Below are 71,052 nucleotides of genomic sequence, written 5' to 3'. Positions count from 1 at the left end.
AAAAAACTTGATTTAAAATTACATATGTAGTTAGCACTATATTTATATTGGTAAGCACTAATCCAAACATTTATGAAAACGGAAACTGTTCTTTTGTTCCCGGCCACTCTATACTCCATTATGGGCTATTTTGGAATTCTTTTGTACACCAACACATGTAAATAGTTACACGACCATTAAGTCAAAATGTAAATTTAATACAATTTCTCCTCAAGGGTTTTAAGAGAGTTGAGAGGAAAAACATAAATGAATTGGGTTTTTTTGTTGTTTGTTTTGTTTTTCAAGACAGGGTTTCTCTGTAGCTTTTGCAGCCTGTCCTGGAACTAGCTCTTGTAGACCAGGCTGCCCTCTAACTCACATAGAGATCCGCCTGCCTCTGCCTTCCAAGTGCTGGGATTAAGGGTGTGCGCCGCCACCACCACCCAGCTCGGGTTTGTTTTTTTTTTTAACCTAGTGTAAATATGGCAGAAACAGGGATGGAGCTTGGATGCAAAGTAGATGAAGAGTCAAGTAAAGATGGCCGAGGGATAATAGTGGCTTTGGCTCAGCAGAAGAAATGAGAAGGAAGAGCAGGGGCTATTCCTGAAAAATACTTGCAGTTGGGAGTGGGAGTAGCTCTGTTCTTTTGTTTGCTTGTTTTGAGACAGGGTCTCTCTTTCATGAAGTCTCAGACTAGTCTGGAACTCGATATATAGAGGAGGGTGGCCTCAAACTCACAGAATCAACTCACAAGACCTACCTGCCTCTGCCTCTTGAGAGCTGGGATTGAAGGCGGTCACTGCCGTGCCCAGCTAAACTGGCATTTTTTACTCGCTTATTTACTTGAGATTCTTCCCTTATTTACTTTATTACCCCAAACACAGAAAACTAATTTAATACTCTTCTATCATGAAATCATTAGTTAAAATGTTTTCTTCCAAGTTCTATAATTTCATTATTTAGGTTTAATCAAATTCTTCTGATTTACTTAAGACAAATCTAGTAGTTTCTTTTAATTGTGCTTCCAAAGAAATATAAGTACATAAAGAAATATACAAAAGCCAGGCGCCCAAGTTCATGTCTATAACCGCAGCAATCAGAAGGCTCAGGTCAGGGGTTTCAGGTCAGCCTGGGGTACAGAGTGAGACCCTGCCTCAAAAAATAAAACAGGGCCAGCAATATGGTTCAGCAGGTAAAGCTGCCTGGCACCAACCCTGACGACCTGAGTTCGATCCCCAGGACTGGCAGAGTAGGAAGAGACCCGGTGTCTCCTGACCGCCATCCGTCTGAAATTCGGTCGCGTGTCCCCATATAAATATAAATAATGCAACAAATAAAAATAATTCGTGCTTTATCACCATAACTTCGGAATTCACCGAGCATGTCTGTTTAAACTAGTCACAAAGATATCACCAGTGTGACTTGCACAAACGGGCTGCAGAAAGACGAAACGATTGCAGCACTGATACGTGACCCCCGAGAAACTTAGGGGGTCCGGGCGAGGGCCCGCCCATGTGCTAGTTCGTCATCGGAGGCCCTTCCCCGCCGCGGGGCGTGGCTTTGCGTTCCACGCTCTTCTCCCTGGGCGCAGGCTTGTGCTGACCTCCGTTCGGGCCACTCTCGGGCTGACGTCGGCTCCCGAACGCGTTCGAGTCACCTGCGGCCGACACCCCAACCTCAGAAAGATCAGTCTTTCCAGAGGGGAACCTGCCAGAGCCGCGGGGCGGAGCTCGCGCGGGACACGCCCTCCCGATAGTGCTTCCGGGACAGGGGGCGGGGCCTCCGGAAGTGGTCGCTCGCAGTCAGAGGCTCGTTGTTTCAGCGGCCGACCGAGAGGGAGAAGCCGGAGCTGAGGCGGCTCGGTGCGCTGTGAGGTGCGGTCACCGCTACACGGCTGGAAGCCAGGACAGCGAGCTGCCGAGCGGTGGAGTGAGGAGCGCCCTCTTCCCGAGCTCGCCATGTCGCGAGGGTCCATCGAGATTCCCCTCCGGGATACTGACGAGGTGGGTGCCGAGTGTTGAGCGGGGGAGGGCTGTGAACTTGGACGATCCCAGCGCCGACTTTGCTCCGCTTGGCTTCTGAGCGGAGAGCTCCTCGACCGAGGCTCCGTTCACCTATTCGCCTTTCTGGCTGCAAGGACTTCGCGAAAGTTCGCCTGCAGCTTCTCCTTGTTGACAGTCCTCGACTCGGCTGTCTTCCTAATTCCGGGGGCAGGGGTGTGAGCGCCGGGTAAACCTCACCGATTGCAGAGGGCGCTCGATGTCCCCCGGTCTACCTGCTGCTCAAACTCGCAATCTTTTCTTTTCTTTCTTTTTTTTTTTTTTTAACCTCCCTGGGGATCTCAGAGGTCGCTCTTAGAGCCTTCGAAGAAGAGACTGTCTAGGCACACTGTTACACAGCTCGCTCTGCGAGATAAGGGGCCCGAGATTTAGCCGCTCCGAGTGCTGGGTGGCCATGACCCACTCTCCACCGCGGGTGATGTGCGGTTTGTCTGAATAAAGCTTCACTGGAGCCGGGCGGTGGTGGCGCACGCCTTTAATCCCAGCACTCGGGAGGCAGAGGCAGGCGGATCTCTGTGAGTTTGAGACCAGCCTGGTCTACAAGAGCTAGTTCCAGGACAGGCTTCAAAACCACAGAGAAACCCTGTCTCGAAAAAAAAAAAAAAGCTTCACTGGATATTTCACACTTTAATTTTTGATCGAGGTAGAATTTATTTCTAAAATCCGGTAGTCTTGGGATATATATATATATATATTCCAGAACACTTTTCTTCTTGTTTTTGGTGCCCACATTTCAGGCACGTATATGACACACAACGCTGCCCCCATGATTTGTGTTGGCATTCAACTTTGCCTGGCCTCTGGGGTCGTGTTTCTCGAGATCCCAGACCTATGGCATCAACACTTTATTGGATTATAAGTTATACAAGGTTTCATTTTGTTTTTGAATAAGCACGTAGTTGGGAATTTTATAGTTCAGTGGTGGGAGGACAACTAACAGGGTTTATCTGCTTCTCTGTGCTCTCACCAAATCAGATTACAACCTATTTGCCATGTGGTCCCTAAATATGAACATGTATTAGTTCACCCCACTGAAAGTGAATATACACCCTTTGTAAAGTGTGTATTGATGAACATTCAAAAAATCGTGAATTTTAAGAAAGGAGATAAAACATTTATTTTGTGTTTTAGGTCATTGAACTTGACTTCGATCAGTTACCGGAGGGAGATGAAGTTATCAGTATTTTGAAACAGGAACACACACAACTGCACATATGGATTGCTTTGGCGGTTAGTATTCATATAGTATATTATTTGTTGATTGGGAATATGTGCTTTTGGTTTTCATGTACAGTAATAGCCCACATGATTAAATCAAATCAATTTACATGATGAAATGATCTGTGTGAAAAATCCGTGTTGCCAGGCACGGTGGCGTACAGCCCTAATCCCAGCACTGGGGAAGCAGAGGCAGGTCAGTCTCTGAGTTTGAGGCCAACCTGGTCTACAGAAAACGATGAAAGTTATACAGCCTAAGAACAGCTCCACTGGTAAATATTTGTTTTGTTTTGTTTTTTGTTTTTTTGGGGGTTTGTTGTTGTTTTTCAAGACAGGGTTTCTTGTAACTTTGGGGCCTCCTAGAACTTGCTCTGTAGACCAGGCTGGCCTTGAACTCTCAGAGATTCACCTTTCTGCCTCCTGAGAGCTAAGATTAAAGGCTGCCCAACTCCACTGGGAAATTAATATCTGTTGATAAAGACAAGATTCATTTAAGGCAAATAGTTATCTACATCAAGGTTTTAATTACGTAGTGGTGATTCGGGGAAGCTTGGCTTATGCATAGATAGATAGACTGTGTAAGCATTGCTTTCGTAGCTTTTCTTCTAAAACTCCTCGAAGGTGATTAGGCTCCAAGCTAAGGCATAGCAGTGAAGTTTATCTCAGTCTTATGTTCGTGTGTTTTTTTGTCACATCTGTTGCTGCCTCCATCATATGAATGTTGCTGGAAATTCTCAACGAAATCCAAGCTGAAAAGCCTTTCAAAACTTTACACTCTGCTCCCTAGCACCATGTTTCCTTTTTATGAGAAGTGGTGAGATAAACTCTGTACTCACCATTCCTAAACTGGGAAGCTACAGTGGCTTTCATATAATGATACGTAAGAAGTTCCTAATATTATCTTGATGTTCAGAAAAATAGGTTTGGAATCGGGCATATTTTTTTAAGTATCTTGGGAATTGAACCTAGGTCCTTGCAAATGCTAGGCAAACACTCATCTACTAAGCTATATCCCCACCTTGTTTTTACCTTTTATTTTGAGACAGAGTCTCACTAAGTTGACCAGACTGGCCTTGAACTTTTAGTCTTCCTGCTCAGTCTTTCACGTATTCATTTTAAGTATATATATATACTTAGTGCATAGTATGCATGTTAATGGATTTCTCTGAGACATTTCCATATATGAATATGTTGGTCATATCTACCATCCTAACAACCCTCTCACTTCCCTTGCCCTTCTAGTAATCCATCTACTTTGAGGTTATCCTCTTTCTTTTCTTTCTCTCTTCTCAATTCCAGCTTCACATACAAAAAAAAAATCTGTACAATGCTTAACCTTTTATACGGCCTCTAGTTCCATTTATTTCCTGGATATGACATGATTCATTCTGTCTGGCCAGATAACACTCTCTTATGGATGTATATCTACCATTTATCTACTGATAGACAGCTAGGCTGATTCCATAGCTTGGCTGTTGTGTTAGTGCCACACTAAACATGGATGTACTGGGAACCAGAGAGATCGCTCAGCAGTTAAGAGCACTGGTTGCTTTTTCAGAGGATCTGGGTTCAATTTCTAGCACCCACATGGCAGCTTACAACTGTCTGTAACTCCTGTTCCAGGAGAGCTGGTATCCTCACACAAATGTACATGCAGGCAAAACACCAATCCACATGAAATAAAAATAAATAAATTACTTTTTTTTGGAATGTGCAGGTAGTCTTTATTTTGGTTGTGAGCCCAGCCTTTTTAACGGCTGAGCCATCCCTCCAGGCTGCAGGTAGTCTTTATATATTCTACTTTATTATCTTTGGAATAAGACTAGAGGTGGTATAGATGGTTCTTACCAACGTTGTTGTTATTGAATATAGCTATTTTAACTAGGGTGAGATAGTATCTCCGTATATAATTTTTAAAATTTAATTTTTAATTTTTGGAGGGTTTGTTTTGTTTTTAAAGATTTATTCATATTGTATGTGTATGAGTGCTTTGCCTGCATGTATGCTTGTGTACCACATGTGTGCCTGATGCCTTCAGAGGCCGAAGAGGGTATTGGACCCTGTAGAACTGGAGGTATGGACAGTTGTTAGTTGCCATTCAGTTTGCTGGTAACCAAACCCAGGTCCCCTATAAGAGCAGCAAGTGCTCTTAACATCTTTCCATCCTCTGATTTGTTTGCTGTTGTTGTTTAGGGTAATGCTGTTGTTATTTGGGACAGAATCTCATATAGGCCAGGCTGGCCTCAAACCTGCTATTTGGCTGGCTTTGAACTCATGATTTTTCTACCTTCACCTCCCAAGCGCTGGGATTGTAGGTTTGTGCCACCGTGCCCAGCTCACAGTGTACTTTTCATATACACTTTCCTGGTGGCAAAAGATGCTGAACATTTTCTATGTACTTAATAGTTTGTACTAACCTTTTGGAAAGTATCTGTCACAGTATTAGCCTGTTTTTGAGTGGCTTGCTTATTCTTGTGTTTGTGGTTGTCTGAGTTCTTTATGTATTCTCGAGATGAATTCTCTTGTTGTTAGACTGGCAAGGATTTTGTGTAAGCCATCTCCTTCACTCTGTTGACTCCTTTGCTGTACAGACTGTAATTTATCATAGTTCTTTCTGTCTGTCTGTGTTTTTGTTTCCTGAGACATCTGCTCAAAGAGTTTCTTCCCAGTGGGGTGCAGTGGCATACTTCTAAAAGCAGGTGTTTTAGGGTCTGAAGCAGGAGGATTACATGTTTGAAGCTACTCTAGGCTACATATTGAGACTGTTTCCAAATAAAAAACAATAAAAAGTATCTTCCATTCTCATGTGGATACACAAAGAAGTAGCATTACTGACAGACATTGCCTTTTTGGCTAGAAGAGTCAAGTTTTTCTGTCACCTAGAGATTAAGCCATTAATCTTGTTATTAATTGGTAGAATTTGTTATTAATGGCATGTAGCTCCATGAAATAGATGCCTAGGGAGGTTACTCATCTGTCCCAAAGTTACTGGTAATTTTTGTTAGAACTAAAACCAGAGCTCAAGTTGGTTTTAGAGAAGTCTCTTGTAGCGTGCTAGGCAGTTTATATCCCTAGCTAGGATTCTATTTATTCTTTACTGTGAGGGTGAGGGTAGTATGTATGGTGTATGCATGTGTTTGTATGTGGAGGTCAACACTGGCTGTCTACATTTTCTGTTTGTTTCTCCTTTGTTTTGGAGACAGGTTTCATATAGCCCTGACTGGCCCAGAGCTTATATAGACCACCAGGCTGGCCTCAAACTAGTAGAGATCCATCTGACCCTACCTCTCAGATGCTGGGATTAAATGTGTGAGCCACCACATCTGGCTCCACATTGTTTTCGAGATAGGTCTCACTAACCATGGAACTCCCCATTTCAGTTGGAGTGACTAGCCAAAAAGCTCCAGGACCCACCTGGCTCTGTTTCCTCAGTGCTGGGGTTAAACTGTTACTAGATGAGAAGTAGAAATATCTTTTGTGGTTTCAGTTTTAATAGCATTATTGAAGTCTAGTTGGCCTGTGATAAACTATGTGTGAACTGTACCGTTTAGTATTAAGTCTGGGTGGACCTGTGACGGCAGTGAATGTGACCATCGCCCCAGAGTTCTTTCCACTGTTCTTCCCCAGCCCTTCTGTTTCCAGCCTCCACTCAGGACCTCTGGAAGAGCAGCCAGGCTCTTAAACCCCTGAGCCGTCTCCAGCCCCACTAGTTGCATGTTTGTTGCTAAGTATTTTTTAGAGTCTTAAGGAAGTGGAATCACACAGTACATATTCCTTTGGTGGACAGGCTTCTTTGAGCATAATTATTTTGAGATTTATCTATGTTGTAGTAGCTGTTAGTGGCTTACTCCTTTTCATCACAGAGATATACAACAGCTGGTTTATTGACTTGTTAATCAATAGTTGGCTTCCAAATTTTGCTATTACAAATAAAGGTTCTGTAAATATTTGTGTAGTTTTTGTATGTGGACACATATTTAGTGATATTAATTTCATCCGTTGCCTTTAGCTGGAGTACTACAAGCAAGGGAAAACGGAAGAGTTCGTAAAGTTGCTGGAAGCAGCACGGATAGATGGCAACTTGGACTATCGAGACCATGAGAAAGACCAGATGACTTGCTTGGATACATTGGCAGCCTACTATGTGCAACAAGCTCGGAAAGAAAAGAACAAAGACAATAAGAAGGACCTTATTACACAGGCAACCTTGTTGTATACAATGGCTGATAAAATTATTATGTATGATCAGGTAAGTCAAATTTGTCTGAATTTATGAGAGCCCAAACTACCACATGAAAGCAAAATATGTGTGTAGCAAATTCTTTGTAAAAAGAGTTTTTACTAAAATAACTTGATATAGTCATGAAGGTTTTATTAAAATCAGAATTGTATTAGTCCTTATACTGTTAAATCTGGACAGATTTAGTATATATGTACATGTTGAATCCATAATCCCAGTGTTCTTAGGTGAGTTTCAAGCAGATTTTAAGAATTGTGACCTTTGTTTTGTCATTGTTACCAGCACAGATTTTCATCTCAGGGTAAGCTCATTTGTCTTCATGGTAGTTATGCTGGCCACTAAGAGAGGAATGCTGTGCTTCTGCCCTCTGTGCTTGCTTGGCATTTGGTAAATGTTTCTGGCCTTAGTAAAGTCTATATATTACAGAACCATTTGTTGGGAAGAGCCTGCTTCTGTCTCCTTGAAGGTGACAAAATGGATCAAGCTGATGCACAGTTTCATTTCGTACTTAACCAGTCTCCAAACAATATTCCAGCCCTTCTTGGTGAGTGCTCTTCAGCAGGGACCTGAGGAATCTCTAGTTTATTAGCTTGTGTGTGTGTGTGTGTTTTATATATATTAAATTATAATGTATGTAAATGTTAAAGATATATAGTAGGAATCTAGTTGGTCAGAATTTGTCAGAGCTTTTGTTTATAAATTATATGTTATAAAATATGTATGTGTTTTTATATATTGTAATATATACGTATGTTATATATATGCATATACATTATGTGAATATAATAAGTTAGTTTGTGTCTATATAGAGTCCTAGTTAGTGTTTTATCAATTTGACACAAGATAGAGTCAAATGGGAAAAGGAACCTCTATCAGATTGCCTGTAGGCATGTCTGTAGGACATTTTTTTGATTGATAATTGACAGAGGAGCCGTGCCACCCCTGGGTGGGTAGTTTTGCTTGGTAAAAAGAAAGCTGGCTGAGCAAGTTGGGAGAAACAAGCCAATAAGTTGCATTCCTCCATGGCCGGTGCTTTAGTTTCTGCCTCCAGACTTTTCCTTGGATATTGCAAGAAGGGCTGCTTGTTAGTTTCCAGCCACCCAGCTAGCTTAGACTCAAAATTTTCACACAGAAACTGTATTAAATCACTGCTTGGCCCATTAGCTCTACCTTCTTATTGGATAATTCTTATATTAATATTTAACCCATTTTTATTAATCTGTATATTGCCACGTGACAGTGACTTATTGGCTAAAGTTTCGGCATGTCTGACTCTGGCAGTGGCTCCATGACTTCTCCCTGACTCCGCCCTTCTATCTCCCAGCATTCAGCCTAGCTTTCCCTTCCTACCTGAGTTCTGCCCTGCTATAGGTCCAGAGCAGTTTCTTTATTCATTAATGGTAATCACAGCACACAGAGGGGACTCCCACATCACTTGGAGTTCCTGCCCTAACTTCCCTTCATGATAGACTAAACTATTAGCTAAAATAAGTTCTTTCCTCCCCCAGTTGTTTTGGTCCTGGTGTTTATCACAGCAATCAAAAGCAAAGTAGACTAAGTTATTGTTTGTTTCCAGAGAGTCAACAAATAATCTTTTCATAGGTAACTACAAGTTAGCTATTTATGTTGTTATTTTACATAAAGAGTTTTAGAACTAAATTAATGCACAACCTATGGAAAACACATTTTAATATGTTAGTTCACTACTTTCAAGTATTTCTTACTGAGATATAAATAGGTGTAAAACAGATTTGTGTTCGTTAATTGATAGTGGTTTTTTTTTTTTTTTTTTTGCTTGTTTAAATGACCACAGGGAAAGCTTGCATTTCATTTAACAAGAAGGATTATAGAGGAGCTCTTGCTTACTATAAAAAAGCATTGCGTACTAACCCAGGATGTCCAGGTAAGGGAAAATTTTAATTCTAAGCTGTTAGTGATCCAACTTAAAATGTTGAAAATTAATATAAAAAGATATTTAACGAGTAATGTAGTGACAGAATCAAGGTTATTTGTTCTGGGGTTGGGGAAATGGCTCAGTGAAAAAAGTACTTGTTACCTAAGAGTAAGGCCTGAAATTTGTATCTCCTGCTCCCGTGGAAAAGCCAGGCAGGTGTGGTAGCCATCTGTAATCCCAACAGTCAGGGCAGAAATGGCATTCTGGCACAAGCCAGCTACACTCACCAGAATTGGTGAGAGACTGCATAGACAAACAGAGAAGGGTCGAGGAAGACACCCAGTATTAGCCTTATGCCCCATCCCCAACACACAAGATTCTTTCTTTTCTTGATGTTTTATTTGATTTAAAACCTGGCTGGGCAGTGGTGATGCATGCCTTTAATCCCAGCACTAACGAGGCAGAGGAAACAGATCTCTGGGAGTTTGAGGCCAGCCTGGTCTATGAAGTGAGTTCCAGGACAGCTACAGCTGTTACACAGAGAAACCCTGTCTCAAAATCAAAACAACCAACCAAAAAAACCTGTATGGCAGATTGTATCATATTTTTGACCTGTGCTACTTTCTTCCCAAATATTTTCCATTTAGTATAGTTTTGTTGTATATCAGCTATGTGCCAGGAACTGTTCTACGCAGAAAATGTAGCAGTAAACCCAAAGACAAAAAAAAGTTCCTGCCCTCTCATTTAATTTACATTCCAGTGAATTAAGTGAGAAACATAGATACTGTGAAAGGTATTGGTGAAACTTGAGAACTGGAAACAAAATAAGGCTATGAGACAATACAAATAGATGGGAGAGTATTATCTCGGAAAGAGCAGAGCAGGTTGTGAGAAATACTGTGGATGCCAGTGTAGCCAGAGTGGAGATGGATGGAAAGTAGTAAGAAATAAGCTCACATTTGCTGCCCAATGTTTTTCATGTTGATCATCTAAGATTATATTGGAGACTTCAAACTTTTGACAGAGATGAGAAGCCTTGGAGGGCTGTGGGCAGAAGAATGGTGTGATCTGACTTATGTTTAAGAGTATTGTTGAACTAGACGCAGACTCGAGTAGGATGTGGGGTGGCTAGGCAAGGACCAGAGGTATTGTGGACTTGGGAGAAGGCTCCTGTGCACAGTTGTGCACGTTACAGACTATTAAAGCTCACAGCTGGGGTGGTAACGGTGGGTGGTACATGTGGTTACATTCTAGTATTTTGAAAAGAGAGCTGGGCTGGAGAGATGGCTCAGAGGTTAAGAACGCTGACTGCTTTTCCAGAGGTTCTGAGTTCAATTCCCAACAATCACATGGTGGCTCACAACCATCTGTAATGAGATCTGGTGCCCTCTTCTGACCTGCAGGGATACATGCAAGAAGAAACCCTGTATACGTAATTAATAAATAAATCCTTTTTTAAAAAAATCATAAAAAAAAGAAAGAAGAGCTGATTGAAACAAAAAACAAGAATCAGTTTTAAGAGTAGAGTTACATTTTAGTACATTTGGCAAACAGTCCAAGAGAAACTAGTTTTAGACTTGAAAGGTTGAAATATCTGAGTCACAAGAAGACAGGCTTTTGTCTCATAATTCATAAAAGAAGTCTGTACTGAACATATTGACTTGGAAGTCACCAATATGTTGATGGTGCAAAAGCCTGGAGAGTGCATGAAGACACAAGGGGAGTAAGTGTAGACAGGAAAGAGGGCCCTGGCACACTGAAGCAGTGGTTCTCACTTCCTAATACTGCGACCCTTTAATACAGTTCCTCATGTTGTGGTGACCCCAACCATAAAATTATTTTCTTTGCTACTTCATAGCTGGGATTTTGCCACTGTTATGAGTTATATAATGTAAATGTCTGTGCTGTCTGCTGACCGTGGCGGCCCCTGTGAAAGGGTCCTTTGACTCCCAAAGGAGTTGAGAATAGCTGCTCTAAAGTATAGATGTTAGAAAAGTGGAAGACTCAGAAAAGCAGACTGAGGAGTGGCCAGAGACAAGAAACAACTCAGTAATGTCCTTGAATGTGAAACATTTCCCAAGGGGAAGGTGATGACTGTGTTGCATTCTATGGTTAGGCCACTGAAACGGGCAGAATTGATGGTGGATTTAGCAGAGTACAAATCACTAGTGATCTTGATCAAAAGTTTTACTGGAATGGTAGGCATGCACCTCACTAGAGTGGATGCCAGAGGAAATGTCAGAAAAGAACTGGAGGCAGCAAGTGTTTCATCAGTTGAGGAGTCTGTTGTTAGGAAGAACAGGAGTTAGCTGGAATGAAAGCAAGGAATATTTCTGTAAGATGGTAGAATGTTTGAATATGGCTGAGAATGGTCTAGAAAGGAAAAATATTATAATGCAGGAAAAATGACAGGCTGTACTATCACTTCAAACAGATGAGACTGGATCCCATGCCCAGTGTAGTGTTGCCTTAGGGAGAGACATATGTATGCTCCGTTATGATCTTGAAATAAGGTAGATGTATCAGCATAGCTCAGAAGTGAATGACGGCAGCTGTATGTACTCAACACAGCTTGAAGGTCTTGATGGGTTTTTTATTCTCTGTTTAAATACTGGGGTTATTCATGAATGCACCAGTGTATATGTGTGTTCACTGTGTATGTGTGCACATACGTATACATAATAATTTTTAAATAGAAATGGAGCCGGTGGTGTTGGTTTACTGCAATGGATGCTACATGATAGGAAGAATGCCAGTATTACAATTATTCTGCTGTATGGGAAGAGTGGTTCCCGTAAGAGGAGAGAAGGATTAGAATGGTATGGTCTAACTACTAGTGAAATCAAATGTGTGGTAGGCCAACAGTTCTTAAGAAGGAGTCCAGATACTGGAAATTGAACTTTAAAGTGTTCTAGGTTGACAAGACAAGTGACTTGATTTTACTTATTTTTTAGCTGAAGTTCGTTTAGGAATGGGCCATTGCTTTGTCAAACTTAACAAACTGGAGAAAGCTCGTCTAGCATTCAGCAGAGCGCTGGAACTCAACTCTAAGTGTGTGGGAGCACTGGTTGGACTGGCTGTTCTAGAACTCAACAATAAAGAGGTATGAGAGGAAAGATAGTCTCTAGCTCTGGGTTTGTTGAGCCTACTGTCCTTTATCTAGGACTGCTAGAACAAGCTATGCTTTCGAAATCGAGATTTCAGGTGATAGATAAGGAAATGTGCCTTGCTGCAGGCACCATCCCCAAAGTAAGCACATTTCTACAGCATGGCCATATGAAGATAGCCTCACAGCTTAGGTAAGGTGTCCCTACCACGTGATTTTGCTATATGACCAGCACACGTGTACATGTGACACACACACACCTACACCCCTCAAAAATAGATTTAGATCTTTGAAGTTTAGAATTTCAGATGAACGATTGCAGGCCCATAAATCAGTCTGCAATGCATCTGACAAAGTAAGAAACCTGCACTCAACTTAAACATTAATAGTGTCTAAGGTCTCAAATTTGATATCACAATGTAGTCAGACTCAGAGATTTTTTTTTATTTTTATTGAGCGCTACATTTTTCTCTGCTCCCCTTTCTGCCTCTCTCCTTCCCTTTAACCCACCCCCCAAAGTCCCCATGCTCCCAAATTACTCAGGAGATCTTGTCTTTTTCTACTTTCCTGTAGATTAGATCTATGTATGTCTCTCTTAGTGTCCTCATTGTTGTCTAGGTTCTCTGAGATTGTGATTTGTTGGCTGGTTTTCTTTGCTTTATGTTTAAAAAGCACCTATGAGTGAGTACATGTGATAATTGTCTTTCTGTGTCTGGGTTGCCACACTCAAAATGGTTTTCTAGCTTCATCCATTTTCCTGCAAAATTCAAGATGTTATTTTTACTGCTGTGTAGTAATTCATTTTGTAAATGTACCACATTTTCCTTATCCATTCTTTGGTCAAGGGGCATTTCGGTTGTTTCCAGGTTCTGGCTATGACCAGACTCAGAGATTTTTAATAACTTTATGTCAGCCCCGCCTTAATGTGTACTTTTCCCTGTGTCTGTCACTTAATAGTTCTAAGATGGTTGTTGCAGCCCCAGGTTATTCCTTTAGTCTCGCAGGAGGGAAGGAAGCTAGAGGCTTTCCTCTAAGCTTTCTCTCAGAAGTTCTGACTGATACATGAGGGTGGTTCCTGTCCCACCTCTTTATTTGATTGTCCAAGTGGTTGCCAGTGTTTCTCGGTGTTTCACTGTTGACAGTTGAGCTGCAGAATTCTTTATGTGAGTAAGCGTCCCCTCTGTTGTGCAATGTTTACCAACCTCTGCTCCTTTACCCGCTAAATGTCAGTACCGTCTCCACGGTAGTGATGGCAAAAACAAACACTGTTCCTGGTAAGAATTTCTGCCTTAGCTAGTCTCTAGAGAAAGAGAATTGACTATCTTGACTAGTTTAGCTCAATCATGATTTATCTCCTGGGATTGTAAAAGGGGAAGGGAGCTTTTCTTCCAAAAACAAAAGGTCTCACAGACTACAAAACCTGTTCTGAAACCAGACATGGTGAGTCATACTTTCAATCCTAGCACTCAGGACACAGAGGTAGGCAGACCTGTGAGTCTCGGGCCATTTTGGTATACAGAGAAGGTTCCAGGCCAGCCAGAGATAAATGGTGAGACCCTGTGTCATAAAGGAAGGAAGCTGTGCTCCTTTAGCAAGGTAAAATGGCGCCATTTAAAGAAGACAGCGGGGCTGGACTAGTACTCAGACAACCTTAAGCAAGAACTGCATAAGAAAGAGAAGTGGCGCACACACCCCCATGCTCACACACAAAATCAAACACTGAGATTCAAATGGGGATTTCATCACAAATGAATGTTAAAATATCATAAAAGGGGGCTGGAGAGATAGCTCAGCAGTTAAGAACACATGCTGTTCCTGCAGAAGACCTGAGTTTAGTTCCCAGCACCCTTATTGTAGCTCACAACTGTCTATAACTACAGCTCCAGAAAATCTGATTCCTTCAGCCAACCTCCACGGTCATTGTAGACACAAGTTATTCACATATGCAGGCAAAATGCTCATACATACCGCCGGGCGGTGGTGGCGCACGCCTTTAATCCCAGCACTCGGGAGGCAGAGGCAGGCAGATCTCTGTGAGTTCGAGACCAGCCTGGTCTACAAGAGCTAGTTCCAGGACAGGCTCCAAAACCACAGAGAAACCCTGTCTCGAAAAACCAAAAAAAAAAAAAAAAAAAAAAAAAAAAAGCTCATACATACCAATTAAAATTAATGTCTTTAAAATATGTTTTCCGTTCTTTGCCTCAGAGTGAGCATAAGTTAAGACTGGCACCAAACATACATTGATACATTGTTAAGAAAAACTAAATTGAAACAATTTGGGACTTCCTTATTTGGAACTTTACATCCTTGATGAAGAATAGCAAACTGTCCTGTGGTGTTGAACTGCGGGCGTGGGACCTGTTTCTAGAAGCTAGAGCAAGCTGGACGGGGCTCGTTATGAGATGCTTTCACTCCATTCTCACACTGTTTTCTTTTAGGCTGATTCTATCAAAAATGGTGTGCAGCTTCTTTCCAGAGCCTATACTATCGACCCTAGCAACCCTATGGTACTGAACCACTTGGCAAACCACTTTTTCTTCAAGAAGGTAAAAAAATCACTTATTTGATTTTTAAATCTGATTTTTTGAGTATAGTGAGTACATGAGTTTTGTTTTATTTGGGAAGAAATTTGAAAATGTCATTTTGTTTTTTTATTTCCAAATTAGAGTTTGTATAGTTGCCAGGGATGAGCACACATTTATTTATTCTCTGACTTAATTATGTATTGGCACTTTGCACTGTGTGCAACCTGTGATCAGATGTAAGATAAGTAAGACTGCTTTCTGCACTCAAAGAAACAGGCACGTAAGCTCATGTAAATGTGAACATAAAGGCCTCTGCTCATTGAGAAATAAGGACGTGATCAAGTGGCAAAGGGGGGATTTCACCACAGTGCAGAAGCTCTTGTGTTAGACTGGGTGTGGGTAGTTGAAAGAGGAAAGGCAGAGGTTGAAGAGCCTTAGCCTTTGGAGAGTCAGGACATAGCATGTAGACTACAACAAGTGCTGTGTTAGGCCCAGTTAGGGGCGCTCTTGCTTCATAGAATTTGGCTATAGTTGTTGTATGCGCACCAGAGTCTCTTTATTTTTACCTGTTAATCCCACCTATTAATTCCAATAATTTTGTGGAAGTAGCAGTATTTTAGATTTCTTAGCATACCAAATTCAAGATACTACTGCTAAAAGTTTTTCATTTTTAAAGTTTTTATTAGCATATATTAATCATACATAATGGGTTTCACTTGACATTTTCATATATGTATATAATATGCCTTGATCATATACCTCCATTTCCCTCTCATCCCCCTCCTGCTGATCTCTTCCTCTTTCCAATTAGTCCCTCTGATTTTTTGTCCTATATTTGGTGACCCATGAGTCTAATTAGTATTGCTCGTAGCAACTTGGGTGAAGGATTGTTTACAAGCTTATGGGCAGCTTACCAGAGAAATCCTGCTGAAGAAAATGTCTCTCTCACTCACCGATGACAAAATCTTTACACAATGAACAGAGAAGTTTAACCTGCCTTATTGGAATCAGGGACTAAACTGTACTATGAACTTTAAAATACTTGTGTAACAATTTAGGTAAAAGTTGACAAAATATATCAACTTTATTAATATGAGCTACTGTACTGTTCCTGTGGTTACTCACGTACTCAGTGCTTACTAAATCCCAAGCATTGTTAAAAGTGCATTCCCAGTACTTAATTCTGTAATGGTCACATCTATCCTAGGAGGTAAGTAGTCTGATCTGTCCTCCCTCCCTCTCTCCCTTCCTCCCTTCCTTGTGCATGTGTGTGCACATGAACATGTGCATATGAGTACACAGTTACAGTTGTGTGGAAGCAAGAGTTTGGTGTCAGATATCTTCCTCTATAACCCTTTACCCTTTTTTTTGCAGATTTTATTTATTTTTATCTTTTGTGTTTATGAATGTTTTGCCTGCGTGTATGTATGTGCACCACATGGTGCCTGGTGCCCAAGAAGATTAAAAGAGGGCATTGGATCCCCTGTAACTGGAATTAGAGAAGGTTGTAAGCCACCATGTGGGGCTGGAAACCTAACCTGGGTCCTCTGCAAGAGCAGCAAGTTCCCTTGATTGCTGAGTCATTTCTTTTTCTTTTTTTAAGATCTATTATGTATATAGTGATCTGCCTGCAGGTATGCCTGCAGGCCAGAAGAGGGCACCAGATCTCATTATGGATGGTTGTGAGCCACCATGTTTGCTGGCAATTGAACTCAGTGCTCTTTAACTGCTGAGCCATCCCTCCAGCCCCACTGAGTCATTTCTTTAGCCCCCCGCACCTCATTTTTTGAGATGGACCTGCACTCATGTCCCCGTGACTGCATAACTCTTACCATCTGAGCTGTCTCTATCCTGTGTCTGTTTTCTTGATGAGTAAATTGAGGGTGACCTCATAACTCAGACTTAATACTGCATTAGTCCTGTTTGATGCTTTACTTCTTGCAGTTATGGAAGCATAATGATTATTCATTAAGTATTAGGTTATAATTGTTACAGTGCTAAAGTTTAACTATTTAGGGAGAAGATGAAAATATACCTTATGGCTAATGAAATGTTACCAGTTAAAATAAACTACTATTCAAGCAATCTTCTGACATCACTCAATTGATTTTTCTGGCCATCAACTTCAGGATTATAGTAAAGTGCAGCACCTGGCTCTCCATGCATTCCACAACACAGAGGTGGAGGCTATGCAGGCAGAAAGCTGCTACCAGCTGGCTCGATCATTCCATGTTCAGGTAAGACCATTAGCCCCTTTCTAAATATTTAGTCCTTTTAATTACAGGATTTCAGTTTTCTGACCACTTTTGTACCTGTTACTTGTCTTGTTTTATTCTCATTTATCAGGAAGACTATGACCAAGCCTTTCAGTACTACTATCAAGCCACTCAGTTTGCGTCATCCTCCTTTGTACTACCATTTTTTGGTTTGGGACAAATGTATATCTATCGAGGTGACAAAGAGAATGCATCTCAGTGCTTTGAGAAAGTTTTGAAAGCTTACCCCAACAATTATGAAACCATGAAAATTCTTGGCTCTCTCTATGCTGCTTCAGAAGATCAGGAGAAACGAGACATAGCCAAGGTATGCTGTAAACCTTAGCTGCCCTAAGCCTCAGGAGTATGAGCAGATTGTAGTAGCCAGGGTTTGTTTGCTTGGTTTTAAACTTTGACAGCATCATTTTAATGATCTCATTTATCCTAGGGCCATTTGAAGAAGGTCACAGAACAGTATCCTGATGATGTGGAAGCTTGGATTGAATTGGCTCAGATCTTAGAACAGACTGATATACAGGTATTGACGTCGAATTTTCATATCCTAAATGATGTGTTTCTCTTTGTTCTGTGAGTAAACCTTACTCTGTCCTCTGTAAAAATGCAGGGTGCCCTCTCAGCCTATGGAACAGCCACCCGCATCCTGCAGGAGAAGGTGCAGGCCGATGTCCCCCCTGAGATCCTGAATAATGTTGGGGCCCTCCATTTTAGACTTGGGAACCTCGGAGAAGCAAAGGTGGGAAAACAGAAACGTTCCTTTTTTTTCTATGCTTGACCAGGCTGCAGGCACTGGATATTGCTCAGCCGTATCCAATAACAACGCGTTTCTACCTCATAGAAATACTTCCTGGCGTCACTGGACCGTGCAAAGGCAGAGGCCGAGCATGATGAACACTATTACAACGCCATCTCCGTTACCACGTCCTACAATTTAGCCAGGCTCTACGAGGCCATGTGTGAATTCCACGAAGCAGAGAAACTGTACAAAAACATTTTACGAGAGCACCCTAACTACGTTGACTGTAAGAATTTTAAGCTTCTTTTGTGTGATAAAATTCCTAAATTCTCTTAGTAACAGAAAACTTATTTAGAAAAGAAAGTCTTTGTTAAAATCAATAACTTTTTAAGAGGTCTAATACTCTTTTTTTCTCTAAGGCAAATTTGTCTCCTTAAAAAAAGATGCAGCCTGAGGGGGTAGTTCTCATCTGTAGTACTGGTGCTCAGGAAGCAGAGGCAGGAGCATCAGGGATTTAAGGCCAGCTCCCCTACCTAGCAGGTTTGAGACCCACCGTGGCCATGTATGAGGCCTTGTCTCAAAAAGTGGAATAAAACAAGGTGCAGTTTCATTTACTGGAAAATAAAAGGATCAGCAACAGCCTCTTGAGCTGCGTTGAGTGGCAGATTGTGCCTCTGCCAGGTGAGCCAGCTGCAGCCCCTGGCATGTTTTATAACAGGCATAGTTTGTAAGTTACCTTAACTTTGCACCAACATTTTTACATTGTGTGATAGTAAGACAGTAGTTTTTTTTCTTGAAATAGTTATTACTAAAATCTACTAATTTGAGTTTTTACAGTGGGCACTATAAATTACTGACATTTTAAGTTAACCTATATATGCTTTGTGGAAAGTCTTTCTTTTCCAAGGTTCCACTCTCTGTAGTTTCATTTTGCCTACACTCAAGTCTGCTCTCAAAATACTATATGAAAAATTCCTTAAATAACTCCTGAGTTCAAATTGTGCACCATTCTGGGTGTTGTGGTGAAACCTTAGGCTGCTCTGCTCCACCCAGCCCAGGTGTGGATCATCCACTACTTGATGCCCATACTGGTGGTGACCAAGCAGCCGCTTCAGAGAGCAGCTTGACAGGGCATCAGTGTTTGTGTGCACAGTGACCCTGGCCAGGTGTGTGCACACATCTTTACTCCCAGCACTCCAGAGGACCATCCAGAGGTACATAGTAGGACCCTGTCTCGAAAGAGAAAAAGGAAAAAAGAAAGATTGATCTAGTGGTGCAGTTTCTCTTTTGCCTAGCTACAGTGAGGTGTCATGTGTCTTCATATATGAGGCTTTTCTCTCCTCTGTCTGAAAGCAGTCATAAAGCATAACTGTTCCGAAAGGAAGACTTTGGTGTTAGGACCCCTTTAGACCTGAGATAGTGAAGATGAATTAAATGTGCACTTTCAGGCTATCTGCGCCTAGGAGCCATGGCCAGAGATAAAGGAAACTTCTATGAAGCTTCAGATTGGTTTAAGGAAGCCCTTCAGATCAATCAGGTTGGTGGTATTCACTTTTTACCTGCAAAATCAGTCTGTCCGTGTAATAGCTGTGATGTTTCTAATCCATGGCATCTGTGTTTAATGGCTTGTTTTGGTTTTGTTTGTTTCACTTATTAAAGACTTTAAAGAGTATCATAGGGTTGGAGAGATGGCTCAGAGGTTAAGAACACTGACTGTTCTTCCAGAGGTCCTGAGTTCAATTCCTAGCAACCTCATGGTGGCTCACAACCATCTGTAATGAGGTCTGATGCCCTCTTCTGAAATGTAGGCAAACATGGAAACTAACACTGTATACAAAATTAATAAATAAATATTTTTTTAAAAAAGAGTATAATAGTTTGTATAATTAATCATGTTATAATCAGCACCCCCCTTTTTTTTTTTTAATATATAGAACTATTTCCCTCCTATTTTTCCCTTCCTGGTGTGTGTCCTGGCCTTTCACCTGCACTCAGCCCAGTGGCCTGCCGAGAATGTTTCCAGAGTCAGTGTCTTAGCATTCCGTAGGTGATTTCAGTTCTGATTGTGGCTCCCAGGAAGAGGAGACTGCACACTGCAGTCTGGAGCCTGAAAGACAGGTTTACAAGTTGTTATCTGCTCCTACGGCCTGGCAGTCCACTGTTGTTTTTACTTCTTTCCATTCTGTTGCGCTTTGTATGCTGATAGGACACTAAATTGATCTTGAAACTCACTAATTGGTCTGAATTCACAGTGAAAACCACCACTGTAGTGTAGCTGTAAACGTCTTCAACTATTAGCTATTGTAAGATGACTTATTTCTCAGATCTCAGATGGAAAGTTTACTTCTTTATGCTTACATAGGATCACCCGGATGCCTGGTCTTTGATTGGTAACCTTCATCTGGCAAAACAAGAGTGGGGCCCAGGCCAGAAGAAGTTTGAGAGGATATTAAAGCAGCCAGCCACACAGAGTGACACTTACTCTATGCTGGCTCTTGGCAATGTGTGGCTCCAGACTTTGCACCAGCCAACCCGAGACCGAGAAAAGGTAATCCCCTTTGTCTCCTTCAGCAAGATTGCTATCTGTGTCCTTGTTGAATTTTCCAGTAATTCTTCTTTCTTATAGGAAAAGCGTCATCAAGACCGTGCCCTGGCCATCTACAAACAAGTCCTCAGAAATGATGCCAAGAACCTGTATGCTGCCAATGGCATAGGTAAGTAGAAGCCTTGGTTCATAGTGATTGGTGAAATTAGTGCTGTTTTACTATTGGACTTTCAGTTGTTTTGGCAGAGGTTACGACATTCTCAATGTCAGCCTTTGTGTAACTTTAGGAGCAGTTTTGGCTCACAAGGGATACTTCCGTGAAGCTCGTGATGTGTTTGCCCAAGTGAGAGAAGCAACAGCAGATATCAGTGATGTGTGGCTGAACTTAGCACACATCTACGTGGAGCAGAAGCAGTACATCAGTGCCGTTCAGATGGTAAAGTCTTTGCCTCTCCAGATGTTTGCATGTCATTTGGGCCAGTCATGGACTTCTGAGATCTCCTCTGATACTGTCTGTTCAGAGTTTGTAACCATGTAATGACCAAGCCGGGGAGATGTGAGTCCCAGTGCCAGGAGTGCACCCCAGAAAGTGTCCTCTTTGACCGTTTCCCTCTCTATAAAGTGTGGGGGTCAGGATTTTGTGAGGATCTAATATGAAAAGAACAAGGCACTAACATGAAGAACAAGTGTCCACTAACCAACAGGGTTTAGTGTTTATTCTTTCAGTTCCTGAAGTGAGTCCAGTTTCAGAAATGTTAAGTGATTTTATTGTTAATGGTTTGTTTTGTTTTGTTTGTTGTTTTATTGTTAACAGTCTCTCTGTATTGCCCTAGGTGATCTTTTAAGTGCCTTTATTTAAGAGTCCTCCCACTTCAGCCTCCCAAGTACATGGGATTATAGCCTCATACAACTGCCCTCAATTTAAATGGTTTATCTTTTTTGTTTGGTTGGTTGGTTTGGTTTGGTTTTTGAGATAGGGTTTCTCTGTGCATCCTTGGCTGTCCTGGATCACTTTGTAGACCAGACTGTCCTTGAACTCAGATCCACTTGCCTCTGCCTGAGAGTACTGGAATTAAAGTTGTGCACCACAACCACCCAGTTTAAATGATTTACCTTTTAAGATTTACTTTTACTTGTGTGTGTGTTGTATGAAAGTATGCCATGTGCGTGTGTGTGTGTGTCTGTCTGTCTGTCTGTCTGTGCCTGAAGAGGCCAGAGAAAAGGCATTGATCTCCTGGAGCTGGAGCTAGAAGCTGTTATGAACCACGTGACTATGGGTGCTGAGTGATAAACCATCCAGTCTGCAGAATAGCAACACTGCCTTCTAGAAATGCAACTTAGTCATCAGGGGTATTCCTGGGAAAACTGTCTTACCATTTCCCATGAAATTACTTTGTCAGTTGCCTGTAACAGGTTGTATGCTTGTGGTTAAAAAGTGTCACGTTGGGGCTGGAGAGATGGCTCAGCGGTTAAGAGCATTGCCTGCTCTTCCAAAGGTCCTGAGTTCAATTCCCGGCAACCACATGGTGGCTCACAACCATCTTTAATGAGGTCTGGTGCCCTCTTCTGGCCTGCAGGCATGCACACAGACAGAATATTGTATACATAATAAATAAATATTAAAAAAAAGACTTCAAGTACTATAAAAAAAATAAAATAAAATAAAAAATAAAAAGTGTCACGTTTAAATAAAAATTAGCCCTGGGGGCTCGGGAGATGACTCGGTGTGAGCGCTTGTTGCATAGTTGTGAGGACCTAAAAGTTCAGATACCCATGTAAAGTCTGACCATGCCTGTTTGTAATCCCACTGCTGTCGGAGCTAGACAGGAGGGTCACTGGGGCAGTGTGTGTGTGGCAAGCTCTCGGTTCCATGAGAAGTCCCAGCTCAAGGAGGTAAGGCAGCAAGTGATAGGTCAGAATACCTGACATCCTCTTCTGGCCTCTGTAGCCACCTCTGCCATACATTTGAGGTACATACCACACATATTAGAGTAAAAAAACAAAAAAAAATTAACTCAGATATTCATTTGTTAGTCTGAGCAGCAAATGAACTGAAGTTAACAAGATAACTTCCTCTGCTCATCGCCACTAGATCTCAAGAGGACGGTGTTAAAGGATGTCACGCACAGGAGCCAGGATATAATTTGTCATAGTGCTGGGAAGCTGGATTCTAGATACTGTCCTAAAGATAGAAGAAAGGGTGCTGAAGGCGAGACAGACAGACAGACTTAGTCTCTTTACCCTTCCATTCTCCATTGGTTCAAATTTCAAGTGAAAAAACTACTTTGAATCTAGTTTTTCTGTGGTCAGATTTTTATGTTGTAAAAATGTATACTGGCAAATGTCAGTAGTCAAGTCCAGATTATTCTCTGAAATTAACCAGAGTGAGTATCTTTTCAGAGTCTTAAAACTGCTTTGAAATCTGACATAGCATGAAAATAGACTTCTGCCGGCTGTCTCTAACTACCATTCCCATTCTGTAGTATGAGAACTGCCTCAGGAAGTTCTATAAGCACCAGAACACTGAAGTCGTGCTCTACCTGGCCCGGGCCCTCTTCAAGTGCGGCAAGTTACAGGAGTGCAAGCAAACTCTGCTGAAGGTGACGGGACTCTGCCTGCCCTCACCCCTGCCTGCTACCTGCTTCCTACATGTTAACATCCCTGTTGTGCTGTTCAGCCATAAGAAGTTATTGCTTTGCTTTCTGCTTACAGGCCAGACATGTGGCACCCAGTGATACGGTTCTGATGTTTAATGTGGCCTTGGTCTTGCAAAGATTAGCTACCTCTGTCCTAAAAGATGAAAAAAGTAATCTGAAGGAAGTCCTTAATGCTGTGAAAGAGCTGGAGCTTGCACACCGGTAAGAGTTCTGAAGAAGAAAGGCTTTTAAGTGAAACTATCTCAAAAGACACACAAAAAAATTGACTTCCCTCAAAAAATAACCATTGGTGGAGAGCAAGCATTGGGGGTCTAGCACAGGTTAGTGTAGGAAAGCTCACAGCTACCATGTGGTGGCGCCCAATTCTAAGCAGAGTGCTGCCACGCTGGGCTCTGGAAGCCTGATCCCTAGACCTAACTGGCTAGCTGCGGGCTTGCCCTAGATTTTCCATTAACCTCTCAGCAGTACGAGCCAGCATTTTACACATGTGAACTATTTAGTCTCCACTTGTGCTGGTGTCTCTATGGAATATTGGTTTTCATAAGCTAGGATTAAGATCTTATCACTTACTGCTTACCAGATTTATTCAGCGCAGTTCAAATGTGTTTAGCCTTATAGGACTTAGCAATTCAGTGTCTGCTAAAATGAAAACCCCACATCTATGATTGATCAGCTGTGCTTATGTTCATCTCTGTTAATGTTTCTTACCTCATCTGAAGTATGAGCGCTGTCCTGACCTAAGCCCCACCCATGGTGCTGATACTTAGTAAACTTACTGTTTGTTTACTGATAGTATTAAATATATTTTTGCCTTTCTTGATGGACTTCTGTTTATTAAACCTTGAGGGTATTAATGATAGCATTAGTGAAATATCTTCTCTTTTCCTTTTAGATACTTCAGTTACTTGAGTAAAGTAGGAGATAAAATGAGATTCGATTTGGCTCTTGCTGCCTCTGAAGCCAGGTAATGCCTGTTTACACACAAGTGGCTTTGTGGGAAGTGGTTGTTTTGGTCCACACCAAATACTTAGGAGAGTGTTGCCATAACACGGTGATTCCCCTGGCCTTCTGGGGTCACTTGTTGCCTCTCCTTGAGGCGTCCCTCCCCACAGCATCTTTCAGACTTGGAGGAAACTGACGGAGTGTAAGTACTTAGGTTGTAGCCAAATCCTTTTTCTTTCTTCTTTCTGTTGTCCTTTTGAGGCAGAGTCTTGCTCTGCAGCCAGGCTAGAACTGAGGATCCTCCGGGGACTGAAGTACAGGCCTGAGCCACCACCCCCAGCTGAGAAATACTTGTTTGCTTTACACACCTTGTGTCATTGAATCAAAACAGGAATCCTGAGTTGGGGAACTTAGCACAGTTAATAGCATGGGCATGGGTTTAAGTAAGCAGGTGTCCTAAGTGCCATGCTATTTCTCTGCATTTGAAATGTTAGGCAGTGCTCCGACTTACTGAGCCAGGCCCAGTATCATGTGGCCCGAGCACGCAAGCAGGATGAGGAAGAACGGGAGCTGCGGGCCAAGCAGGAGCAGGAGAAGGAGCTCTTAAGACAGAAGCTTCTCAAAGAGCAGGTGCGTGCACACGTTGTTAGGAGCTAGTCCTCTGTCTACTCTCTCTGGTGGTTTGGTCACTTTCAGAGCATTTTGATAAGTCCCCATACTCCCTTCTAGGAAGAGAAACGTCTCAGAGAAAAGGAAGAGCAAAAGAAACTTTTGGAACAGCGGGCCCAGTATGTGGAGAAGACCAAAAATATCCTCATGTTTACTGGCGAGACTGAAGCCACAAAGGAGAAGAAAAGAGGTGGAGGTGGAGGGCGGGTAAGACTAGACTGGACGTCCAGTCTGCCTTTGGGCTTTCTGAAATGAAGAGCATAGTTAGTTGGCTGTTCTTAGTTCCTGAGTCTCGACTTCCTCTACCAGCACAGGATTGCAGTGTCCAGTGTGGGCAGTGGCCCTGCCTTCTTGGTGCGTGTGGGGCTGTGGGTGAACACAGGTCTTGACACACACGTGCTTTGCAATTCTGCTGCCGACCTCACCAAGCCAGGTGGTCCTGCTTTCATGATGGGTTGCCTTACACTTCTTTGACTTCACATGGTGTAAAAATGAGTATTCGGTAGAACTGTACTTTGAATCTTGGTCTTTTGCCAAGTTGAGGTATTTGGCATGAAGTTCTGTTATAATGTTGGATGGCTGCAGAGACACACAGCTCCCAGTCAGCCATGTGATCTTGAGGGTGAACAACCAATACTTTTCTGCATTCTGTGGGCTAAATGGGTTAAATGCATTTCTGATTGAAGATGTGTTTGCCTTGTGCTGAGTCCTCAGGTAGTTGATGATATTTCCCAAATCTGAGATAGTGGGACTCCTCTTGAAATTCGGGCCTAGCCACGCCCGTCTTCCGTGTGACTTAGCAAAGGCCTGCACTTGTCAGAGACCTGCAAGGGTGCTGTACGGTTCTCCGCACCCTAGCAGTGCTGTCACTACCTAGAAGTAGCTGACTGTGGTCTCCTTGGATCATAGCGCTCTAAGAAAGGAGGCGAATTTGATGAGTTTGTCAATGACGACACCGATGAGGACCTCCCTATATCCAAAAAGAAGAAGAGAAGGAAGGGCAGTGGCAGTGAACAGGAAGGTGACGAGGAGGAAGGTGGAGAGAGGAAGAAGAAGAGGAGAAGAAGGTAATGTCTTCATTAATGTTCTAAGTGTCTAGAAAGTCAGGAGACCTTTCTTTTCTGTAATATAAATCTCCATCTTCCTAAACCAATTCCCTGCTTTAACCTGTTTCAGTATCCCAGACTTAAGTTACATGAATATCTACTTGTCCCCTGAAAACAGCTGACAGTCACCATTGTCTTTCTTGTCATTTTGTTTCTTGAAGCAGGGTCTCATGTACCCAAACTGGCTTTGAATTCACTCTGTAACCTAGGCTGGCCTTGAACTTCCAGAGATCTACTTGTCTCTGCCCCTGTACTGGGATTATGGGTGTGCAGCACCATGCTTTCTTGTATTTTGGACACGGATGTGAAGTGAGCAGCCTGGGTGGCAACTGTACCGACTATGCCAGTGCAGTCCTGGCATCACTGAGCCCGTTCCTCTCTGGGCTGTGAGTGAATGGTTGGGAAAGTGTCTTTTCACCGCCTGCTGCCATCTGTCTTGAGGTCCAGGGTGCCCCAAGCTTTCCTGCCCAGGAATCTCCTTTCAGCTCTTTTACCCAGGCCTGCCTGTATCTCTTGGCTGGTTATCCTTGAGAGAGAATTGTGACTCCATTAGACGGTCACAGGTATAGCTGTGGTAAGGATCTTGGTGGCAGCTGGGAAGGAAGAGTAGGGAAGATGTGGATCCCAAACCCAGGGCATTTCTCACTCACTGCACCGAGCACAGGTAGCAGTAGAGTTGATGGAGGGAGCTGCACAGGGACGGGTTAGTAGCAGGTGCCATGCACACCAGTGGTCGGCAGACTGTGTGCCCTGTGCCTTGAGCTGTAGTGGAGCTGAGGTCAGCATCCATATTGAAAGGTTCTACTGCGGTAGCAAGGTAACCTCAGTCCTGGAGGTCCAAACCTCCTAACAAGCTCTTGTTGTTGTTCACTGTTTAAGACCTCAGAAGGGAGAAGAGGGATCTGACGATGATGAAACAGAAAATGGCCCCAAACCAAAGAAGCGCCGTCCACCAAGAGCAGAGAAGAAGAAAGCTGTAAGTTCTAGAGCTGTCTTCCTGCGCCCCGCCCCCCCCCCCCCCCCGTGTGTGTGTGTGTGTGTGTTAGACTGATGGGGTGCCGCCGTACACTTATTCTGCAACTTCTTCCAACATAAATGCTTGTTTTCTTTGGTGACTGTTGATTCTGTTGCTATAATAAACCTGGTCTAATAAGATGTCCCAATAATGTGAGAATTTCAACTAATGGGCCATGCTTGACATATTCTCTAGCCCAAGCCAGAACGCCTGCCTCCTTCAATGAAGGGAAAAATAAAATCCAAAGCCATTATATCATCGAGTGATGATTCTTCAGATGAGGATAAACTGAAAATTGCCGATGAAGGGTAAGAACGCCCCCCCCCCCCCCCCCCCGTAAATTCTAATGGCGGGTAAATCCCAATCTGATGAAGGCAAGAATTTTCCCAGGGTAAATTCTAACAGTAGGAAGCCAAAGTGGCTACTAACCAGCCCTCTGCATCCTCTTCTTTGTCTCTGTTGTTGGCCCTTGTCCTCACTGTGTCCCCAGGCCTGTTGGTGAAGGGTCTAAGGCCAGTGGAAGAGGTGCAGAATTGTCTAGGAAGGGAGCTGTGAGGCTGAACTGCCGCCAGGCTTGTGCCCACAGTCAAGGCATCTGACTAGAAATAAATAAGTTTGCTGTGCCGTTTGCATCAATTAAACTTGTCCCAGTCATCATGAAAAGGGTCTGAGTATTGGGACAGCTGAATGAAGTGACCCATTGATATAGACTGGATCTCAGAGTGGATGTCAGTGCTGTCCTCTTGGTCACATCTCCATATTCTCAGAGTGGCCTGGCCTAGATAGTGCACATAGGGTTCCTTCTTTCCAGCTGGGCACAGGAGCCTTTCTGCAGTCCGCAGGGATGTTTTCCCTTCTAAAGGGAGTGGCACATTTCACCTCCCTCACCCTTCCTGGTCTGAGTCGTGTTGAAATGTGTCCTGGAAGCCAGAGCTGTGGAAGATGTCTAAGGCAGCTTCTCAGTGGCCTTATGGTTCTAACCTATTGGAGCTCCGGGAGGCCGTCCACCAGCTCCTGCTGCCTCACGTTCCCCCAGTGGAACGTGGGGACAGAAGCTAATAAGCTGATGAACCTTAACCCCAGCCTCGTGAAGACCTGGTGCCTTCACAAATCCTAGAACAGCAGCGAGGCCACTCTTCGGGTGTCTGTTGACATGGATGTTCTAGGACAGGGAGTGGCCTGTTGTCCCAGTCTTAGGACTCCTGAGCCTCAGCCACCATCAGAGGGCCGGTGTTTCACCTTTGTGCCTAGGATTTGTTGATATGATCAGCTGAAGACTTCCCACCCTTTGCCCTTTTGAAAAGCTCACATTTACAGAACAGCACAAAAAACAAGTATCACAGGAGCCCCGTGTCCAGCACCAGGCATGAGCCATAGCAGAAAGTGCTGCTGAGTGTTGTAGTGTCTCACCCACGCCTCTCCCCTCCAGACATCCCAGGAACAGCAACAGCGATTCCGACGATGATGAGCGGCCCAGTAGACGGGCCTCCTCCGAGAGCGAGTCAGATGACAACCAGAACAAGTCTGGCAGTGAAGCGGGCAGCCCTCCGAGGTCGGGAAGACAGGAGTCGGATGAGGATTCCGACAGTGACCAGCCGTCCAGAAAGAGAAGGCGCTCGGGCTCCGAGCAGTCGGACAATGAGTCTGTGCAGTCTGGGAGAAGCCCTTCCGGAGGTTCAGAAAATGATTCTCGCCCAGCTTCTCCAAGTGCAGAGTCGGACCGTGAGTCGGAGCAGGGGTCTGACAACGAGGGCTCTGGCCAAGGCTCTGGAAATGAATCAGAACCAGAGGGCTCAAACAATGAGGCCTCAGACCGAGGCTCAGAGCACGGATCAGATGACAGTGACTAGGTTTTGTTTCATTCAAGACTCCTGGGGGTGGGGGAGCTTTGTAATATATAAAAGCTGTGATAAAAACATTTCAGATGCTTAGTCATTTGTGAAGTTTTCTTAAGGCAATTTTTTTTTCTATTTGTATATTTACTAAACTCCAAGAGACATTTCCTGTGCTATATCCAGAGTCTGAAACTGGAGCAATGAGATTCCTTCATTGTGGTGCAGCTCCACCTGTCATATGTGAAAACTGCATTCCTGCAAGGCTTGCCCAGGCTAGCCTGGTCTCTGGCAGGCAGCATGCTGCTATGTATGGTTTTTGTTGCAAGCTTACCAAATGTTGCAGAAACCAGGATATATGCCTTTGTTACCTGGTGAGTTGAAATGAAAGTTTTATTTCTGGAGGATGGAGGAAAAGACATCCCTGTGTGGAACTCTGAAAGGAAGGTGTTCACAGAGTAAGGCTGCAGCCATGGGTCAGAGTTGCAAATACTGGGGTGGGTAAGGTGTGGAAAGTGCTTTTCTGTTTTTAGAATGGGAAGACCTCCCCCAGCCACGTAATAAATCCTTTACCAACCGTGGTGGGTAGCTGTGTGTCCTTTTTTTGCTCAGTAACATATTTAATACAAATATATTAAGCAAAAATTTGGAAAACTGTCTGAATCAAAGGCAGTTTTCTCAAGACTTTTGTAATTCATGGCAGACTCCTGGAAGCTTTTTTAAATGCACAAGAAAATTGAATTTGTATTTATTTTTGAAGTAAGGTCTCTACATAGCTCTTTCTGTCCCAGAATCCAGTATGTAGACCAGGCTAGCCTCCAACTCACAGAGATCCACCTCCCTATGCCTCGCACATGCTTGGAATAAAGGTGTGCACATCACACCAGGCTGAACCATAAACCCAGAACTGCTGGGCTAAAAAGTCAGTTTTGTTGCCATTTATGCAAGAAAAACCATTTTACTCTAAACCCAAAGCCTGAGTTACTGTTGTCAGATGCAGTACCGACAGCTCTTCCGTAACAGCAAGAGTGCACTGAGCTCTCGGGATGCTTAGGAAGATCTTAACAGAGGAAATGGTGAGGAGGTAAACCCCCAGGAAAATCGCCCTGTGGACGCATGGTCCTGGTCTTCTTGCCCAACTTGTCTGGACCAATGGGGCGAGGTCAGATACTCCTTCATAGGTTATCCTTTTACATTTTTTTCTTCCTCCTCCTCTTGGTACCATGCAGTCCTTGGGGCAAAACAGCCGCTTTCAGATCAGCTGCAGTAGTCTTAACTTCCCCCATAGAAAGATGCAGAGAAGAGGGTCACTGGACCCTCATCTGAGAATCCCGCCACCCCTCTCAGCCCTCTGGAGGCAGTTCTGCCCTAATTGCACCTGGCCTCAGGGGCTGGGGCACCGGTGGAGGGGACACCATGCTATGAGGAAGCCATCAATCCATGCTCCAGTGAACTCATTGGTTTCCCCCGTTGGTCTTTGTTCTTAGAACCCCAGGAGGAGGGGGTAGATGTTGTTGACTACTCTTCAGGGAAGAAATTCTCAAAACACCAGTGTTCGAGGGGGAAAAAAAAGGTTTTTTTTTGTAACAGGGTTTCTCTGTGTAACAGTCCTGACTATCCTGGAACTCCTTTGTAAACCAGGCTGGCCTCGAACTCACTGAGATCCATCTGCCTCTGCCTCCCCAGAGCTGGGATTAAAGGCATGTGCCACCCACCGCTGCCTGGCCAGAAAAATATTTTTCATCTAATGCAGTTTAACTGCCTGAGGAGTTTCTAAATAATTGAAAATTATATTTACTATTCAGGCCTAAAATTTCATAGATATAAACTATAGTTTTGCCTATAAATCTGTATTTGGCTCTAATTTCTCACTTTTCCTCTGCTTTGTAGAAGAAATGTTTCTGGTAATATTTTCCATTTTTATATATTAATTCTTGGAAAAGACTCTAACTTTGAGTTAATCAGAAGTATGTTAATTACGTATTTATTTTGTGTGCGTGTGTAGCTAATCCAACCTTGCCACTGTCATTTCACCAGGGTCTAACCAGTATTTGGTCATGAAAGCTACAATGAACTAGTGACTGAACACTGAGAGGTGTGAGGCTTCCAGAGACCAGATTTTCAGATGTTTTAATGCTGGATTTGAGCTCATGTTCTCATCCACCTTGTCTTTCAAATAGATCTTTACGCCAAAGAGTCTTCCAGTACACATAAAGTCTCCTTTAAGAAGTCCACAGACGGGGCTGGAGAGATGGCTCAGTGGTTAAGAGCATTGCCTGCTCTTCCAAAGGTCCTGAGTTCAATTCCCAGCAACCACATGGTGGCTCACAACCATCTGTAAAGAGGTCTGGTGCCCTCTTCTGGCCTTCAGGCATATACACAGACAGAATATTGTATACATAATAAAAATAAATAAATATTTAAAAAAAAAAAAAAAAGAAGTCCACAGACAGCCGGGCGGTGGTGGCGCACGCCTTTAATCCCAGCACTTGGGAGGCCGAGGCAGGCGGATTTCTGTGAGTTTGAGGCCAGCCTGACTCAAAAAAAAAAGAAAGAAAAGAAAAAGAAAAAACAAAACAAAAACAACCTCCGCTCAGGCAAGAAGGCCCAGTGTCATGAGACTCAGCTTCGTGCTTTCGATCCCAGGTCAGATGGGTGCCACACAGCAAAGCTGCCCCTGCCCTGCTCCAGAGGCATCCTCATTTGATTCTAATCGTGTGTCTGGGTCTCTGAGGGCTGTGATGCACGTGAGTGCAAGCGTCTGCAGAGGCCAGAGACATTGCTTCCCTGGAGCTGAGCTCCAGGCTGGCGCGAGGCACCCAACACAGCGGGTGCTGCAACCAAGCTCCGGTCCCCTGGGAAAGCAGCAATTGTTCTTGATCACTGAACCATGTCCTGTTTTTGTTTTGTTTTGTTTTTTGAGACAGGGTTTCTCTGTGTAACTGCCCTAACTATCCTGGTACTCCTCTGTGGACCAGACTGGCCTCCAACTCACAGAGATCCGCCTGCCTCTCCCTCCTGAGTGCTGGGATTAAAGGTGTGTGCCACCCTGCCCAGCCACTGAACTACATCTTAAAACATTTTTTTACATGGTCAGGGAAAAACTTGTGGGAGTTGGTTCTCTCCATCCACCATATGGAGCCTGGGAATCGAATTTTTGTCATCAGACTTGACAGTAGGCATCTTTCCCTGTTGAACAACTATCTCACGCGTGCGCACACACAGAGAGATGATCTCTTAGATGCACTGCTCTCATTTCTCACAGAATTGGAGATAGAGGACATATGTGTGGTGCCACAGCATGTGTGTAGAGGTCAGAGGACATCCTGCAGGAATTGGTCCTCTCCTTCTTCCCTGAGTCCCTGAGATGAGGTTTAGGTCATCTTGTTGGCAAGCATCTTTACCTGCTAGGGCATCTCACGCACCTCCCCAGCAGACTTCTGTGTGCAGGATAGAAACCTAAATGGACCCTCTTTGGCCAGCATGGGTTATAACTTGGACACTGGTCATTGTCACGTGCTGCTGAAGAAACTGTAGTGTGTGGAGCTCTCTGGTGTGACCCTAGAGATTCTCACACTGCTGATTGAAATGGTTTTTTGGAAAATCCCCACCAGACAGAGAATTCAAGAACTGTGGGGAATGGGTGTACCCCTGTGTGTATGAACATTCATGAGCTGCCGTGTCAAGAGCACAATGCCTCAGAGCCATGGGAATGCCAAGACATTCTCCTGGTCCAAGTGTTGACCAAGGGATGACCTGCAGGTGAAGACAGTATGTGCAAAAAGTACCCATGGCAGCCCCTTATCCTGGATGTCTGTGCGCTCATACCTCGTGCAATGGATGATTCTGAAAATATCTCTTACATTTTAAGAGACAAACTTTTGAGGACCTCACAGCCAAAGTTACTAATACACCTGAAGGCATATAAAAACGCCATCTGAGCTAGGCGGTGGTGGCGCACGCCTTTAATCCCAGCACTCGGGAGGCAGAGGCAGGCGGATCTCTGTGAGTTCGAGACCAGCCTGGTCTACAAGAGCTAGTTCCAGGAGAGGCTCCAAAACCACAGAGAAACCCTGTCTCGAAAAACCAAAAAAAAAAAAAAAAAAAAAAAAAAAAAAAAAAAAAAACGCCATCTGACTGTGTATTCAGCGAGCTTGTTTAGCCTGCTTTCAAGAGAACACTGGAACGACCTTACTTGCCTTGGATTTCCCCTGTAATCAGCTTTTACATTGAAACTAGTGCTGAGCTGCAATCTTAAAATATACAACTTCTGCCGGGTGGTGCCTTTAATTCCAGCACTCAGGAGGCAGAGGCATGCAGATCTCTGTGAGTCTGTGAATTCGAGGCCAGCCTGGTCTACAAGAGCTGGTTTCCAGGATAGGCTCCAAAGCTACAGAGAAACCCTGTCTCAAAAAACCAAAAAAAAAAAAAAAAAAAAGGCACTTCCATGTCCCTGACTCAAAAGTAATAAGTGTGGGTGTGTTTGCAGTTTATGATAACCATTTGTTGAAAATAGGCTAACAGCAGTCTTATAAAATGAATATCTACTATAAATGCTGAATGCAGCATTTGGGCATTGTTTGCTAGTGTCTGTTATCTGAGTCAGTGGGGGTCAGTAGAGTCAATGACTAAATCCCTTGTAAAATGGTTAAGGATTTCTGTAAAGTACCTCATTCCTTTCCTATCTGATGTTTTCTATGCTGTTCAATTAAGAAAGAGATCAAAGGACAGACACAGACGGGGACAGACAGATTCAAAAGACAGTGTTAGGCAGGCACAGATACAGATTCATACAACAGACAAGCAGAAACGATGGCAGACATGGAGAAAGCAGAGAATTCCACTCTGGGTTCACCCCTGGTTAACTGACACCAGAAGGAAAGAAGGGCTTTGGTTTCTGACCTTAGTGCAACACCAATCAGTGCATTACTGGTGACTCTGTGTTTATTGCCATTGTGTTCAAACCGATGAAATCCCCCTCCCCCACAGAGACGCCCTCCTGAGGTGAGCTTGCTCTAGTTCTATTTCCTGCGCTGGTTGCTGGTTCCTCTTCATCTGGCACCAGATCCCAGATCTGTTACCTGTGTCTATCTTTCTACATCAACTGTTGTTCCAAGTCAGGTGTCTGGTCCCCAGCCTCAACAAAGAGCAGACCTTATGTCTTTCATATCTGTTTCCGAAGGTCCCCAGTCATTAAGACTGAGCGAGAAGTGTTCATTTAGTTTCTGTTCCTTGCATTTCTTGACAGGAGTGGTGGCTAATCCCAGCACTTCAGTAGAAGGTAGGGAGGATCAAAAGCTTGAGGCCAGCCTGGACTATGTGGTGAGACTTCATCTCAAACAAAACAAAATAAAAATCACATTTATCTAAAGATGGAAGCTCTGGGCAGTAATTTGACTTTTGGCTCTTTGTAGTGCCTGGCTCCTCTCTCTTCTGTCCTGAGTTCTCGCAAGTTCATCTGGTTGGAGTCATGTTGGCATGTGCGCTGTAAGACAGCAGCCACGTGTCCCTAGGAAGATTCTCTCTCCGCTTGGAAGGGGTCTGTGGGCCAGACAGATGGCTTAGCAGGTAAAGGTACTTGTCAACAAGCTTTACTCTGGAACCCCCCAGTTGTCTTCTGGTCTCCACATGCACATGCTCATACGTACATACACACCTGCACACAAAATAAGCATGTAATTAGCATAAATTATTTATTAACTCAAATTCGTAAGCCTTTGGGAGGTATGTGAAATAGTTCAGCTAGTAATATTTCATTCATTGTTACATTAAAATGCACATTAAAAGCACATATTAGTGTGTGTTAATAACCAGTGTTTTCTTCTGCCCACATTTCATAAAATAATTTCATTCAAACTCTACATAAGATCTCTGGCCAGTGGCTTGCCCCCCGTAGTATTTGAGCGAATATCACCATTGTGTTACTTGAAGTAAGCCCAGGCTGTGGGAATCTGTGTCCCTGCTCAGCTAGGAACGTTATCCTGAGCTCCGGTAGAATGAGCAATTAGGACAGCTGACCTTCCCTCTACCCAGTAGGTGGGATCTCTCTTCATTCAGTGTACTTAGAGCTGGAGAGAGATGGCTTGGTGGGTAAGAGCTCACACTGCTTGCTCTTCCAGAGGATCCAAGTTCAGTTCCCAGCACCCATGCTGGGTAGCTTACAATCAATCTCCTGTAACTCCAACTTGTGGAAGATCTGATACCGCTGGCTTCCATGGGCACCTTCACCCATGTACACACAGTCCCACATAAATATATTCTCAGAAACACAATTAAAAGTAATAAAAATAGGGGCTAGAGAGTTGGCTCAGTGGTTAAAAGCATTGCCTGCTCTTCCAAAGGTCCTGAGTTCAATTCTCAGCAACCACATGGTGGCTCACAACCATCTGTAATGAGGTCTGGTGCCCTCTTCTGGCCTGCAGACATACACACAGACAGAATATTGTATACATAATAAATAAATAAACATTAAAAAAAAAAGTAATAAAAATAGCTGGGCAGTGGTGGTGCATGCCTTTAATCCCAGCACTCAGGAGGCAGAGGCAGGCAGATTTCCAGGTTTGAGGCCAGCCAGTTCCAGGAGAGCCAGAGCTGTACACAGAGAAACCCTGTCAAAAAAAAAAAAAAAAAAAGCTGGGTGGTGGTGGCGCATGCCTTTAATCCCAGCACTCGGGAGGCAGAGGCAGGCAGATCTCTGTGAGTTCAAGACCAACCTGGTCTATAAGAGCTAGTTCCAGAACAGGCCCCAAAGATACAGAGAAACCCTATATTGAAAAACAAACAAACAAAAACAACAACAAAAAAGAATAAATCTTAAACATGTGTCTTGGGCTGGAGAGATAGCTTAGTGGTAAAGAGGACATGAATTCAATTCCTGGCTCACAACACCTGTAACTCCAGCACCAGGATGGTGCCATCTTCTGGCCCCCACAGGTACTGCAAGTAAATGGTACACATCTATGTGTATCTATGCATGTGTGTGTATGTATGCATGTATGTATATATGCATATATGTATGTATATATCTATTCTATCTATCTACCTATCTATCTATCTATCTATCTATCTATCATCTACCTACCTATCTATCTATCTATGCTTTAAAAGCCAACCTTTCAAGGCCCTTCCTGGACATCACAAACCAGCAGTGGTTGGAGCAGTTTTAGAGGGGTGTGTCATTCCAAACAGAACAGGGTTCAGAACAAGTAACTGAAAGGCTTTGTGAGGGAAGAAATGATGAGTGCTGGATTTTTTTTTTTCTTCTGAAGAGTAATTTGGACATTACAATTTGCAAGTCTGGAGAGGAAGTTTGTAGCTTAGCGGTAAAATTGTTGCCTAGCACATATGAGACCTTGAATTTCATCTCCAATATTGAAAACAAACAAAATACCAGGAAATGGTTTCCATAGATGCTTTATCAGGAGTTTCCCCCACTGTATCTGGAAATAAACTCCAATTTTAACTGCTGCATTAGGAAAAGAAAATATGAGATTTAGAGTTATTCAAACTCTGAGTTCCCAGGCCCCTGACAGACAGGACTTTTAAACAATTGTGCCTGCCTACTTGTCTGAATTGGAATAAACAATGTCTCCATCTTAGGGCTTGAGACATTCGTTGCTCTTTTTTCTGCCTATTTGAAGAGCGTATGTGGTCAACTCCTGAAGTGTATATGACAGATCCTTTTCTTAGTGTGCCATTAATTTCTATGTGTTTTGAATCAGACATATTGACCCATTTGCCTTTAGGCTTTAAGTATTTTCACACAAAAGTGATTTTCACTCAGGGATCCTTGAAGACCCTGCACTGACTCCATAATTTTATGTTATAAATTATATAAACTTTAAGCTCCTTAAAAATCTGAAACTTGGGCTGGAGAGGTGGCTCAGAGGTTAAGAGCACTGGTTGCTCTTCCAGAGGTTCTGAGTTCAATTCCCAGCAACCACATGGTGACTCACAGCCATCTGTAGTGAGATCTGGTGCCCTCTTCTGGCCTGCAGGCACACATGCAGGCAGAACATGGCATACATACATACATACATACATACATAAATAAATAAATAAATAAATAAAAAACTGAAACTTTCCCAAAAGGTCATTCCCTACCAAGTTATAGAAATTACTAGAATAACTACATTTCTTCTTTCACTTTCTAATTTATTTTCTAATTTTTCTTTGCTAAAATGTCTCCTGTAAGCTTTTTGAGAGAATTCTTCTGAGAACCAAATAGAGTGCCCTCATTCCTTCACTCGTGACATCTCTCTTGGTTTGTCAACCTGTGGGTGCATCCCCTGTGGCAAACCTCTGTTTCCAAAAATTGTTACATTATGATTCTTTTGTGTGTGTGTGTGGGGGGGAGGTTTGAGACAGGGTTTCCCAGTAGTCCTGGAACTTGCTCTGTAGACCAGGCTGGCTTGAGCATCCCTCCATGTCTAGAAGTATCCTTCCATGTCTAGAGGCATCCCTCCTATCTCTGTCTGTGTCATCAACTGACAAAATCTGTTTCTTCTCTTTCTGTGAAGACATCATAATACAAGACTAGCGACCATCCTCAGGACTTCATCGTACCACTGGCAAAGATCTTTCCCAAGTGAGGCCATGTTCAGGCCTTTTGACTTGGGGGTATACAATCCAGCCCATTGCAGGGGCATTTGGAGGCTGTGTGTACTCAGGTCTTATGGTCCAATCCTATTCTGACTGCAGCTTGGTCACACAAGTATAGTTCTTAAGTTACTGCCTTTCTTATTTTTCTGTTGCTGCGACAAATTTTTTCTGTTGCTGCGACAAAACTCCATGACCATACCAATGTCTAAGAGTTTATTTTGGCTTATGTTCCACAGGAGTCCATAATGGTGAGAAGGCATGGCAGCAAGTGGCCAGAGCAGGGTTGCTGGCTTTTGTCATTTTTACTGAAACAGAAAGCAAGAACTGAAGTGGGATGAGGGAATAAACCTTAGAATCCTGTCCCCAGTGAAGTAACTGCCTCCAGCAAGGCTCCGTCCTAAAGATTTCATAACCTCCCCAAAGAGTGCAACCAGCTGGGAAACAAAGTATTTAGTTACATGTGCCTACAGGGGACATTTCCCATTCAAACCACCAATAATAACTTTTCTTGTTAATAAGACCAAAATAGCAGTTTATGGAGGGAGGGGTTTGCTTTGGAATACAGCTCAAGAGGATATAGTCTATGAAGGCCAGAAAGGTATGGTGGTAGTGTGATGTCACTGGTTACATGGTGCCCACAATCAGGAAGGAAAGGTGAGTGCTGGTACCCTCTTCATCCATGCTTCTGGAAAAAAAACCCAATAAATTCATTGGCTCCCCGGTCTGTTATACATGCTCTATCTGGGGTGAATAGACATTTGTCCACAGCATTTCCAGCCTGGAAAGTCAGTCATGCCATTGGACCAAGTGCAGAGAAAGGGAAAAGAAATGAAACAGGGCTGGTGACATGGCACTTGCTGCACAAGACACATGACCTCAACTGAATCCCAAAAGCCAACCTTAAAAGCCAGCTTAAGGGCTGGAGAGATAGCTCAGAGGGTAAGAGCACTGACTGCTCTTCCAGAGGTCCCGAGTTCAATTCCCAGCAACCACATGGTGGCTCACAACCATCTGTAATGAGACCTGGTGTCTTCCTTACCAGCAGTACATTGTATGCTTAATAAATAAATAAATCTTAAAAAAAAAAAGAGTTCAGTACTTAAAAAAAAGCCAGCTTAAGTGGCTCATGTCTGTAATTGTAGCACTCCTACAATGAGATAGAAAGTGGAGATAGAATTGGACAGAAACTCACTTATTGCTGTGCTGTGGAAGAAAATGGACTTCTGAAAAGTTGTCCTCTGTCCCCATGTAAGTGCTGTGGCACTACACACACAAACACAATCTTAAGAACAAAGGGCCCATCCCACAGGCATGAAGCTTCTCTCTGGATGTGTTAACCTTCCTTGTTGTTTAAATTTATAATCACCATGTATGTAAATCTCTGGGTGTGTCTATTTCCAGTTTTATATAGATATACACACACACATACATACATACACATACGAATGCTGTATGTTTGCCTGCACACCAGAAGAGGGCATCAGATCCCACTGTGGTTTGCTGGGAACTGAACTCAGGACCGCTGAACCATCTCTCTAGCTATTCTAGTTCCAAGAAAGTTTTAGCTGAAGGGAAAAGCCTCACCTGAATGTGGGTGGCATCACCCTTGAGCTGAGGTCCCAGACTGAATAAAGTGAGCAGTAACTAGACCACAATACAAGGCTGGGGTTGGAACTATTTACAGCTCTTGGATAAGGCGTCTAATTGTTTCTGCATCAATAAACTAGAGATACTATAGTACCTGGGGGTGCTAGAAAGATTAGATGGGATGAATCAGTTTTCTCCAATCTAAATGCTCAGTGAATGTTGGCTAGAATAATCAGCCAAATGCAGACATTGGATCATCTTAATTATCAGATAAAATTACCTGTTCTACTTTGAATAATTGTATCTTTATTATGTCAGATTTGTTCTACCAATCACCCCATCAATCTCCATCCAGCCTCAGGTTATCTTAACTCTGTTCACCCATCCCCATCTGAGGGCCTGTGGATTTGCTTCCTTCTGCCTGAATGCTCTGGTAACTTGATTCCCTCCTAACTTCCATTATCTCCCCCGACAGGTAGCTTTCTCTGAACACCATTTCAAGCAGCACTGACATTCTTTCCCCCATTGGATACTTACCACCCCTAAACAGTAGTTTCTCTCCTGCCTGAGTGTTGAGCTGACCTGAACAGCCCTGCTTCTGAGTCACATCCTGTGTCATTCATACTTGACCAAGAGTCTTACACTTGAGTGTCTGTCCACAAGGCCTTCAAGGTCCCCTCCTGGAGCCTAGCAGAGGGCTCTGAGAGCAGTTAGTGAGTGGGTAGATTGATGGCTTTCAGTCCTCTTTTCCAGACTCAGGTTCCAAGTGATGTGGGAAGTGTGGAATGGCCCCTCCATGTGACTCTTAAGTTCTGGTCTACCTAGACCAGGACTTGTCAGGTTGTCTGATAGTAACCTTTGTGTATCTGTCCTGCCCTACCTCGACCCTGAAAGCTGTAGCTGGTCCACAGCACCCACCCCAAGGATTTGGAGCTGTGAAAGGACTGTCTTCCCATCCCAGGGGCCTGCTTTCTTCAAGGAACTCCCTCTTGAGTGGGCCTTAAAAAATGTCTCACACACACATTGAAGTAACCTCTGCATCATGAAGTCTGGATGCAACTAAGTTGCAAGCTCTGAAACATTAGAATTAAGGGGTATAACAAATGAGAAAAACCCAGGTCACTATCCAAACATTTATTCATTACTAGTTTTTCTAGAGGGTGGGGCAATACACAGATCATTTCAGTTAGTGTGTTAGCCCTAACTCAGTTACCATGCAATCAATCTTCAGATTCAAAGTCAATCTTTTATCCAGGACATTTTGGATCCTAAACCTAATTTTGAATTTCCCTTAAATCCTTAATTCCCAAAATTTACTATTGAAGCTCATAAAAAACCCACTCAGCAGTGATGAGACCTACACTGTCCTGTCCCCTTGGAGCTCAGCTTTCAGCAAGGGGTAGATGAGTAGAAGACCACAGGCTAGGCTGAGTTGTGGGATGAACCTCAATCCCACAATTATCCTTGGCTCTGACTTCAACTTTCCCAGTTTCTTATACTCCACTGAGAGAGTTGATGACAAAGCCACCAAAGCAAGACCAGGGTTCTTCTGGGAGGGAGCAAAGGGCCTATCTGTCCCTACTCATTTCCACTGCAGGCTTTTGGAGCTGGTGACACCTGAGAAGATATTGGCAGGGAATGCAGGGGACACAGTGGGACTTGACCCAGTCAAGCTACTTTGTGGTCCACTGTTCTCTGGGTTCCCCGTGGACCTTTTCAGTGACATCTCAAAAACAAAAAAAAAAAACAAAAAAAAAACAAAACACAAAAAAAAACCTTTGACTTATAGAAACCCTTCTCTTGTCCTGGCAGAGGAAGAAGGCAAGTTGAGTGAAATTTAAGCCAATACCTGAAGGTTGAGAGGTAAGGAAAGCACTGTTCCAGGTAAAGGAACTACATATTGCAAGGGCTAGACAAAATGGAAAGTAATAGGAGCCAATTTTATGATTTAAAATTTTAAATCATAAATTTAAAGCCTAGCATTTGCTGAGTTCTAAACCACATGGCAGTTTTGTTTTTCAGTTTCTTGCTCTGGTTGTTTTGTTGTGAAGAGTAAATGGAGATTAAGGACTAAGCAGGTACCTCAGCAAAGAGGATGGTGTGATGAGGAAGCTTATTCCTAAGGTGCTTAGAAAGCAGAGTCAGAGTCGACAAAGTCTCTTAACAGAAAAGGCAGCTCCAGATTAAGTTGACAGCTTGCATTACAAGACTGACAGAAACAGTCAGTCTGGAACAGGGTGAAAAACTGAATACTCTAAAGTATGATACTTACTAACGCTGCTTACAGGGTGAATCACTACTAAATAGCACTGGTGTTAAGACTATGAAGTTAAAAATTTCCCAAGTTCTTAAACTGAGGTAAGTCCATACCTCAAGACAAAATGAACAATTTTCCAAACTTTGGAGGTACTATTTGAAGTCATGTACAACTACATCAAGTATCACAATGTTTATTGATAGATACAAGTATATAAAATCAGGGCATGAACATGACTTGATAAATTAAGTAGACTTAATTTCAATACTATAATAAGAGGGACCAATTCAAATTCTCACCATTTGTTTCACACCCACAAAAACCACTTCAAGGGCATTAAAGATCTCTCAAAACTGATCAGTTTTGTGCAAGTAAACCATGTTTCTTTTAAAAAGACTTGTGCACTTGCCCAGGCTCAAGGATATTAAAATCTAGCACATAAAGCCCATTACTAGAGGTAGAAATACAGGCAATATACTATTACGGCAACAACCATCAATTACAGTTAATTTTTCTGTAACAACCAAATGGATAATCAAATATTGCAACAACTCAAGTATTACTGAGCAAAGTGCATCTCTACAGTATTCAGTGTTGCTATTCAGTTTTCTAACTTAAAACAGCCTATGGTAACTGGCAGCAAAGAAGATCTTTGCAATAGACTGCCTCTGCTTGAGAACTTAGGATGTAATTATTGCATGCTGCTAATATTCTATCTAAACATTAAGGATACTCCTAAAGTATTTGATGGTAGACTATGATTAAGACATCACACTACAAAAACCTTATGCAGAAGGAAACCTTACTGACGTGCTTCTGCTTTAAATATTGTGAAAAACGTTACAGCGGAATGAATTTTCGCAGTGGTTAGGTCAAATGCAGTTACATCATAGTATGCTTTGCACAATTTAAGGCTTTGGCTGGTTCTTTAGTCAGCTTCTTCCTCTGATTCTTCTTCTTCAGCAGTTTCTAGCCAGGTTAGCCACTGATTTACCTGTAAATTAAATTCATAATAAAAAAAACTTAGTATATTATATAAAACATTAAGTTTAGGGTGCTGGCGAGATAGATGCCCTAGTGGTTAAAAGAGGCACTGACTGCTCTTCCAGAGGATCTGGGTTTAATAGCCAGCACCCACATAGCAACTCAGAACTGTCTAAAGCTCCAATTCCAGGGATTCTGACACCTTTATAGACATACCTACAAAATAAATCTTTAAAAAAAATTAAGTTTTGTTCAGAATATACAACCAAGAAGTCCACCCAGAGAGTAAGTTGATTCTGGAGTCTGGTCTTCACAAGCTTTACCTATTGAGCCATTCCTTCCTTTAAAACATTTGTGCATATATGGATGACTGACTGGTATATATGACTATGTACCATGTATGCACAGGGCCCAACAGCCAAAAAGGGGACTGAACCTTTGGGAACTGGAGATAAACGGTTTTGAGCATTCTAAGTTGCTGAGCTATCTCTCTAGTTGCCCACCAGAGAACAGGATCCCATACAATGAGTGTCCAGGCTTGTCTTAAACACTCCTTACAAAGTAGTCTATAAACCTTAGATTAGAAGCTGTAAACCAGGGCTTCCTCAAAGCTGAGGCCTTAGCTAGAACTATACTATTAGTAGAACTATTTGAACTGTGTTAAGACCTTTTTAGCTAGCACTAGGATGAGATTCTACTTTTAAATTCTTCAAAAAGCTAATTTTATGCACACTATGGATCTAGAGTTCTTTCATGTCAAGTTCTATTTCCAGAGCTCCATTCTACTGGATAACAATACCAAACTACAAAGTATGCTTTTTTCATTTTTAGTTTTAAACCCAAATGCCTTTATTCTGTTAACCATGTGAGTAAGCAGCTTTGCCACCAAAATTGTTACCTATCTATAACCAATTTACACAGCACTATGGTTTTAAGCATGATTTCATCCTGTATCTTCATCTCATTTGCTAACTGCCTATTTGACCACATCTTGCAGACTAACATACTTTTTGATGCATTGAAGTTAGGAAGAGGTCCATTTAAAATACTATAAAAAACAACCAAGCCAAGTCAATAAGCAAAAACAAAACAAAACAAAAACAAAACTAAAACTTAACAAAGCGCTTACCTGGAACAAAGCCTTGCCTTTTCCTGGAAACTCTTGAGTTATGTCTTCCTTCCAAGCCAAGAAAGCTTCCTCCTCAATAATTTCCATGTCATAGAAATGAACAAAAAATCGAAGTAACATGCCTTAAAACAAAACCAACCAGAAGCATGTAATTAATTCCATTATTCCAGTGTGCTATTTCAGACTGCCCCTCATTCTCTACGGACACCAGTCACCTCACCTTTTGGGAAGCTGCTGTTGTAACAGTGCACCTGCAGAGCATACAGGGCACTGACCTGTAGATCCACATGATCATGAAGGAATTTCTGCATCACTGGCTTGAAAGAGAGCAGCAGTTGTTTCTCCTGCTCTAACTGTTCTTTGGAAGGAGCAGAGGAAGAATCTGTTTCATCACTAGGTGGGCTTACTTCACTAGAAATGTACTGTAAGAAGCTGAACAGCAGAGATCATGTTAGAAATTGTCTAGTTCAACACCAGCTTTTGGGGCTCTGCCCTGTAGACTTTCTAACAAGTGAAAACCATTTATCTTACCTGGTCATTAAGATGTTCACAAATCCTTTATCTACATGAAGTTTGGGAGAGATGTTATCTTTAATCCATTTATATATAGTTTGAGGGGATGGATCCAGCTTAATTTGCTTCAATAGCTCCTTCTCCAATTTAAGGAGCGGGAATAAGAAACTCAATCCCTTTCCTTCCAGAATCTCCAACATTCGATCTTTATTCTGATCAATTTCTGCAAAGACATTTCTCATTTTACCAGGGTGACCTATCTAGACCATTCTACAAACACTTTCCTAGTACACAAAATCACTTATTGTTAATTAAGTCAGTCAGCTCTTACCTGGCAGCATTTTCTGCATATTGACCTTGCTTTGTTGAAAAAGTTCAGTTAGCCATTCTCGATCTTGTAATTTAGCTAATTGTTGAAGACAAAGTAAGAAGAGAGGGAAGTGGGTGCCACTCTCCAGTGGTTGAGCTAGTTCTGAAATGCTCACCAACTCTGAAATTATAGCACGAGCTGCAAACTGTGCCAAATAAGATTTCACCAAGGGGATGTCAACCTCCAGTTTGGGGCACTGCTCCAATACATTCAGGAAAGCCTTGGGAAGAATATTCAAAACAGTTATTAGCTTCCAACCACAACTGGAAAGAGCTATCACACAATCAGTACAATGTTCTACCTGCATGAAGTTGTCACTTGTGGCTATTCCTTCCTGTTTGAGTAAACTGATCAAAGAGCTCGCTTTTTCTTTATCTTCATCACTTCTATCTAGTGACAGGATGATCACTTTGCTTAACATCTCAGGAAGAAAGTGTTTCGGGGCTCTCATTTCTCTCATGCCATTGACGGCCTCATTTGCATTTCCACTATTCAGATATTCAGTCACAATGGCTTCCTGAGAAGAACACAATCCAATTACCACCAGTGTTCCCTATCCTCAAATGTTTAAGCAAAAGAGACGACTTAGGGGGCTATCTGAAACTTACAGTCTGTTTAAGTAGTTCTTCCTTTGATGGTGGTGGCTTTTTGCTAGTCTTGGCAGGCTTTTCCTGGATAAGTGGTGGATTAGTTTTGAGACCAAGTTGTGGTGTCTAAAGGCAAGCAGCACAACAAACGTTTAATCAAAATAAATGTAAGAAACCAAAAAGAACAGTACCACCTGAAACAGAGGGAAGCAAACAGAATTCTCACTCATCTTCAGAGGGCAGATACTTTGGGGCCCATACCTGTCCCAGAGGTGGTGTTTGAGTGCGTGGTGGCTGTGCACTGGGAGGAATCATAGTTATCTGGGGCTGAAGCTTTGGCACCTGATTTTTATTCATTAGGAACGACTGAGCAGGCCTCAAACTAATCTAAAATCAAAAACAAATCAACACATAACCAAGTTAACAGAGCTAATAAACAAATGTCAAATGTATAGAATCCTAGACAAACCTAATAATTATGGCAGAGACAATTCTCTAAAACAAAAAAGTTACTTCATATCACATGATAAATTTAACTTCTGGGAAAAGTAATCTGATTTAATGAATAAGATACTGGAGGAAAAGAGAAAGATACTGTTTACAAACCTTAGTTTGTAACATAATTCACCCAATATCAGCAATATAGATACTCTTTATTCTACTTACAGAGAAATCCACCAACATCTTAACCATTTCTCATGCTAACTAGTAAAAATTACTTAGAAACTTGCCCTCATATCTCATAATCTTCGCTCATAGGACGCTGGACATCCAGAGAGAGAAAAAGAAGCAGAGGAAAGTGGGAAGGGAGGGAAATAGAGAAAAGTAGAGAAAAGAGAAAAGGAAATAGAGAAAAGAGTAGAGAAGAGAGAAAAAGGAAAAGAATCCAGCTTCAAGTCCTCTTTCGCGTCTTTTTATAATCATCGGGCAAGAGATTCCTGCACTGACAATCTACTGCATAGAAGTAATGTAGGCAAATGTACCTCATCTGCATTAAGCTGTCCTTTCTTAGAAAACCGAGGTGGCATATCCTTCGACTGTCCTTGCAGCTGGGATAAGAGTCCCTGACTCTGGTTATGGTAGAGCTGGCTTAGCCCCTATTTCAGAAAGGGAGAGAAAGTCTAGATAAAAATTATGGTAATCGAGTACCAAGGGAATGAGCCAAGCCATTGCTTTGCCCAGAAAAGATGAAACAAGGAAGAATATCTAACCTATCTGTTGAATAAAGTGATGTGATTTTTACTAATTTTAAGGATACATATTTTACTCAATTTGAAATTGTCAGGGGGTAATTTGGATAAAAAAAAGCATTAAAGGTAAAACTCAGCATCATTTAAAAAACAAACAATAAACTACATAATGTATTGAACCTAAGGTTAGCCCTAAACACTATAAACACTCTCAATGTCTTACCTGGCTTTTCATAAATTTGCCCCCCATCTCTCCAAACTGCGATTGCGTGGGAGGCATGATGTGTCCCCCATGGCCATTGAAGAGCTGATTTGAACGATGTCGTCCCATCGTGGGTGAAAATCTATCCTGGATAACTCCTGGACCAGTACCAATTCCACTACCTTAAAATACAGACAATTCTTAGAACTTCATTAAAGCATTAACCTTTCTTTAGTTTAATCAAAACACTGCTTTGTTTAAAATTACCTGGCATTTGTCCAAACATATCAGCGAGTCCCCCAAGTGGGTCCCTATCCATTTTCATCCTTGGCGGCATGAACGGTCCCTCCAGGAAGAAGTCATTCCTCCCTTGAGCCATAGGAGCAGGAATAAACACTCCTAGATCCTTTGAGAAGAAAAGTGGGTAAGTACTGCTGCCCATAGACCCTGGATTGCTTATTTACAGTTCTAGAACTTCTCTCCAAAAATGGCCTGAAGGACACTAATTCTAGATTTTAAGAGTTAAGGAAAGGACTACACTACTATGGAAAAGAAGAAAAAGAAATTGAAAATCTCTTACTTTTACTGCATCTTGACGGATTTGATTGATCGTCTTTGGTCCATTGTCAAGAAAAGCCTTGCGAGGAACCCAATGATGTTCTCGCAACTCTACGGTATCCTGTAATTTTAAAAAACTTAAATTTTAATTAAAAAATTTAAATTTTAATTACTATTCCAAAGGGAAAAAACCTCAAGTTTATTGGACACTGTTGAAAAAAAAAAATCTTACCTGCAGTAGGAAACGAATCCTTGCTGGCAATTCCTTACTTAACATTAAGGAACACATTCTGGCAAAGTACTGATCCATTAAGGACTGATAAAAAAATAAAACAAAAAAAACACAATTAGAACTAAGTACACTAAGGCATTTTGAATTATTGTGCCATAGGGTAAAGGCAGACTAACTAGAGCAAACCCCAACTCACAAGACACACCACCTTTAACTGTTCTCAGTAAAAGCATACCTTGGCTCGTTCGTGGTCTAATCGAGGTCCCACTGTCCTCATTATCTGACAGAGGCACTCCAAATCCTCTCCCATATCTTTGAGTTGGACTCTCTTTTTCTTTTCCAAAAGCTACCAAAAGAACATGTTTAAAATTTTAGTTATCTGGTTTATGTAGTATTTCCTTCCTTAGGTTTGGACTGACTCCCAATTCCTAGAGCATGTAAGACAATGCTTTCCTACTTGTCTGTGTTGAAGAAATCCCTCTATGAATTTCAACACAGGCAAAGCAATCCAATCTACCTCTACTTTAAAAAGCACTTTGAGGGCTGGAGAGATGGCTCAGAGGTTAAGAGCACTGACTGCTCTTCCAGAGGTCCTGAGTTCAATTCCCAGCAACCACATGATGGCTCACAATCATCTATGAGATCTGGCGCCATCTTCTGGTGTGTGGGAAGCAGAATGTTGTATACATAATAAATAAATAAAAAGCACTTTGAAATTCTGAGTTTCTCTGGTTACCAAACTATTGTCAGTAGCCAGCCACCTTTTCAGATATGCAGCAATTGACTAACTTTCCCCAAATAAGGACATTCTTATTGACTACCTCACCCTAAGCTACTCCATACTCACTGTTTTGATGCACTTATGAAGGATAGATTCGTGAATAAGATCAAGCTTGCCAAGTTCTCCAATGAATTTGATGTTCCCCAACATCTTGATCTTAGCAATAGCTCTTTGTTCCTCCTCCTCAGGGAGGAGGGGATTTTCACGCTTATCATAGACTGAGGAGGGGAGGCAAAACAGAATAAAGAACACTTAGAACCATTCTTGCAAGTGTTCTGACCACTTAGGCCACAGAAGGCATAAATGTAATAAAAACACCCGGTACTAGTTAAAAGCAAATTTAAATGCTTACCATCAACATTTCTGGTTCGGTTTTCAAATTCATCTTGCAATTTGGAAATCAAGAGGCGTCTGAATGTCTATTTGCAAACAAAAGACATTATAAACTTTGCTAATTAAAAAATAAAATTTCCAAACTAATTTTAAAACAAAGCAAACAAAAACTGTCACTCACTGTGCTTTGCTTCTGTCCTGGTTGACCCTCTGCTGCTGGGCCATCAAAGTTTGGTGCATCTTCTGCCAATCGCAGACATAGCTGAGCATACAGCGAGCTATACTTTGGCTCTTCTAGGGCTTTGTCCACAATCTACAGAAGCCATTAAAAATCAAACCATGATGAATAAGAGGCTGAAGGAGCCCTCTTTAAAAACAGCCTTAACCCTCACAAGCTACACTCAATTTAGACACACCTCAAAAAAAAAAAAAATAAACGTTTTAAAATTAGTATCTGTGGTACAATCTAATAAATCTCATGTTGCATACACCTCCCCATCTAGAAAACTATAAATCAAAGACATCGTTGAAGATACAACTCTATGGTTGATAGTCATGTACAACAAGATGCCAGAATCCTATGAATCATCATAAACCCCAAAACCACTTTCACAAAGGAAAGAACTCAGCAGCTGTTTTCAGACAACTTGATAAACCAAGGCAAATGAGGATTCAAGGTTCACTTTTTGAATCCTAATGTCATTCAAAGTAGTCCTGTTTTTATTATCATTATTCAAACACACACATCCATATCTAGGACCTATCTCATGATTAATGCAGTCATTAAACATAAGAAACTTATGTCTGTAAATTTTCTGCCCCCCTCTTGAACTAACATTTAAACTTACCAGCAGTATGACCCCTTTAAGGATGAGTTTAGACTCTACACCCACATTGAGGAGCTCAAGGCATAGCTTGTCAAACTTCTCAGGAGTAAGCTTATTTAGTATGCTGCGGAAAAACACATTTCAAGTATGGGTTAACAATTATTTTCTAAGCTGAAAAATAGCGTTTAAATTTTGACTTTCCCTTTACTAATTCCCTAAACAGGGAAAAATGTTCCTCTTTCTTTCCTATTTATTTTTTGATAATGCCATACATTATATTTTTATTATATTCTTTCCTGACCTCCAGCTCCGCTCCTCCCCCATTTCATGTTCTTTCTCTAAGAAAAAAAAATCACTAAAAACATAAATTTGTGTTGTCATTTGTTCCTGAGTACAGGGCCTTATCTTGGAGTGTGGCTGATATATCACTCCATGGAAAAAATAAAATAAAATAAAATATTTCCCCCCTGTCTCCCAGTAGTTTCTTGTCTAAGCTTGAGCTTATGTAAACTTGTGCATGGTATTACAGAAGTGTTCATTTTTCATCTAATCAAAGAGATGGCGAAATAAAACTTCTCACAGATACAGACTATGACATCTGAATCATATTATCTGGGCTTTTCTGCGGTTTCACAAGATACCTTTCTCAAAACTCAGAGCACAAGGTTCTCATTATCTGAAATTGACCATAGGCTAAGATGGTTATATCACTCACATCACTGATGTTACATACCAGACCAACATGGAAAAGTTAGCATAAGCTCATGGGTAATAAACAACCCCTGTAGCCAGATACCTATGGGCAATGGACTCCTCATCAAAAGTTTTTTAGAATATTGTTGGCAAAAGAATCACTAAAATGTTGAATCATGTCCGTGAATTGTGCAGCATACATACTAGAACAGCAGGGCTAATCTCTACTCCCTCAGAACGGCGAGACACTTACCCTCTTACTTTCCTGAAGATTGCATCATGTCGTTCTTTTTCATTTGCGGAGTTGTTTGCTGCGGAGTTGTCATCTCGTCTAGTGCTTCGTGCAGGAATCCATTTCTGAGCGTTTTGCCCTGGGGTTTTCCCCAGGAACTCGCTGGTTTAATAAAACATCAACAAAGTAGCTTACAATTAAGAAAACCTAAAACAGTATTCACTCATTTAACAAATGTCCCACCACTTTGCTAAGTAAAAATAAATCGAAACAAACCTTAAGGCTTTATATTCTTCCCATACAACAAAGCAATCCCGGAAATCTTTCTTAAACAGCATCAGAATCTTATGGAAGGCTTAAAATGACTGGGAGGCCCATTCCCAATTTCTGCCAATACATTCCCGGGTCATGTCAAAAAACCCTACCGATCCAGGAACCCAACCTTGAGACTTAACACCAACATGCTTAACAGGCATGTTCCTCCACACAGACCACATCAAATATTAAAGAGTAGGGACAATCATTTGAGTCAGCAAATATGAACCAAGAGGATGAAAACAGTTTAAAATTATGAATTCACACTAGGACTACAGGTGATTTCCCAAGGGTTATCCTGTTAGGCATTGAGAAGTCTTTAATTAATAAAATCCAGTTACCATACCTGTTGCCAGCAGTCTTGGGATAGTGCTGAGGTGCACCCCTACTTCCTCCTCCGCCCGAAGAAGCACTATTCAAAACAAATGTTTACTTTACCAAGTACATCTCACTCAAAAGGGAACCTATTTATATTTTAGAAATTGCACCACAACCAAGACTGAACTTTGGCCTAGAAGAAAATGAACCAGAGGCTAGAGATGGCTCAGCGGTTTGAGAGCTGGCTGTTCTTCCCGAGGACAAGGGCTAACACCCACATGGCAGCTCCCAACTGTCTGTAACTCCAGTCCCAGGGGGTCTGATGCCCCCCTCGAGGCGCAGACACACTTGCAGCACCCCCAGTATACCCTATACTGTAGAGCCACAGCACACAAGTGCGATTTAGTTAGTAGCGGCTTCATTTTCAAAAGGCCTCCTATGTATCTACCGCCCTACCCAAAACTATACCTGAAACGAGAAGCACCCCCTTCTGCGATCGCACTCTCCACTTTGGCGGCTTGACAACGAAGAATCTTCAAAAGAATAATATTAATGGATGGGGTGGGGAGGGGAGGGGATGGTACAAACGAAAAGCCTGGAACGAGAGAGAATGCCAAAATTAGGTACTGCCAACAAACACATGCATAAACCCTCGCTCTAATCTATTTCGGCTCTCACTGCAGCTGATTAACTTTCACTGCACTGCAGCCCTTAGAAGACTAAAATAGAACAAAGTCAAAACCACAAATACACAGTAAAATCTTGTTTAGCTACGTGGATCCCCTTAGTGGTCAAGGATGCCAGGAACAGCCTTTGTGTGTGTGTGTGTGTAAGGGGGGGAGGGAAGAACATCTGGACACTGCCTAGAACGCAGCCATATTCCGTGGCCTTTAAAATCTAACAGAAATGTTTTAAACACCGGCTGTGGCCCGAGGTCTGCCGCACTGCTGTGCGCGGCCCGGGCACTGACAGGCCGGCCAAGGTCTCACTCCCCGCCGCCGGGACGGCTCTGTCCTCCGCCCGTACTTTCACCCCTTCCCACAGGGCGCATGTGGAAAGCCGCCGGAAGAGCGGGGCCACAACACGGCAGCGGGAACCTCCGCCCCACTCCGCGCGAACAAAAGAGCAGCGGGTTCCTCCCCTAAGGCCAGTGTGGCCGGGCTTCCGACGGGCGAGGGCGAGGGCCCGGGCCGGGCGGGAGGCGCCCCCTCCGGGCCGCCCTTTGTTCTCCCGCAGGAAGGCGGCCTCCCGCCCGCTCGCCCGCCCGCCGCCTCCGCTCCGAGTCCCCCGGTGACAGCGCGGCGGCCGGCCGGCCACAGGGCCCACACACCTCCTCCCCACCGGGAGGCCGGGCTCCGGACTCGTCCGCCTCGCTGGTCCCGCGCCAACGGCCGGGCCCCGCCGCGGGCCGCGTCCCTCCCGCCGAGGCGCGAGGCCCGCCACGCTCGCACGCCGTCCTCGCGCCGCGCCGCCACTCAGCCCAGACTGCAGACCGCGTCTCCCGGGCCGGCCCGGGAAGGGAAGCAGAGGCCAGGGATTTCTAGGTGGCCCAGAGGTAGACGAGAGCAGCCCCGCCCGGCTCCGCCTGCGGCCGCCATTTTGTAACACTCGACAAGAAGCGGCCAGGGGCGGCGGCCATTTTAGAGGGCTCCGCTCGGCGGTGGCGGCTCCACTCACCTTCACCGAGAACTCAGCAGCTGCCACCGCAGCTGCCTCCTCTGGATCCGGTCGTCGGGGACGGGGAAGGGAGGGGGAAGGGGAACGGAAAACAAAAAAGGGGGAGGGAAGGGGGAGGAAGGAGTCGAGGATGGCCTGAAACGCTCAGCTCAGAGGAGTCGCCGCTGCAGCCGCCACCTGGTACCCGCCGCCGCCTCCATAGAGCTCCGGCTCGCTGCTGGCGCCGAGGCGTGTCTGAAGCCCAACTTATCACTCCGGGGCGGCCGCCCCACCGGAGCCTCCCCGAGTGGCTCCTCCGCTGTCCAATCAGCAGCCGGGCTTCCGTCCGCCACCAATCCGCGCAGGGCGGCGGGGAGGAGCCACCGGGCAAGCTAGGTTGCGGCGCAGCCCCGCCGCAGTGCGCAAAGCCATATTCGCGAAGGCTCTGGGGCCAAGCCAGTGGCGTAAGGGCAGCGGGCCGGTGCGCTGCGGGGCTTTTGCGTAGCGCCGGGAGCCCCGGCAGTGTGCGTCGCGGGGGCCGTCGCGTCTCCCCGGGCCGCCGCTTTGTTCGGGAGGCCGAGCCTCATGCTTGCCCTGAGGAGCCGCTTCCTTTCCTCTCTCCTTGACCCGCTCGGGCCTTGTGTCCCGAGAGCTCCGCGTGGCCTCGTGGCCTGGCCTCGGGCGGGCCTGCGGGCTGAGGAGAGGGACGTGTGCCCGCCCGGAAGGCGCGTTCTGTTTGTTGGTCCTCCATCTGCGGAGGAACGAGAAAGGGTCGAAGGAAAGGGTTGCCTTTGGGCTAGAGGCAGCTTCTCCTCAGTGTTCGCCCTGCTGGCCCCGAGCTAGACTCGGTAGCTAGGCCTGCTAGAGAAGTGTTTGTAGAGAGCGGGCCTTTGGAGGATGTGAAATTGCAGACTCGTTTTTAATTATTTTTTTCTTTATATTTCAAAAATGTTAAAGATGGGCTGCGGATTACCTCTCCTTGGTCGGCCCGGGAAGGAAAGCAGAGGCCAGGGATTTCTAGATGTGCAGTGTTTTCTGTCTTACTTAGGGTTATTAAGGAAAACGAGGCATTACAAAGGTGACAGGCTAAAGGATGGGTTATGGCTATGTTCTACTGTTTGTGTAACAGCCTTGGCTGTTTTAGAATTCGTTGTCTAGACCAGGCTGACCTCGAACTCAGAGTTGCTTCTGCCTCCCGAATGCTGGGAATGCTGGGATCAAAGGCCTGTTACCACACAGTCACTGTTTTCGACATTTTAGCATTACAGAAATGAAGGTATGTGAACAACAGAAAGCCCTATCTTAGTGTTTGAGCGTGCACTTTTGGTACAAGGGTTGACCAAAAGTAAAAGCACGTGTGTTTTAAAATCATGCCTTGGAATACCCAAGAACTGGATTTTCAAAGACCCAAACTTAAGTTGACATATCTTGGTGTTTTAAGACCTAGTCCTGCCCAGCGATGGTGGCAGGCATCTCTCTGTGAGTTCGAGGTCAACTTGGTCTTCAGAGCAAGTTCCAGGACAGTAGGGTTACAAAGAGAAAGAAAGAAAGAAAAAAAGACCTAGTCCTTAAATAGAATTCTCAGAGAATTGTACTCTCCTTAACATTTAAGTCTGGCCGGGCGGTGGTGGCGCACGCCTTTAATCCCAGCACTTGGGAGGCAGAGGCAGGCGGATCTTTGTGAGTTCGAGACCAGCCTGGTCTACAAGAGCTAGTTCCAGGACAGGCTCCAAAACCACAGAGAAACCCTGTCTCGAAAAACAAACAAACAAACAAACAAAAAACATTTAAGTCTGATAATAGGATAGTTTGGCTTTGACAGTTTTAATGCAATTCTAGCGTCCTGAGGTCTTTGCCATGAAATTAATGCTATTAAATAAAATTCCCTTAAACTGAAAACTGTAAAAAGCAGTTTTTCATTTTTAAGAGTTAGTTACGTGTAGAAAAGAAAAACCTTCTTGGGAAAGGGGCCACTTTTAAAATATAAGAAATTTAAATGTGCGATATTTTAGTTTTATACAAGTGATTTATATGCTTCCTGATATACTGAAGACATCTGTGTTGTAGGAACACAGTGATTTAAAAAAAAAAAAAGCCATACTCAGTATACTAGTGTGGATGTCAAAGAATAGCCACTTGATTCTAAAATATGGGTGTCCTAAAAATAAGAAATTTGACTTCAATTAAAATTTTTTTAAGGGGCTAGCAAGATGGTACTACTGGTAAAGGCGCTTGCTGCCAAGCCTGATGACTGAGTTCAGTCTCCAGAACCCACATGATGGAGAGAGAACAGGCTGACCTTTTACCTCCACATGTTTGTGGAGGCACCATGCACATACAATATTTTTTAAAAAGGTCTTGTTTTGCTAGTTGCAAAACTCTGCTGTAAGTTTTGCAGATATGCAGGCTTATGAGGTGCTGAGCTGGCAAGGAGTAAATAAAAACAAAGGAAAAAAATAAATGTAGACTTAAATCTACTTTTCCCACGGGGCAGTGGTGGTGCGTGCCTTTAACCCTAGCACTTAAGGCAGAGGCAGGCAGATCTCTGTGAGTTCGAGCTTAGCCTGGTCAGAGTGAGTTCCAGGACTGTCAAAGCTACACAGAGAAACCCTGTCTTGAAAAACAAAAACAAAATCTACTTTTCAATCATAGAAATAAGCATTCACAAATTTAAAGTTGGCATCATATTTTGGGTGTATAAAATTTCAAATACTTGGATTTTAAATGTAACCAAACAGCTTGACATGTCTATTTTATTCATTTCTAATACATCTAGAAATCTGCTAAGTCTTTAGTTGTTAATACATTTTTACATTTTCTGGTTTTTTCTTGTTGTTGTTTGTTTTTTTGTTTTTTTTCTAGGCAGGATTTCACTGTGTAGCCTTGACTGTTCTGAAACTTGCTCTGCAGACCATGGTGGCTTTGAACTCATAAAAGTTCTGCCTCTGCCTCAAGAGTGCTGGGGTTAAAGGTGTACCCCACCACTGCCTGGCTTTTCAGATGGTTTTAAACTAATCATGTCAAGTATTATTTCTGCCTTTCTTAGCCTCTCACCATGTAACTCAGGATGGCCCCATACTTTTTATCTTCCTCAGCCTCCTAAATGCTTTTGTTGTTTGTGCCTGGGATCTCTGCACCACCCACCTCACTGGTTATTATCCCAGCACACACTATTCTTGGTGTGTTACTATCATTTCTGCCTAAGGACTCCCTAATTATGTACCTGAAGTTCAGAGCTCTTCCTTCCAAATTTCCAGTGTCTTATGGATCAGAGAAGCAAACTTTTAGACTTATTTGGTTTGAACCACATGATATTGTTTTAACCACCTTGACACTGAACTATCAAGAGATTATATACAAAGAAAAGATTTCCATTTTTTTTTAAATCTTAAGATATGACCCTGAAATTCCCATAGGGCAAGTGTGGCTGAGTAGGTGTTTTCTCTTGGGATAGGATTGTAATCTAGCAGTAGAGCTCTCGCCTGCCCTGCCTGAGGTCTTAGGTTGATTCTCAGTCATGGACAGAGAGGGGCGTGGAAAGAACTTCTTGGTAGTTAATCTGACTTAATACACTCATTTCATAGTGTTCTCTAGCCTTTGTAGTCAGTTTGCTGTTTTGAATTGTTTACCAGATTCAGTACATTAGTATTTGATCTTGCAAGTAATTGGTTCTCTTCTGTTTTGAACCTGTAAATGGAATAAGGACACTTATAGACTTGTAATGATTAAGTGAGATTATATATGCAAGGGACATAGCATAGTCACTGACATATAATGTTACATACTAAGTTGTGATTTGACTCTGAATTGCCCCTTTCAGGAGTGTTTTGAGCATTTGTTCTCTGGCTAGTGGCACTGTGAAGGCTGTGGAGCCATTTGGAGGTTGAACATGACTAGTGAAGTAGGGCGCTAGAGGCAGCCTTTGAAGATTACACTCTCTCCCGGTGCTGGTCTGTCTTCTCTGCTCCCTGATCTGGTAGCTTCACCTCATACTCCCATTACCGTAGACAAAGCTGTGTATGCCTGCTACTGTGCCTTCCTTGCTTTGATGGACTGAAATCTCTGAAATTGTGAGTGAAAATGTTTCTTATCTTCAGTTCTTACTGTTATTTTTGTCACAGCAATAAGAAAATTAACACAAAGATGTCCATAAACCTCTTGGTGGCTGCTCTTAGCTGGAACGTGTCATATCCCCCACAGATTCTTGCATTTGAACACTTGGTCCCAGCTATTGATTCTAGACCAGGTAATTCTGAGTATTTGGTTTTGGAATCCAGGCATCAATAGTATTTAAAATTCTCATTTTATTTCCAGTGTGTGGTCAAGTTTTAACAACTAGTACCACAGGGAAGAGGATTATAGAAAATTATATTTGCAGGCCCTAGGAAAGGAGGCTGCTGTCTAGAAAATGGAAATTGACTTTTCCCAAGCAGGGTAACTGACATTCAGACCCAGGCATCTTAGCTTTTAATTCCCTTATATTCTGGACTAACCCTACCTCTTCTGCTGTTCTTATTTTTTATCACTCCTAAGCATCCTGTCATCTCTTAGGGAGCCAGTTAGACAAGTATTGCTGCCCTTAAAAATTTATTCCTGGGATGGGGAAATGGCCCAGTAAGTAAAGGTGCTTGCCCCTAAGCCTGGTAATGAGTTTGAACCCCAGGACCAATTCCTGTAAACTGTCTTTTGATCTCAACAGGTGTGCTGTGATAGATAGGTCCACATGGCCCACTCATCCCCATGAATACAAAATAAATATAAATGTAATTTTTAAAATGTTCACATCTAATACTTTACTGCAAGCATTTATTTCCCCTGCCATCTCAGTTTTGAAGCACAGAGAAGTATGAAGCCCTCACAATTCTATTGCTGTGAAGAGAAACCATGATCAACACAACTCTTATAAAAGAAAGCACTTAATTGTGGCCTTGCTTACTGTTCAGAGGCTAAGTCCATCATGGTAGAGAGCATGGTGGTAGGAAGGTGTGGTCCTGGAGAAGCACCTGAGAGCTACAGCCTGATCCACAAGCAGAGGAAGAAAGGGAGAGAGGGAGGGAGAGAAAGAGGGAGTGTCCCAGCTTGACGAGGGCCAATTTTTCCTTTAACAAGGTCACACCTCCTAATCCTTCTAATTCTTTCAAATAGAGCCACTCCAGGGTGACTAATCATTTAAATATATGAGTCTATGAGGGTCATTCTTTTTTGATTTTTGTTTTGAGAAAAGGTTTCCCTGTGTAACTTTGGCTCTCCTGGAACTAGCTTGGTAGGTAGATCAAGCCTTGAACTCACAGTTCCTTCTGTCTCTGCCTTCCAAGTGCTAGGATTAAAGGTATGTGCCACGACTGCCTAGCTTTGAGGGCCATTCTTATTAAAACATTCAACTCCCTGGTCCCCATAGGCTTATAGCCATATCATACTACCAAAAATGCATTCATTTAAATTTTAAAAGTCCCCGTAGTCTATCAACAGTCTCTCCTAAGATTCAAGGCAGTCTCTTAACTGTAACCTCCTGTAAGACCAAAATCAAAAACCACATACTTCCAACATACAAAAACACAGAATATACATTACCATTCTAAAAGGGAGGAAAGAGAGAATAGTGAGGAAGTATTGGAACAAAGCAATGCCAAAAAGCAGCAGGACAAATTCCAAATTCTGCATCTCCATGTCTGATGTCAAAGTGCTCTTCAGATCTCCAAGTCCTTTCAGCTTTCTTCACTGGAACATCCTTCTTTCTCTTTGGCTGGCTCCATACCCAGTCTGCAGCTCTCCTTGGCAGTTGTCCCATGACTCTGGCATCTCTAACATTTTGCGGTCTCCAATGAAATCCTGGATTCGCCTTCACAGCTTCACACAATGGCATTTCTCAGCCTCCATTCAGAAACACCTCTGACACACACCTGGCCTTGGTGGCTTTCTTTAGCCATGGAGGGAGATTCCATAACCCCTTTCTTGTATTCTTGATTCTAAAGCCAGAACCATGTGGTCAAACTGCCAAGTTCTGCAGCCTCCTGGAGCTGGAGTTTGGCCCGCTCCAATTCCATTTGTAATATCTTTCTGCTGTGGATGGTTCCCTGCTGCTGCTTATGTTTTCCTTTCATTTCTTTTCACAATTTGGAAACTTAGCAGGTTGGGGTCTTTCGAGTCACCGCCTTCTTTATTCCATTTAACACCAGACTTTTCTTTATACCTTTTATCTCCTCAAGCACTAGAGTTAGCTCCATTACATTTCCTGGTGCTCCTTTTCTCTTCTCATGGTACATTTTGTACTCCTCTTTGTCTAGCTTGCTCTTTTCCATTCTAGATACACATGACAGAGTCAATACTAGGCTGTATTGAAATCTCTTGCCAATCAGTCATTAGTCCAAAACTCCTTAATTTAGCCTCAGGTTTTTTTTTTTTTCACAAGGGCAAAAAGCAGCCACATTCTTTGCCCAAATACCACAAGAATAGTCTCTAGGACACTTAATAATATCTAACATTCTTCCTCTCTGAAACTTCTTGAGCCAGGCCATAATTTACATTGCTGTCAGCACCACTGTCTTCCATACTCTTACTAGTATGGCCCTATTAGCCCTGTTTTAAGCATTCAACTGCTTTCCTAATCCAAAGTCCCCAAGTGAAGCCTGCCACAATACCCAACTCCTGTACCAGCCTCTGTCTTAGTCACTGTTCTATTGCTATGAAGGGACACCAATGACCAAAGCAACTCTTAGAAAAGAAAGCATTTAGTTAGGGGCTTGCTTACAGTTTCAGAGGCCTAGTCCATTGTCATCATGGCAGAGAGCATGGTGGCAGGCAGAGCTACACCCTGATCTGCAACCAGAGTCTGGGCTTGACAAGGGCTTTTGAAACCTCAAAGCCCACTCCCAGTGACACACTTCTAAGGTCACACCTCAGAATCGTAATACTTTCAAACAGTGGCATTCTCAGTGACTAAGCATCTAAAATCTCTGAGCCAATAAGAGCCATTTTTATTCAAATCACCACACTACCTTTCCTCTAACAGAATAACCTCTGAATTCCTTTCCTTAATTTGGCATAAAAGGACTTTGGCTTGTTACAGTCTTTCCTTGTTGTTAGGTATTCCCCTCCTTCATTCCTATAGTTAACCTTAGTCTAGGCGTATGGAACTTAGGCTTTGCTCTGTTACACCATGTTCTATGTCAGTGGTTCTCATCCTTTCTAACACTGTGACCCATAATGCAGTTCCTCATGTTGTGGTGACCCCCAACCATAAAAATTATTTTGTTGCTACTTTATAACTGCAATTTTGTGATTGATATGAAATACCTATTTCCAATGGTTTTAGGTGACCCTTGTGAAAGGGTCAGTCAACCCCCAGAGGTGTCGCAATCCACAGCTTGAGAACCACTGTTCTTTATATATGATTAAAATTCAGCTTTTGTCCATCTGGAGATGTTAATGTGTTCATAGACTAATGATTATGCCAGGAGCTGAGGTATAATTATTTTTAAGTGGCTCACAGCATAGACAAAAATAAACATGCCAGTCCAGCATTTGGGAGGCAGAGGCAGGCAGATCTCTGGGAGTTGGAGGCCAGTCTGGTCTGCATAGTGAGTTCTAGGACAGCCAGAGCTACACAGTGAAATCCTGTCTTAGAGGTACAAAAAAAAAAAAGAAAGAAAGAAAAGAAAAGAAAAGAAAGAAAATGCCAGTTATAATTATGGGCAGGGAAGGGTTGAACTAATGCTAAACTGGACAACCAAGAAAAAATATCTGTAAGCTTTTCTAATAGGAATAATAGATAAAGCTGTGGACATCCATCCTTCAGTAACAGTGCAATGCTCTGATGTCTGACTATACAGGGAAAGAAAGTTCTTGAATATATCTGAACTCTGTTCAGTTTTGTTTATGGCTAACAACTTTTCACTGATGCATGGAAGGTTTTAGGAAAATTACCACTACTACAAAAGCTTTACCCCAGTTTCTTACATAGCTGACTTTTTTTTCACCCCGTAGTTTAGGGTTCAACCCGGATAGCCATCTTTGAAGAAGCCTTTCCTGGGTTACATATATAGTTCAGAGTCAGTGACTGTCAAACATGCTCAAGGCCTTGAGATCAATTCCCAGAGCTGCAGGGGTCGGAACAGGGCTTCCCTTCTTACCCTATGATGTTCCCTTTCCTAAGAATTCTATTATAGTTCCCTCACTTGAAAGCACTTATTTTCGGAAATGACTTGCATTCTTAGCTATTATCTTCTCATTGCATTAGCATGTAAGCTCAATGACAATAGGAACCTTGCCTGTCATGTTGCATCACATAAGAGTTTTTAAAAATAACCGAGTTTTGGGTGGAGAACAGGCAAAAATTTCTGAACAGATTAGAGACACAAATGAGTCTTGTGAAGAGTTGATGCTTTTTAGCTTACTGTGGATAATTACTTCATTTAGAAATATTGAAGTGCCGGGCGGTGGTGGCGCACGCCTTTAATCCCAGCACTCGGGAGGCAGAGGCAGGCGGATCTCTGTGAGTTCGAGACCAGCCTGGTCTACAGAGCTAGTTCCAGGACAGGCTCCAAAACCACAGAAACCCTGTCTCGAAAAACCAAAAAAAAAAAAAAAAAAAAAAAAGAAATATTGAAGTTGGAGAATGGGTGCTACTCATTTGTAAGAAGCATTCCTGAAAGTTGATCAAGATTAACTGGCAGCGAGTTAAAGGAAGGCTGCTTCAAGATGTGTATCATTCCTACTATTCCTTGTCTCTCCAAAGCAGTGCAAGATATAGAAATACAGCTAGGTAGTGGTGGTGCATGTCTTTAATCCCAGCAGTTGGGCAGAGGCAGGCAGATCTCTGTGAGTTCGAGGCCAGCTTGGTCTACAAGAACTAGTTCCAGGACAGGCTCCAAAGCTACAGAGAAACCCTGTCTAGAAAAACCAAGATGTGTGTGTGTGTGTGTGTGTGTGTGTGTGTGTGTGTATATATATATATATATATATATATATATTACTATTATAGGGATAATATCAAATCCTTTCTCTTCTTTTCCTTCTCTTTCTAAATTCTTCGAGAATTTTATACTATAAGTTTTGACCATATTTAACCCTTCCTACTACTTCTACATCTACCTCTTCCCTACTCACCTAATTTTGTGCCCCCCCTTTTTTTCCTGCCAATTGAGTACAGGTATTTATGGATGTGTGGCCTTCCTTTGGAGTATGGTCAACTTAGGGACAGCACACTTAAAGAAAACTGATTCTCTCTCTTCCCAGCAGCTATCATTTGCCAGTAGCTTCACAGGTAGGGTGGGACTTCTTGTCTACCTTCCTTCTTCATTCCAGGATTTGACCTGGCTTGAGCTTGCACAGGGCTTGTGTGTGTTCTCATAAACACTGTGAGTGTGTGCAGCTCTTCTATGTGTTTGGAAGCTACTGTTTTCATTCATTCACACCACTGGCTCTTACATTCTTCCTACCCCTTCTTCTACAGTGATCCCTGAGCTTTGGTGGGGGAGGGGTTGTTCAGTATAGATATTCCATTGGGGCTGAGCATTCTGCAGGGTCTTAGTCTCTGTGCCTTTGGCCATTTGTGGGTCTTTGTGTTAGTAGCCATCTACTTACTGCAAATAGAAGTTCCTCTGGTAAGGTTTGAGAGATGCATTTATTTGCATCTCCGTGCCACCATATGCTTTCTTATTTATTTATTTATTTATTTTAATTTATTTATTTATTAAAGATTTCTGTCTCTTCCCCGCCACCGCCTCCCAATTCCCTCCCCCTCCCCCAATTAAGTCCCCCCCCCCAGCCCGAAAAGCAATCAGGGTTCCCTGTCCTGTGGAAAGTCCAAGGAACCCCCACCTCCATCCAGGTCTAGTAAGTTGAGCATCCAAACTGCCTAGGCTCCCACAAAGCCAGTACATGCAGTAGGATAAAAAACCCATTGCCATTGTTCTTGAGCCTGTCAGAATGGCTAAAATAAAAAACACCAATGATAGCCTTTGTTGGAGAGGTTGTGGAGAAAGGGGTACACTCATCCATTGCTGGTGGGAATGCAAACTTGTGCAACCACTTTGGAAAGCAGTATGGCGGTTTCTCAGGAAATTCGGGATCAACTTACCCCTGGACCCAGCAATACCACTCTTGGGAATATACCCAAGAGGCCTTATCATACAACAAAAGTATATGCTCTACGATGTTCATAGCAGCATTGTTTGTGATAGCTTTCTTATTTATTAAAAAAAGGAAATCACAGCTTGGTTTGGTGGTTCCTGTATTTAGTTGCATCACTTGGGAGGCTGAGGAAGGAGAATTGCTGCAAGTTTTAAATCAGCCTGGGCTACACACCTTATCTCAATAAAGTTATTTACCATTTGAAATATTTTATACTTTTTATTTGCAACAGTATTAATAGTCCATTTTATAATCAAATGTTATCAAAATTTGCTAAAATAGTGCAGCTAAAGAACCATGTCTTAGAAAATAGAAATTATTGAAATGAAATAGAAAATTTTAACTGCAATAAATTATTTAATCATACTGTGGAGAGAAGTACATGTTATTGACACAGATTAGGAAGTTGGTTCTCTCTCTTCACAATGTGTGTCCCAGAGATGGAACTCATTGTGAGGCTTGGTGGCAAGCACCTTTACCTGCTGAACCATCTTATGGGCCCTGAAGAATGCTTTTGTGTGCATAAGAAATAAATCTTTCGCTGCTAATGGTAGAACTCAAGGCCTCAAATATAAAGTTCTTGAATTTGCATTATGGGAGACATTCTACTATTGACTCGAATTCCTTACTCATTGATCTGTCCAGATTTTCTGTTTTTCATTTTTGTTTTATTTTGGTAGTGTCCTTTATTGATTTTAGAATCAATATAAGATTTCAGATAAGTTCTTCCTTTTGGATATAGAGTTAATTAAAGACCACTGGGATAAAAGTTTATGTTTTTACTTATTGGTTTTTCTAGACAGGGTTTCTCTGTACTTTGGAGCCTGTCCTGGAACTAGCTCTTGTAGATCAGGTTGGCCTCAAGCTCACAGAGATCCACCTGCCTCTGCCTCCTGAGTGCTAGGATTAAAGGCATGTGCCACCATTGCTGGCTCTGGAATAAAAGTTTAAAACAATAGATTTTATTTTTAACCTATTTTTTTCATCTGTAAAATGAAAAAAATACTTCCTGTGTGCTGTGAACGTAACTCAGTGGTAGAACACATAGCATAATCAGATGATTTGGGCCTGTGAGATGACTCACTGGGTAAAGGTGCTTGCCCATCAAGCCTGACAAGTTGTGTGTATGCTCATACCCACACACATACATGAGTGAACACACAAAATGTGATAAATTTTATAAGATGATTTGCCCTGGTTAGGTTGGATTCATCTTAGAAATACAAATGTCTTTCAACATCCAAATATCTATAATTGTAATATATCACATTAACAGAATAAAGTAAATACTATATGATCACTTTAATAGACACAGCAATGGAATTTGACAAAATTCGACATTCATTCTTGACAAAAAACATTTAGCAAATTAGGTATAGAAGCAGTGTGCCTCAGCACAGTAAAATCCACTAACAGGAAAAAAAAATCCCACAGTTAACATCATACTCAACAGAAAAAAATTTGAAAGCTTTTCCTCTAGTAGCTGCATTGTAATACAAGTTGGAAACAGAAATTATGGAAGAAAAAGGGAGAAAAAGAATCCACTAACATTGGAAAGAAAGAAGTTAAAATTTCCTTGTTTGTAGACTATGTAGACTTCCATGTAGAAAATGCTAAAGGTACCCCTCAGAGGGATAAAAGCTTTTAGAATAAAGTAGAATTTTAGGATTAAAAAAACCCCATAAAAATCATTAGTGTTTCTGTGCCCTAACTGGGAGCTATCTGAAAAAGAAAGCAAGAAAATAATCCCATACAGTAGCTCCAGAAAAAGTGTTTAGGAATAAATTTAAAGAAGCAAACTATTTGTAAAAGTAAATACAAAACATAAATGGTAGGCATGAGACAAAAAAAAATGGAAAGATATCACATATTCATGGATTGGAAAAATACTATTAAAATGTCCGTCCAACATAGATTAATCTATAGAGTCAATGCAATCTCTATCAAAATATCAATAACAGTCTTCATAGAAATAGAAAAGTATTCTAAATAAATAAAAATAAATAAAAAAATAAAAGTATTCTAAATTTGGAACCAGACAGTGGTGGCATATATCTTTAATTCCAGCACTTGGTAGGCAGAGGCAGGCAGATCTTTGTGAGTTTGAGGCCAGCCTGGTCTACAGAGCAAGTTCCAGGACAGGTTCCAAAGCTACAAAGAAACCCAGTCTCAAAAAAACAAAAACAGAGTTAGTTCTAGGACTGACTTCTAAACTTCATATGGAAATAGAAAAGACCCTGAGTAGTCAAAGCAATCCAGAGGTACCATAACAGGACTTGAAAGCTATTTTTACCAAAGTAGCATGCTACCAACATACAAAAAGAGAGACAAATGTGAAAGAACAGGGAACCTGGAAATAAATTTACAAGTTGATAGCCAACTGATTTTCCAAAAAGTAGCCAAGAATATGCAATATAGGGATGATCTTTTCAATAAATAGTGAAGAGAAAACAGAATATCCATATGATCTAGGAATGAAATGAGACTCATTTCATAGTCATATATAGAAATTAATTGAAAATGGATTGGATTAAAGACTTAAATGTAACACACTTCCTCCAATAAGGCCACACCTACTCCAACAAAGCCACACCTTCTAATAGTGCCACTCCCTATAAGATTATGGGGGGCAATTAAATTCAAATTATCACATCTGGGAATGATTTCTTTGAATACAGCTTCCAGAGCACAGGCAACCAAAACAATAAGACAAAAAGGATCATATTAAACAGCACAGATAAATGTAAGTCCAGGAATGATTAAGATGCCAGCAGAAAAATATATGCTCTATTGCCATTGGTCTGGTGTCTTAGGTTTTTATTGCTGTGAAGAGACACCATGACCACGGCAACTCATAAATAAAAACATTTAATTGTAGTGGCTCACTTATAGTTTCAGAGGTTCAGTCCATTGTCATCAGGATGGGGAGCATGGTGGCATGCAGGCAGATGTGGTGCTGGAGCGGAAAGTCCTTGTCTCTGAGGCAACTGAAGTCATCTGAGACACTGGGTGGTAGCCTGACCATAGAAAGCCTCAAAGCCTGACCCCAGTGACACACTTCCTCCAATAAGGCCACACCTACTCCAACAAAGCCACACCTTCTAATAGTGCCACTCCCTATAAGATTATGGGGGGCAATTAAATTCAAATTACCACATCTGGGAATGATTTCTTTGAATACAGCTTCCAGAGCGCAGGCAACCAAAACAATAAGACAAAAAGGATCATATTAAACAGCACAGATAAGAAAACAATCTATAGAATGAAGAACAGGTAGGATGGAAGGAAATATTTATAAACTGTGCATCTGGTAGGAGGTTTATGTTCAAAATATACAAAGAACTCAACTCAAAAGCTAGAAAGCAAATAATCTGACTGAAGACCAGGTATAGGACCTAAACAGATATACATCAAAAGACACACAAATGGACAATAGGTAATATATTAAAAATGCTCATAAGGGAAATGTAAATTTAAAGCACAATGAGATATATTGCTCCATACTTACTAGAATGCCCATCACAATTGTTAGCAAGGGCATGGAAAAATGTGTGCCTTTGTATTCTTGGTGGGAATGCAACTTAGGTTGGTTAGTAGGGAAAATAATATGGTGGTTCCACAAAACTTAGACGGCCACATAATCTAGCAGTTCCAATACTGGGTATGTATGCAAAGGAAATAAAGATAGTGTGTCCAAGAGATAGCTACACTCCCATGTTTACTGCAGCAGTATTTGAAATAGCAAGACATAAAATCAACTGAAGTGCCCATTAAATGATAAATGGATAAAGAAAATATTTCTTTTTCCCCCATTTACAACTCTTACCTGTCTCTCGCCTGCTGGTTTATCCATTTTATGTTGGCCTAACTAAGCCTCCATATTCAAGTGAGCCAATTCCTCAATATCTCTTGTCTCTCTTTCTCCCGGTCTTTCTACACACATATATATACACATATTCTTGGTTCTAGTACTCAGGAGAACTTGAATACAGAGGTTGTTGGGAAGACTATTATATTAAGTTGTCTTACAAAAACTGAAATTAATCTTATACTCTTAATTTCTTTGGAACACTAACAATTTTAAAAGCTATTAAATAAAAACGATTTCCTACCTGGGAATGGTAATTTATGCTTGTGATTCTGGTACTTGTGGGGTTTGACACAGTCAGATCATGAATTCAAAGCTAGTCTGGAATACATAGAAGTTCAAAACTAGCTAGGCTAAATGAGACCTTGTCTGAAAAACATAATGAAAATGTGGTACATATACAACAATGGGATTGTATTCAGCCACAAAGAAAAACGAAGTTATGAGCTTCTCAGGCGAGAGGATGGAACTGAAAAATGTATTGAGTGAGGTGAGCGTGGCTCAGAAAGACAAACAGTGCATGCTGTTTCTCATTCAGATCCTAGTTTCTGAGTTTTATGTTTTATGTACCTGTTTATGTGGTAGTTAAGTGTATCTAGAGGACAGGAAGCTGGAAGCAGGCCAGGAGAGGGAGGGGAAGCTTCAAGAAAGGAGCATAGAGGCCGGGCGGTGGTGGTGCACGCCTTTAATCCCAGCACTTGGGAGGCAGAGGCAGGCGGATCTCTGTGAGCTCGAGACCAGCCTGGTCTACAAGTGCTAGTTCCAGGACAGGCTCCAAAACCACAGAGAAACCCTGTCTCAAAAAACAAAACAAAACAAAACAAACAAAAAAAAAACATATATATATATATATATGAATAGAAAAGTTTAAGCGAGGAGATGGGGAGAAGAGATTCAACTAAAACCAAGAAAACCAAGGATATTTGAAAAAGTCATAAGGAAACTTGCTATCTAGTAAATTAATGTAAAGAAAGAGAGCGAGCAGGAGTGGTGGCACACACCCTTAATCCCAGCCCTTGGGAGGCAGAGGCAGGTGAATCCCTGTTGGGTGCCAATTTGTTGGAGCAACTGATGAACTTAGCCATTACAAGGCAAAACAGATTTGATCTTTGGATTTCCTGCCTCATGGAAAAGTCTGCTGGATACTATGGGCCTGTAGGCTGAAGATGGGTGCCCACAATGTTACAAAAAACTTTGGGTGATGTCCAGGCAGTGAGATGTCTCTGTCAATTCTAGAGTTTTGGAAGTTGCTTCCAATGCACTTCCTGTTAACTTAAGTAATATTATATTCTTCTGCAGTCTTTGATGGAGTTAAAGAATAGATAGTTAGGGGGCTGGAGAGATGGCCTAGTGGTTAAGAGCATTGCCTGCTCTTCCAAAGGTCCTGAGTTCAATTCCCAGCAACCACATGGTGGCTCACAACCATCTGTAATGAGGTCTGGTGCCCTCTTCTGGCCTGAAAACATACACACAGACAGAACATTGTATACATAATAAATAAATATTAAAAAAAAGAATAGATAGTTATAGTTTTCCTTAGTTATAAAATATAAAGTAGATATAAATATTGTAACTGTAATTCTTGCTTGATATCTGTTTTGTTGCATATAATTTTACTATGTTAAAGTTAAAACCTTTCTTTTTATTTAAATAGAAAAGGAGGAACAGTGTGGGAAGTCCTTGTGTACATGTGGTGCTTTTATTGGTTAAAGAATAAAGAAGCTGAGCCGGGCAATGGTGGTGCATGCCTTTAATCCTAGCACTCAGGAGACAGAGGCAGGCGGATCTCTGTGAGTTTGAGGCCAGCCTGGTCTACAAGAGCTAGTTCCAGGACAGGCTCCAAAGCTACAGAGAAACCCTGTCTCAAAAGAAAAAAAAAAAAACCAAAAAAGAAAAAAAAATAAAGAAGCTGCTTTCAGCCAAAGCTTAAAAAAATATTGATGCTGGAAAAGGTATATATAGAGAGTAGGCAGAGTCAAGAGAGAAGCCATGTAGCTGCCACTGGAGACAGACACTTCCGCTGGAGCCCAGAGAAACTTTGCTCATGGTGATGCATTGAATAATGGAGATGGGATAGTTTAGGATAAGAGCTAGCTAGTAATTCACTTAAGCTATTCTATTGGCCAAACAGTATTGCAAATAGTATAGTTTCTGAGTGATTATTTCATGGTCTGGGCAGATGGGAACGAAGTAACAGCTTCCCCAACAGATCTCTGTCAAGTATGAGGCTAGCCTTGTCTCTAGAGTGAGTTCCAGGACAGTAAGGGTTATGTAGACAGAACCGGTCTCAAAACAAAGCAAAACAAAATTATTCAAGACAAACAAACAAGCAATAATATAAAGAGTTTTTGAATGGAGGTACTCTGCATGGGTGAATAAAGCTACTCCCAGAAGCCACAGGTAAAAATGAAGTAAAACGTTTGAATATGGATAACTTTTAATGCTTCAGACTACGTAGCTCTGTTTTCCCGAGTTCTGCACTTTCCTGCAACCAGATCTCACTATCCACGAGAGAAGACTACAAAGAGGAATTAGAACTATCCAAGTCGACAGATGATGAAACCAAAGCAGGATGAGATCTATGTTTAGGGTCTTGCCCTTACAGTTGCACAAGGCAGGGAGCAGATGCCAGAATAAACTCCTTTGCCAAGTACTCTGTCTTTGAAATTCATTTGCTTCATGCCTCCTGTGCTAGCAATTTCAGACATAGATTCTCATCCATGTTCAGACAGTGAATCAGAGCTGTGCTTGCAGTAAGGTCAGATACTCTCTCTATTTCTAGTAATTTTGTCACATATTGAAACATAAATTCAAAGGACCATGTGGTGGTGTGAATGAGAATGGCCCCCACAGGCTCATTGATTTGAATTCTTAGTCACTGGGAAGTGGTACTATTTAAAAAGATTAAGAGGCCTTGTTAGAGGAAGTGTGTCACTGGGGGAGGGCTTTGAGGTTTCAAAAAGTCAATTCTAAGCCCAGTGTCTCTCTCTTCCTGCTGCCTGTGGATCTGGATGTAGAACTCTCTGCTCCTTCTCCAGCACCATCTTTGCCTTCATGCTGCCATACTTCCCACCATGATGATAATGAACTAAACCTCTGAACTGTAAGCCACCCCAATTAAATGACTTCCTTTATAAGAGCTGCTGTGGTCATGGTGTCTCTTCACAGCAATAGAACACTGACTAAGACAGACTATTTTAAGAAAGAGAGTTTCAAATATCTGTATTGTATGTTCTCCATGTTTCCATTTTCATATTCTGGGTGCTGAGCATTCTCCAGGAGAGATAGTACTTGTAACTATACAAACAAAGATGTCTCTGTTTAGGTGGAAATGATAAAAAAGAAAAAAAAGTTCTTTATTTTTTAGGTAATTCACCATATTTTCCTTAAGATCTACCCCCTCTTTTTTATTGACTCTCATGAGTCATTTATATTGGAACTTCACATTTTGTTTTAGGAAGTGCTCTTTATTATCTGGTGAGAACATTTAAAAAGTTTGTCTCTGCCAGGCAGTGGTGGCGCATGCTTTTAATCCCAGCACTCAGGAGGCAGAGGCAGGCGGATCTGTTAAGTTCAGGGCCAGACTTATTTATATGTTGAGTTCCAGGACAGGCTGAGCTCACAGAGAGGTCCTTTCTCAAAAATAACACACACACACACACACACACACATACACACACACACACACGAGAGAAAGAGAGAGAGAGAGAGAGAGAGAGAGAGAGAGAGAGGTCAAGTCAAGGTAAGATGCTTTTTGGCATTCAAAAATAAACAGATCTGGTGAAATGGCTTAACAGATCACACACACACACACACACACACACACACACACACACACACCAGTGGAACCTGGAACCTGTTGGTGCAAATCTGTAATTCCAGAACCCAGGAGATAGAGGGAAAGAGTTGCTATAAATTTGAAGACAACCTGCACTACACAGCAAGTTCAAGTCAGCCAAGGTTACTTTGCAAGACCCAGTGTCAAAACAAATCAACAAAGAAAGCTAATAGAGAAAATAATAAAAGATCATCAAGAAAAATAGCTATTCCTTGCCATTGGCACTACCAATAGACCAAACAGTGCTCATGGAAGCTAGCATTAGTTTTTGCTTCCTGTCTGTGATCTGCCTAGCACACTGTCTGGCCCCCCCGTGGCTAATAAACACTTGCTAATTGTTTCTGTAATGTAAGTACAAGGAGTCTCTTTCAAGCAAGGTCATAGGTCAATCCATAATAATAATAAATGCAAGGGTTTACATGTTTCGGTCTATGTTCTCTAAATAGTTCATATGTGCATACCAATCTCAGGAGGTGGTTGATACTACTTCTTTAATAGACAAGAAGACTTAGACACACACACACAAAATAAGTAAAAGTGTCCAAAAGCTATAAACTATACAACCGCATATATTATTTTCTAAATTAGAAAAAGAACCCTGGGGTTTGGGCCAAGAACCAAGAATGTCTGCTAGCCATAGAGTGGAGTGACTCATTTCCTCCTACAGCCTGGGGAATGGGTAACAGAGCAAAGGATTTCAGAGGGTCATCAACCCTTGGGATGCTAGAAGGAGGCTGCAGAAAGCCAGAGGGAGGGAAGCAAGGAGGATGAAGAGGAGGTGGGAGGAGGAAAGGGACAGAGGAAGGCAGAAGGAGTAAAGTCAAGGACAAAGCTGGCAAGGAGGATGGCGTAAATGACAGCTGGCTCCAGGGAATCAAGTTAACTTGTTTGTAGTGGAAACATGCTTAAAATTTTAATATTTCCCCTTAACTCTTTTTTTTTATTTTATTTTTTCGAGACAGGGTTTCTCTGTAGCTTTTGAGTTCCTCTCCTAGAACTAGCTCTTCTAGACCAGGCTGGCCTCGAACTCACAGAGATCCGCCTGCCTCTGCC

The 71,052-nt window shown here is 42.4% G+C and overlaps 2 protein-coding genes and 1 non-coding gene across 3 annotated transcripts; 1 reads left to right on the top strand and 2 right to left on the bottom strand.

Moving 5' to 3' along the window:
* Window positions 1-1,762: 1,762 nt before the first annotated feature.
* On the top strand, window positions 1,763-29,378 carry Ctr9 (CTR9 homolog, Paf1/RNA polymerase II complex component). The gene is made up of 25 exons (XM_041666984.1): window positions 1,763-1,982; window positions 3,171-3,269; window positions 7,267-7,506; window positions 7,924-8,041; window positions 9,311-9,400; window positions 12,346-12,494; window positions 14,936-15,043; window positions 17,152-17,259; window positions 17,369-17,605; window positions 17,726-17,815; window positions 17,903-18,031; window positions 18,134-18,317; window positions 19,480-19,568; window positions 20,394-20,579; window positions 20,658-20,745; window positions 20,864-21,012; window positions 23,060-23,176; window positions 23,289-23,434; window positions 24,126-24,197; window positions 24,670-24,805; window positions 24,905-25,051; window positions 25,754-25,911; window positions 26,830-26,926; window positions 27,161-27,273; window positions 28,395-29,378. Exons 1-25 carry the CDS (start codon window positions 1,938-1,940, stop codon window positions 28,813-28,815), a joined length of 3,516 nt encoding a protein of 1,171 aa, XP_041522918.1. The 5' UTR covers window positions 1,763-1,937; the 3' UTR covers window positions 28,816-29,378.
* Window positions 29,379-41,419: 12,041 nt separating this feature from the next.
* Eif4g2 (eukaryotic translation initiation factor 4 gamma 2) lies at window positions 41,420-52,383 on the bottom strand. Its single transcript, XM_041666027.1, has 23 exons — window positions 52,368-52,383; window positions 52,184-52,195; window positions 50,975-51,101; window positions 50,535-50,600; window positions 49,895-50,035; window positions 48,970-49,072; window positions 48,303-48,434; window positions 48,141-48,207; window positions 47,855-48,006; window positions 47,243-47,353; window positions 47,008-47,091; window positions 46,798-46,896; window positions 46,485-46,623; window positions 46,239-46,399; window positions 45,809-45,922; window positions 45,087-45,212; window positions 44,847-44,951; window positions 44,540-44,755; window positions 44,200-44,458; window positions 43,887-44,091; window positions 43,576-43,787; window positions 43,356-43,477; window positions 41,420-42,236 (listed from the first exon to the last, which is right to left on the bottom strand). Exons 1-23 carry the CDS (start codon window positions 52,381-52,383, stop codon window positions 42,171-42,173), a joined length of 2,835 nt encoding a protein of 944 aa, XP_041521961.1. The 3' UTR covers window positions 41,420-42,170.
* On the bottom strand, window positions 45,553-45,756 carry LOC121458188. The gene has a single exon (XR_005975826.1). It is a non-coding gene; the product is annotated as a small nucleolar RNA SNORD97 (small nucleolar RNA).
* Window positions 52,384-71,052: the final 18,669 nt, after the last annotated feature.

This window comes from Microtus oregoni, unplaced genomic scaffold, assembly GCF_018167655.1.
Source record: "Microtus oregoni isolate MIOR12 unplaced genomic scaffold, Mior012 000016F_ref0000370, whole genome shotgun sequence".
In the NCBI taxonomy this organism is placed as follows: domain Eukaryota; kingdom Metazoa; phylum Chordata; class Mammalia; order Rodentia; family Cricetidae; genus Microtus; species Microtus oregoni.
The sequence above is the reverse complement of the archived record's forward strand: the minus strand, read 5'-3'. Positions and strand labels throughout refer to the sequence as shown.

What these genes read in the sequence shown, in the direction of transcription:
- Ctr9 (XM_041666984.1), top strand. Translation starts at nt 1,938, where the DNA reads ATGTCGCGAGGGTCCATCGAGATTCCCCTCCGGGATACTGACGAG. An exon ending in GGAACCTCGGAGAAGCAAAG is followed by an intron (nt 18,032 to 18,133) that starts GTGGGAAAACAG and finishes TCTACCTCATAG; the next exon opens with AAATACTTCCTGGCGTCACT. An exon ending in AAGAAGAAGAGGAGAAGAAG is followed by an intron (nt 25,912 to 26,829) that starts GTAATGTCTTCA and finishes TCACTGTTTAAG; the next exon opens with ACCTCAGAAGGGAGAAGAGG.
- Eif4g2 (XM_041666027.1), bottom strand. An exon ending in TTAAAGGGGTCATACTGCTG is followed by an intron (nt 48,435 to 48,969) that starts GTAAGTTTAAAT and finishes TGGCTTCTGTAG; the next exon opens with ATTGTGGACAAAGCCCTAGA. An exon ending in CAACAGCAGCTTCCCAAAAG is followed by an intron (nt 43,478 to 43,575) that starts GTGAGGTGACTG and finishes TTTTGTTTTAAG; the next exon opens with GCATGTTACTTCGATTTTTT.